General features: G+C 44.0%; 2 protein-coding genes across 4 annotated transcripts; one reads left to right on the forward strand and one right to left on the reverse strand.

Annotated features, from left to right (window-relative positions):
• The first annotated feature begins 217 nt into the window (after positions 1-217).
• On the forward strand, positions 218-45,117 carry ASB2 (ankyrin repeat and SOCS box containing 2). Of its 3 annotated transcripts, none has more exons than XM_021541305.3 (10): positions 218-238; positions 21,606-21,870; positions 23,442-23,546; positions 27,746-27,912; positions 28,628-28,783; positions 30,668-30,913; positions 33,168-33,339; positions 38,071-38,632; positions 42,258-42,411; positions 43,145-45,117. In XM_021541305.3, exons 2-10 carry the CDS (start codon positions 21,626-21,628, stop codon positions 43,279-43,281), a joined length of 1,944 nt encoding a protein of 647 aa, XP_021396980.2. In that variant the 5' UTR covers positions 218-238; positions 21,606-21,625; the 3' UTR covers positions 43,282-45,117. The 3 variants fall into 3 exon arrangements, with proteins under 3 accessions (XP_021396980.2, XP_021396977.2, XP_021396978.2); XM_021541302.3 differs by lacking the exon at positions 218-238 and adding an exon at positions 15,495-15,711; XM_021541303.3 differs by lacking the exons at positions 218-238; positions 23,442-23,546 and adding an exon at positions 15,495-15,711.
• Positions 45,118-49,655: 4,538 nt separating this feature from the next.
• FAM181A (family with sequence similarity 181 member A) lies at positions 49,656-50,507 on the reverse strand. Its single transcript, XM_021541292.2, has one exon. It carries the CDS (start codon positions 50,505-50,507, stop codon positions 49,656-49,658), a length of 852 nt encoding a protein of 283 aa, XP_021396967.2.
• Positions 50,508-71,910: the final 21,403 nt, after the last annotated feature.

The raw sequence follows: 71,910 nt of genomic DNA on the forward strand, positions 1-71,910 counted from the left end.
TGTGTACTTCGTGTCCTTTAAATAGGCCACTCCTTCAAACAGACTTGACCTGACAGTGAAAGCAAGCCAGTGACTTTTCTTAGCTCAAGACCTAAATGTTGCCAAGAGATAAACTATTTATAAGCTTAACACCTGACTAGGTGCTAAATAACTCTGGCTGATATAGCTTTTGGTGCAAAATTATCACTCCAGATTAAGACTGGACACCCAAAGACCTGGAATGCTAGAAAGGATTCAGGTAGGATTTAAGATGCATTTAAAAAGGTGTATTTAATGTATCTTCTCTAAGGTTGTGTAATTCAGCAGGATTATGGAGTTCAATAATGATAGACAGGTCTTTTACCTGTATGTAAACAACATAACAAGGAATTTATTTGAAAGAAAATCACCTGTTTAAATACAGAATTAAACCACAAATGGATTTATCTACACCTAAAGAACCTTCTGCAAACTGGATCTGTGTTTAACAGACTCCACTGGATGGTGGAGTCCCCTCATTCTAACATAAATATTCCCCTGACCCCCGTATATTTGTTATAAAAGCAAGAGAAAAAAAAAATCAAAGCTTGTTGGACTGATTTGCTTGCTTGGAGAAGCTGACAGAGCAGCTTACCTTAGACATGGTAGGGAGGGGGCCAGGGAGCAGGACTGTTTTCATTTTATAGTGTAATAAAAGTTTCAACATAGCACAACCCTCTTGTGTGGGGCTACAGAGGTCACAACCAATTTACTGAAAAACACTGAGCAATAAAACAGTCTGGAGCCTCTTCTACTGCAGCTCTAATCCCCTAATAAAGAAGTGGAAATAATCAGACTTTGTCATTCACAAAAGGGCAGAAGTAGAATTTCAAGGCTGTCTCCCATCCACATTGCTCCCTTGTAAGCATGTGCTGCAGAGACATTTTAGGGCAAGATTCAGTCACCTGGAGCAAGGGAATCCAACCACAGTCAAAACCCAGGTCCTGGGGCCTGAGGATGTGCCTGTGTGGTCTGAGAAAAGTGCTGAACAAGGTCATATATAGGTTGCAATTTGTCCAGGCAGTTTTCTTCAAGTTAGCCTCACCTGAGTGTTTGCATGGTTGTGTGCAGCCAGGAGAAAAACAGAACAGCCAGCAATGGAAATGGGAAACAAGGGGGTCAGGAGGCTCAGGATGCTGTAGTCACTGTGAGTCCAGTCCGTGCTTGCAGGTACGATGTGGTGTAGCCATCCAAGCACCACTGGCCATTCTGCAGGTTCAGCAGACCTGCTGCCTGTGGCAAATGGTTGGAGTTGCAGGTCTAACACCTCCCTGTAGAAGAGGCATGCTTTAGAGCCCACCTTCAAAAGCAAGCAAGGCAGAAATGAACCAGATATTGTGACTCTTTTCAGCAACTTCATGTCATCTTGGTCCAACCCAATTCCTGAGTGAACACCATCAGTTAATAGTGGTGATGCTGCTGAGCTGCACTATGCAGTCCTCACTTACTTTCTTCCCAAGCAGAGCTGTATTGGTAAGCTGAAGAATTCTGCCCCTTGTGCTGGTATCAGCTGGGGTGTTTGTGCTCCTAGTGCATGAGGCAGTGCAGATCCCAGGGTCAAACTGGGCTGCTGCTGTCACTGAAGGGATCCCTCTAACCCTCTACCTGCCCCTGGCCTGCTGCCCAGGCACAGAGGCTCAGCCCATGGCATGGGTCTGACTGGCTCCCTGCTGCTCCTGCCATCAGCTGCCAGGTGCAGCCCAGCACAGCTGAATCTTGGTAACCAGACCCAGCTCAGGAGCAAACCGAGCACTGCCAGTTGTTGTTATTACAGTAAAGGAGACAGCAGGTGCCTTAGAGTAACACTGTCAGGCAATTTGTCACTGTTTTTCAGCAGGAAATCCTTCGTATACTTTGTATTTAGCAATTTTCCTCTCTAGCTGTTGCAGCCTGCAAAGAAAATGGAGAAACACACAAGACAATTCTAGAAGAGTTAGTTCAAACAGTAAGAATTAAAGGTGTTAAATGGACTTTTTGGTGCCAAAGGAATTTTTAATCCTGTTATGCCTCATGCAGAGAACTTCTGTGATGTTGAAGGAGTATATAAAACAACTATCCTTTGAGGGGAAAATCCAGCAGTTCTGACAGTTCAGCCTCCCAGTGGTCTCCTGAAAAATAAAAATAATTTTAATAATCATAATACTTAATAATAGCAAACATTAATGCCCTACTAGACATTTATGAGATCGACTCCCACATGCTGCATGCAGTGTGCCCAAAATGCTGCCTTGGACCACACAGGTGTCGTAGGAAGATCTGAGCAGAGCAGGGGAGCAGAGAGCCTGGCTGGAACAACGGGGACTTGGCTGGCTCACCACTACTGAGAAAATATCCCAGAGTGGATAACAGTGCTTTCTATAAATAAAGCAAGGGCATAACATCAGGGAGAATGGAGAGCCAGCTGAGCTAAAAGATAGAGTTGGCAGCAAAAGAAATAAAGGACCATGAGACAATTAACAAGAACCTTGTAATCAGTGGAAATAAGTTTTGAACAATATATTACTGGGGGTAACAGGAGCTGGGGTTACAGCCATGTTGGACACCATCCCTTTGCATCCTGTCCTTGCAATTTACAGCCTCTTGAAAGCCCTCTAATGCTGGGTGTACCTAAATCACTTAGCAGTCTTCCACAAGGCATCAGGAGCCTTTGGGGAGCTGCAGGCCCTGTGTCACCACATGCTCAGCACTGCTCAGGATGAGCAGCTTCATTCATTACCCATCCCTGAGCCCCATCAAACGTGGCTGATCACCAGCTGATATGCTGGGAGTTAAACCTGGAGGGCTTCTCATCATTGTCAAGAGCTACTGTATTTAACTTATGATTAGAGGAGGGGGAGAGAGTGTTCCGTCACCCACATATTTAAGGCAGCTGTTGATAAATAGGCTAGATAGCAGAGGTTAATCCCTGCTGACTGCAGAAGGAACCTGAGCCCCCAAATTCTAAACCCCATTTTGGTTGAAATCAGCATTTGTCTTGTCCGGCTCAGCTGTTCTTGGAGCCTCTTAATGTGTTTTGCCCAGATTTCCTTGCTCCTTTTTGATGGGCCTCATTGTATTCTGAATGAGGATTGTGCATAATGTTTATTTACAGCAGGGGACAGGACCTAAAGATGCAATGAGTCCCTTTTAGTACCTTGCTCCTATTACCAATACTGTAGCATTGTGCTGATGTATTTCACTAAAAGAACAGATGGAACAACAGACATGCAGGAGGTCAAATGAGACTGTCAGAAGCAGCCCTGTGTTATAGTCTGATATTGTGGCAGAGTGAGCTTAGCCCTACCTGATTCTCAATTTTCAAGCTCTGCTACCAGTTTATTTTTCTCTCCGTCATTTCATTCAATTCTGTTTCTGCTCGGTAGTTTGTGCTGCCTCATTTCCTTTTCCCACTGTTGGTCTTTAAAAAACTTATGACAATAAAAGCTTGCTTCTGGCACAAGAGAAACTAAATGCTGCATATAACAGGTGAATGAGGCACTGTCTTTTCTTTAGATGATATCCTAGTTGCAGAGTTTCTGTTGAGACATCCTTATTTAATTCTTTGGCCAAGTCATAAGTTCAGTGATGATAATAAAAGAGAATCAGTTGCACTTGTTGGTGTTATAATCAGGTTAGTTAGAAGAGAAGAGGGCAGGATGCATCTACTTATCTCTACTACATTTGTCCTGAGCATACTCAATATAGTGATGGCTTGAAAAGATCTTAAAACAATTTTGAATTGATAACAGAGAAGTTTAATATTCTAGTTTTTATATAGATTGATTAGTTTCAGAAGCAATTATAGTTCTTGGAAAATTTTATGAAGCAAGGTCCTTTTCAGTATTTTTTGTTATTTCAACATATCTTTTAGGTTCAATATTAACTTAACTGGAAATGTAACATGAAGTCTGATGTATTTTATTAGATTTTGCTTTTAAATAAAGATTACACTGCATGTTTGGAAACAGATCAAGAATTTGCTTCTGGAATCAGACCTTGCATGAAAAATACCAGCTTGCAGGGGTAAGATTTTTTTTTTTCCTAATACAGATTAGCTCAATTGGTCAGAATATGGTGCTAAATAATGGCAAGGGTTTGGATTCTATATAGGCCATTCACTAAAGAGTTGGACTTGAGGACTCTTGTGGGTCTTTTCCAACTCAGAATATTCTGTGATTCTTGATTCTGTGAGCCTGATAATAGCAATGGTATGGGGTGCATTGTCATGGCATACATCCACACAGCTCTGCCTGGTACTGCATGAGGAAGGGTTGTGTTGAGACAAAGAAAAGAGTCTCTTCTATTGCTCTGGCATCAGCAGTTTCAGTGCCAAAGGGGTTTTGGGCTGAGTGTTTACAGAGATGACTCGACTTTGGGATGTTCTGCATATAAAATGCATGGGTGCTTTTATAAAAATATATATCCATTTGGGCAGGGTTCCTTATGAGAGCAAAGTGGACTAAAGAGAGACTGAGGGAATATAAAACACACTTGCCCAGCTTCCTGACAAAGCTGGTGCAAAGATTATACTTTAAGATTGCACACAGGGGCCAGGCAGCAAATCTGTGTGACATCATATTGCACAGTGGAGAAAGGTGAGGTTTCCAACAGGAGGATTCCACACAGAAATTGCCAACATGACCACCTTTGTATTCCAGTTTGCTTTAACATTGCTGTTGAACTCCAAAGATTTGAAATTTTATAAATCTGCGAGCCCAGGTCCTGATAGGCAAGATTGACATGTATTTACTGGTATAATTCAATGTGATGGTCTTTGGAACAGATCTTTCGGTATGGATGGATGCTGAACAACTCCTGAAGATTTTCTTCAAATAAAATGTTTGTCCTAACCACCTCTGCAGAGATTTATTCAATGGGCATGACGGTTGGAATATCTGAGAAAGCACCTGGTCTCATAGGGCTTGCAAAAAAGAAAATGAGACATGGGCCCAGCTACGGATTTTCCACTGGGCATAGAATCCTTTCCAGGATTAGTGCTGTACAAAATGTTTTAGGTGATCTTATGCATTTCATGCTTTTCATAGTTACAAGGTTTGGCAGTCTGGAGTGGTTTATTACTGGGGATGAGTGTCTTTGAAGGCAAAGTGCAAGACAATGGTCTTGAAATGTGCAAAACTAATGGGCATGTCTGGTATGTTGTGATTCTTTTGGAGCGATACTCTGTTGGAAAGAACTACTGCCAATATGTGGGAAGGACTGTGCCTCTTGAACCTTTTGCAGCATTTTGAGAAGGCTGATGGACAGTAAGCAGCGAGGAAGTAGGGTTGTGCAGCAACTTAGAGCAGATCAATGGATGTTTGCCACAGCTCTATGCTGTGTAAATAGATACCACAGTGGTGGGCACACTGTGGCTGAGGGATGGATTAGATGGACTCAATGCATGAGCAACAGCTGCACATACTCAATTTCCCAGGTCTGCCCTAAGCTTCTCTGGGGCTGAGTTAACCAGTTGTGCACACATGTGTCCTATTATGCATGATGTTGCTCTTGCTTTTCATTTTTCTTTACTCCATATTATTTTCTATGAATTCTGATTTTGCAATGATGACCACCTCACTGTCCTCTGTAATCTCCCTTCCCCATGTTGCAAACCAGATTCAACTTAGTCAGTGCCTACTGACATCATTCCAGTTTGCTTTCATGTTCTGAGATGCCGCCCATAAATGTACAACACTGTGTGTACAGATAGAGGTCTTTGTGTGTACATGAAAGTTACTACTCAATAATTATGATGAGCAGAAAGGGGCTGCAGGGGGCCATATTCCTGGCCACAGCCACAGACCCTGTTCCCCCAGCAGGCTCAGCCATGGCCAGATGGTGATCACAAACCTGCAGGCCTACCCTGGAAAATATTTCTTCTGCATGCCACTATGCAGAGACCTGCCAAGTCATGCTAACACCCTTATCTGGGAAAATGTCCCTTACTTGCTGAATGTAAGACCTTGGGAGAATTTTCAGCCTGAAAGCTTCTAAATCAACTGCAAAAAATGCAATGTAATCCAAGGATATGCAATATAGTTCTGAGGACAGCTTCAAAATACAAATGCTACAAATAGAACTGGAAGGCTGGGATAAGATTTTTTTGATCTTTCAGAAGGTGTTTTTCTTGATGCTGTCCTTTTGTCACACAGTTCTTAGTGCTCTCTTTGTATCTCTGGTGCAATTGTGCATATTTACTGCAGCATGTGTGGAGGTACACTAATTTTATCTATTTTTTTTAAATCTTCCTCCCAGTGGAAGTTGCTTCATCAGTATTTTATTTAATTTACACAGCAAAGTGTGTTTTTCCTGTATGAAACAAGGAGGAGGTGCAGAGGCCCATGCTTATATCTGGTTTACACCATTTTAGTTATATGCAATAGTAGTTTTATTTTGGTGTAATTTCATTTGGTTCTCTGATAATATGCATACTGTGCTGATAACCTTTCTGATGATATTTTCCTAAGGAGGCTTAGCCAGTACAGAATTATGATCTGTGCACTCAAGGAGGTAGACAAACAGAAATGTACATTCCCTACAATAAACTCTTTTTCCCGATTACGGCAATTCAGCCTAACCACCTGCAGAATGCACACCTGGTTTTTATATTGCATTGATGCCTGGCTGAGAAAGAGTGATAGACTCAGGTCCTTTCCAGATGTATTTGCAATTGTGGATGTCAATAAATTACCCTGAACCATATGGGATCAGCAAAGACATTTTTACTCACCTCAAAAGTGCTTGAAATATTTTTGCCTGTTTTTATCCAACATAGGATATTGATCTGGAGCTCAAAAAGGAGAAGTGTTAATGTGTCATGAGAAATTCATACTGCAAGTCAGTGTGCAGCATTCATGTCTTGTTATTTCACAGATCTGAGGCACAGTTTTAAACATCTCTTGATGGAACATCTGCCCCTCCCTCAAGTGATTGTTGTGCTCCTAGGCCTGAGCACAACTTACTTTGGAAGCAAGTAAGTACAGTTCCATTAACATAATCAGGAAGGTACTGATTTATAGTACCTAGGGATCTGCCTGTTCTTTACAAAAATAAATGCAAAAATGTGTGTTCTCTGCCCTTGTTTGTCAGTTTTCCAGCAAGGATAGATGGAATTTTTCTGGAAGTAGAGTTTTAACTATATGAACAATTTCTTTATAGGAAGAAAGCTGGAGAAAGCCCATCTCTTCTGCATTATTTTCCCCAGCTATTCTCTTGCCACACTAGTTTGTACCTGTAATAGATATCTCAGGTAAAGGACTTCAGTCTTTACCCAAGTAAATATCTGTGAATATCTGTTTATGTGCAGATATACATATGAAGACAGAGAGTCCTTATTCATGTGTCTCCTGACAGAGGGTCAGCAGAGACAATAATAGTTTTTCATAAATAACAAAACGTAATTACCCTAGGGAAAGAAAATTTGGTGATGCCTGCTTGTTCTATTATTTCTTTACATATTTTTGTGTATTATTTCTAGTGTATTATGAGACCTTCAGGGGTTTTGGCTGACAGCTTTGTCCTCACTTACTCCAATGTGACTCCATCAGCTTCCCTGGTACTGAACCACTTGTCCTGGGGTGACTTTATGACTTTATACCTGAGCATATCACTAAACAAATATTAGTTTCCATGCTTTGTTACAGAGCAGAAACAAACTGATGCTGTGTTGCAGAGCAGAAACAAACTGATCCTCAGGCCAAACATGTGGTATGGACTACAATTACAAAGATCAGTAATGAGGATAACACCCATCACGTACTCCAGTGGTTTCTGGTAGATCCTCCTTTTTCCCACTCTGTAAAAAATAAAAATACTATTAAACACTCCACTCCATATCCTAAGCAGTGAACCAGTAACCACAGATGTTTAAGAGAACTGGTGAACATTTACACTATCAATCACTTTATTTTGAGATAGGAAAGAGTGTTTTGGTTCTTGCCAGACACAAACGTGTCTCCAGCTCTGCTGCTGCCATGTGCTGCCCCGGTGAGTCTGCCAGCACGTTCATTAAGAGCTGCTCCTGACAAAATGAAGTCTTGGTGCATGTATGAGGTTTTGGACTTTTTTTTTCCTCTGGTTTTGTTTTAAAGCTAACCACAGTTTCCTGTGCAACCTGACCTCTGTGTTTTCAGCATATCCTGGTGTCATTTCCATGTGACTCAGATCTGGGCTGGTGTTTGCAGCCTGGCTTTCCCCTCAGGCCTGACCCACAGTGCCAGCATGCACCAGGGAGTGAGGTCCCTGCTCCTGGTATTCCAACCAGGAGGTTGGTAGGAACAACCTCTTGTAGGTCTTCACTGGTACACAGCAAGAGGTTATCAGAAGTTTGACAATAGCATGGAAATGTGCTATTGAGGCTCTGGGACCTGTTGTTTCAAAATGCCACAGAGATAAATAATTTAGCAAGATTCATATTTGGGTTTGGTGTTATATGAAAACAAGACCATTGAGGAGTAAATAATCAAAAAAAATATTTGTAAAGGTTGCAAAGTGCCAAGTCTTGAAGATTTAAACCAGTCATCATGAACTGGCAGGATGTCTCCATGGGGAGCTATTTATCCTGACCAAAGTTTCTTGCAAGTGCTTCCAAAGTACCTCTGTTAGGGTAAGCTATAGGGTCTACTTAAGCTGACCATTGGCCTGATTGATTTTTAGGTGCTAAACTACAGAAAATAAGATTATGTCAGAGGTTAATCCATGACACATAATAGTGACCACAACTGATGTGACAGACATGATGTACAATTGCAGCAGAGAAAGCAAAACCATTTTCATGAAAAATAGAATGTGCCAACCAAGAAATACCTCCGTCTTTGCAGCATTTCAGAGAAAATATCTCTGACATCCTGCATGCACCCATTTCACTCATATATACTGTGAATAGTTTAAGACACCTTATCTTGTCTCACAATCTCAGGTCAAAAGGAAATCACTCGTTAAAGGAAAAAATTATGAACGTGATTGGAGCGCTTTTGAAACGTGCTGTGCTGGCATGCCTGTGCTTTGGTATCCAGAGAGCCAGCACAAAGTAGATGGACACCTTTCCCTACACTGACATGGTGCTGTTCCTTGCTGTGGTCCCAAAAGATTGTCCCACCTGAGCCTGGGAGTTTTGGCTGAGGAGACCGGAGAGTACCCACAGCAGCCCAGGGTGTGGCAGATCATCCTGTGCCCAGACTGAGCCTGCACGGGCCCCACCAGCTCCTGGCAGCTGCCGGGGACCACCCCCTCCGTTTGGCCGGGACCACCCTTAGTCTTGGACCCAGGAACTGTTTGTGTCATACTTGCAGTGCCTTGAAGCAAAACTCTCCCTGCTCAGCCGCCCCAGGCGCTGCCTGCCCGGCAGCCCTGCGCGCTCTCAGCTGGGCCTCAGCATTTGGTGGTCAGCAGCATCCAGCGTTTTGTCTCATCCTGTGACCTGCCCCCAGCCAGGCTGTAGCTCCAGGTGGAGCTGGTGCCCTGTAAGGATGTTTCCTCAGCAGGGAGCCATGGAGGCTGCCGGCTCCTGCAACCAGAGGAGACCTTGGCAGCACCGGCCCCTGCCCACGCATGGCTGAGGCACCTGCAGCCCCACCAAGCAGGGCCTGGTGAAAACACCTAACCTGTCCTCAGCAAGGGTGGGTCTAGATAAATGCCAGAGAACAGAAGTGCAGCTGAAGCTCAAGTACAGAAAATGCATTCTGCTCTCAGTGACATCAAAGCAGCTTGGCTGAAGCTCAGCTCTTTACTCCAGCCCTCATCTGTGCTTTTGTGCTGTTCTCATCTTATCTTATAAAGGTGTTAAACAGATTTTCCATCTCACTTTGTGGTTTTGACACTTGTAAAACAGGCGTGGTTTTTCCTGGAGCTGTGATCTCCAAACACAGCTCAAGGGAGATAAGGATGCTTAGTTTGGAGATCTGGGTCTACCTGACTCAGCCACATTGACTGGTGTTGCGTAGCCCTGTTGTAGCTTATATGTAGCAAGATACTTTTTTACTGTGAAAGTATCTGTTCTCTCTTAGGCTTTAGGTGGGAGTTTTAACAGCCATTTAAGTCTGCTCTTTAGGAATGAGTGATCTTTCACTTCAGTGGCGAAAAAACTCTTCATGACTTCACTCTAATTTACTCATTCACATGAATCTTGAAGCTTATCTGGACTGTCACACTTATATTACAATGAAACAACAGTTACTACTTGATTAAAAAAAAAGCTAAGCAAGAACAGCAACAGAAGAATATTTTTTTCTGTCTTTTTGCTTTTAGTAATATCTCTTTCCAGAATATACTTGTGACTCTTATTATTGCACTCTCTGCTTACCAGCTCAGTAGACAGAGTACAGGAGTCTGCTGAGTTAGGTAAGTGTACAGTTATTTTTAACCAAGTTGAATATTACATGTTCCTATGGCATGTTGTGCAACTGATATACACTGGTGTCACGACATTCTGTCCAGACACTTGTTCTAAATTTAGTTCTAAATTTAACCTGAGATGTAGGGCAAATAATTAAATGTCAGCCTTGTGAATCAAACCTTTTGCTTTGTGATTTGAACTGAAAGGAGGCATAAACCTCTGCTCTTCTCTGGTTGCATGCTCAGTCAGTGCAGAACAAGGAAGCTTTCTTCATGGCAATGTAAAGGACAGTCAATTTGACCAGGGCTTCAGGGACTGTATTCTTTACATACAAATTTGACAGCACAAAAAACCAGCACTGGGTAAACAGAGAGGCTGATGCAGTGTCCTTTAGCACAGCCTATTCTGGATCCTCTGTTGCACTTGTCTGCATGCTACCACCCCTGTCCCAGGCCTGGCCACCTCACCAGGGGAGTGGGCCAGCACAGCAGGATCAATGTGGAGGACAACCAGTCCCCTTGCTTTCAGTCTCTGAGTGCCACAGCAGCGGAGTCACCTCCAGCTGAGCTGGTCAGAAGCAACCTCCAGCATCCGTCCCAAGCAGGCTGGAGCCCATCTTTCTAGTCCAACTCCTGCATCTCTCCTGTGGGGCTGTGCACAGGAGGGTCCTGCTCTGCCTTGCTGCTCTGCCTCAGCTTCACTCCAAGCATACAGGGAACTGCAACTCCTTGGACTTCATTGTGGTAAAAGTTATGGACATTACTGCAAGCTGCTGAGTGTAGGCAGGGACATTTTTTGGTTTTTGAGGTCTGTTTATCTGTGACAAGAGTAAAGCAAAGACAGATCCATATGCAGAAAGCCTCTCATGTTGTTGCAGGAAGGGAAGGAGAGCAATGCAATAGGTATTATTGCATACAGCAGGCACAGTAGGTAGAAAGAAATCAGTTTGAAAGGAATTAGAGGGTACCACTGAAAAGCTTCAAAAGAGACTAAACAGAGACCTAAACAGCCATTGCATATATTCAAGGATTCCTTTTAAAAAACCTATGAAAAAGCTGTTTTCCATAAATATTGATTTCATCTTTCCACAGAGACACTGTTTTTCCCAGGACCTTTGCTATTCACAGCAGCTTGTGTCTCAGGGTGCCATTCCCATCCTCCTGCTCCCCTGCAGGAGCCTCAGAGCCCTGGGATTGCAGCAATATCTCTGAATTTTGTGGATTTTGTAAAGGTCAAGGTAAAGGCAAGTCTTTAATTAGAATTCTTACTAACATATATTATAACAGAAGACAAATGATATTTGCACAGCAAAGAGAACTAAATGATAATGTTTGTGATTTCACTCTTCCTCCAAGGAACATGTATTTGTTTATGCAGTCTTTGGGTTGTGTTCACTTCATATTAGATTTTCATGTTCCCTCTGACTGATTCTTCTTTCAGGTTGAGTCAGTGGATGTGACCTTATGGTGACATTTGCAGAGTGGCATTGACTGTGGTAGCTGTACACTTACAAAGTTCACTGGCAGGGCTAAGTGGTCCTAGGACCTGGATACTGGGTGTTCCCCTTTGTGCTCATATCACATTTCCAGATGAGTGAGGACTTAATTTTGATTAAGTTTAAAAGTGAAAAACTTTCTGTGAGGAGCTACTGTGCAGAGGTGGAAGTCATACACTGAGCCAAAGTCCACCCTATTTCAGGGTGTGTGTCAGCAACCACTGGAGTTGAATAAATTACTCTTGAAAGGGGAAATATAAGCTTGGTAGAGTGATCTTAAAACAGCTACGTCTTTCCATCAAAGAAGTATTCAGGCAGCAAAGTTAGTAAGGAATAATGTATATCATATTCATTACCCCTGGGCATGTGTGACATCCTGCACCTTTTCCCGTACAAGTTCCTCTGGCTCCTCACCTCTCTCAGGGTATTGTAGCCAAAGCAATCATTAGTTCTTGCAAAGGAAATTGAAACCATCTTTTCTTGTGGGCATTTCTATATTCTCATTATTTGAACATCACTTGTGTAGCAGAGGCACGGGAGAGGTGCTCTTGTGGTTCTGGTGTTGGCATTTACTCTTTGGGACTGTCTGATGGAAGTACAGCATGGCAACAATGAATGCAAAGCTCTGCTCACTGGATATGATGGTAAAGGATGAATACTCTATCTCTGTGCTCTCAGGGAAATGTGCCACTCAACATACCTTGCTGTTTTTCTGCAGGAAAAAACTTCAGACCAGATCAAAGTAACAAGACAACAGTTAGAGGTAATTGGTGCACAAAGACATACACAGTCCTGAGGCAAGGTATTATGCAGATTTGCTGTGCAGGAACTGTTGCTAGTCAGTATTTTCTTCTTTTCAGAAGATCCACACATGTGCCCAGTGTTTGGATGCAGCAGTCAGTCACCATTGGTACAGGCAGTGGATGAGTTTTCACTGATGCCCATTCTCACCTGCACTCCACCACGTGAAGGCACATCTGTGGCAGCCCTGCACTCTCAGTGAGTCAGTAACAAGCTCACTGCTCTCCTGGGATGCACAAATTAACTTTGTTTTTTCCTCCAGCCTCAACTGCCAGATTCAGCTGTGTGGCTTAGTAGAGCTGAAGGGCTTAGTAGTGATGACAGGCTAATTAATTCAACTAATGGAAGTAGAGACAATGGAAAGAAATTTTAAATGTGTTTTCCTAACCTGGCTTCTTTTGGCTATTTTGAGGAAATATGGAGGAGAAGACAATCTTGCTGATTATTTTTCCATTTGTTTTCACATGGTCATCCTTCTTTTCTCCTCCCAGATTAAAATCTCTTCTACTGTGCCTTGTTTGTGAGACCCTAGCTGACTCCCCCTCCATCAGCATGAGTTGGCCATTTCCATCACTTCTATTTAAAGGAAGTGAACAGATCTACTATGCAGCGTCTGAGTTTGAAATCTGTCCCAGAAAACAGTGGAAATTTACATATTTATTTTTGCAGGTGACATTTGTAATCTATTGAAATGCCTCAGAGTCAAGCTGAAAATGCAGATCTGTAACTTTGCATGTCCCAGGAGAAATATTAGCCAATCTGATGCAATGCTAATAAATCATGATTGTTATTATTATGTTTTGGATGTGTTGTAATAAAGCCACAATATTGTTTTATTGGGAAAAAAATCAACTCCCAAATGTATGATTTCATTTCTGTATAGTATTATTTCTGTAATTAAAATTCAAACTTACATGAGGTTGTCCTCTGAGGATTTCACAGATACTAATTAAATAAGGTCTTATTCAGCAGTCTCTATCCATATAAGTAGTCCTGTTGGCTTCCCATCTGCAAGGAATTTTGGACTGTTCTCTGAAGTTAATGCATTTGATTATTTCCACTTCACTAATGTAGAAAATGATACACAGAGGAGTTAAATGATTTACTCAAGACAAAAGGGAGAGCTAATGGTATCTGAAAATAGATCTTCTGGAGCAGAGTCCCGTGCTTTTATTGGAAAATGGTGCATCAGCATTCATAGCAGCTTCAAATACATCAAGTATGCACAGAGTTTTGCAAGGAAGCCCAGAAACATGGGAGGGAAGGGACCTGCAGGGTGCCTGCTGTGAGTGGCATGGGGAGCCACCTGCAATATTCATAGCCCATGGGACCTTGAGCCCCAATGTCTTTTCATAATCAAACAGGCCATCCTGAAAAATTCAGACACCTTTGCCTTTGCAAAGCATGAATCTTCATCACAGGATCTGCAATTTTTCTTGAGTTCAGTGATCAAGGGTGAGAGATTACCAAAAAGCAAGTGGAAGGGTTAAATGAAGGAGATGCTCATTATTTTAAGCCAAGAGTAATTACAATCTTGAAATAGCACTGGCTGTTGTTTAAAAGTCACAGAGGATTGTCTGACATCTTGTCAAGGGTGTAAGAGTTTCTCACACTCTTGGTGATGACATTCAGGGCTCCTTTTGTCTGTCACAGTAACTGCTGAGTGACTTTAACTTTGGACAGAACAGTCCCAGCACTAGTTATGAGGGGCAGATTGTTTTTCAGACAGCAGGGAGGGAAGGTGTGCCATGTACTCACCATGATATCATGCTGGAGCAAGATGGATTGAGGAGCAAGCATGGAGAGGGAATGATGCTGGTCCTGAAGGACTCTAAAAGCAAATGAGTTGAAAAGCAGATGAGTTGAAAGGAATCATATATTAGTGGATTATATGGTCTTGCTACATTTTTTCCCTCCAAGATTGCTCTTGCTAAGCCTTAGGTGGGGGTGTTCATGCATTGACAGGGTGACTTCAGTGAACCTGAGCCTCCATAAGGTATTCAGAAAGGGTTCCAGACCCACTTCCATCTAGGCTTTATTCTTGGTATGTGCAATGTTTTGCCATGGGAATGAGTGAAAGAGGAGCTGAAGGAAAATGCATAGGCAAAACTTTGATATCTTATTATGGTTTCCCTTCATTCATTGTATTTGCTGGACAAACACATGGAAACCTTCCCGAAGTGAACATTATTATTCCCATGATCCAAATGATCCAAGGTCAGTTCTCCTATATGTGCCTGACTCTTTTCTTCTAACTCTTCATCCCTGGATTAGTGCTATCTCCTACCTGGCCAGCTTCTCTTCTTCAGGATGTGGGGAAGAAGGGTACCACTTCACATTTGTGGCCTTGAGGAGTCTGAGAAAGTCTATTGTTCACACTTAGGTGATATGAAAGCAGTCCTTTTCCACTAGTAAGCTCTTACAAATACAACTTGGAATAGGTTCACAAGTGCTGTTGTCATCTTTTGGAATCCTGAATTCTCCAACTTGCAGCCGTAAAAACGTATGAACAACTCCAAGACATCAGTAAATACCCAGTAATGTTTGGTTGTTTTGTTTAAAAAGCATCAGCAAAAACAAAAGTAAATGGAGGTCACTTCTCCCTAAGCAAATAAAACTCTCCAGGACAGCATACTTTACTTAAAAATTATATGGCAATTTTTTTTCTTCTTTAGGTTCCAGAAACATATCCATATATGGTCTACTTGTCAGGGACAATAAATAATGATGTAATAGAAAGGTCAGCTTTGTGTCATTTAGCTCCAGGATGTTGATGAAGTGAAGTTCTTCAGAAAATGCAACAAAGAACTTCAGGATTGGTACAAGTTTCTGCTGTGCATCTTCAAACAGGAAATCTGAGATTGGGAACAACTTATATTTTGGCTTGTATTCACTGATCATGGGGTGATCCAGAAATAAACTCCAGGCTTCAAAGTGAGCATGTTTCAAAGCTGTCCTGCAGTTGATCGAAACATCCAGGCAAAGCAGGGAGACAAATACCATCGAGGATTTTCTGAATTAAGACTTGACCAAGGAGATAACCCATTTCAACACTATTATTACCCTTTTATTTCAGAACAAAAAGGTAATGCAAATATGCATGTTTTGAACTTATTTAGTACTTTCAATCTCTCATTTCGTTATGTCTATGCAAATATTTATTCCTACAGTAATTTGTAACCTAACACCCTAACAGTCTTGGGAGCTTTGTGATTTGCTTTTGTTTGTTTTGGGCTTTGGTATTTTTTTCAAATATGCTATAAAATACTGTCTCTTAAACAAAACAGTAGCTCCGTCATTTTCTTATTTTTCTTTTACTCGCAGGTGGTGCCTGTATCTTTGTCCCTAGAATATCTTGCTCAGAAATCAATGCTTTACCTACAACATACTAATGTAGAATGTAGCATGCAAGGGCACAGTGTGAAAGAGGAAAAATTACATCAGCAAAAAATGTCTTTAATTTTTGAATTTCTAGTTGGCTTGACATGAAGCTAATATTGCACTAATTTCTGTGTGAATTAATATGTTCTGAGGAGAAATAAATGCTTGCAGGTGTATAATTTCTAGTAAAGAATTTGCACAGAATCGTGATTTGGTGACATCAGGGCATATGCCATGCTGATAGGTGACCTGTTTTGACAGCTGGGGCTGAACATGGGGATTTGTTTGCTCAGAGGATTGCTTCGGGAAGCCTGGCTTTGCTCCTTCAGCACTGGGCTAGAACTTGAGTGGTTTGCATAAGCTGTCAGTACAGAGGATCCTTGCTTGTTGCTGCATCAGGACAGCGTGAGGTGTCATCCTTCTGATGTCTCAGCACGGGCAGATCCGATGGGCATTGAAATCTTTCTATTTTTAAAAAAATCATTTGCTTCCTTGTAACAGCTATCCAATATAATACCCTTGGAAAACTGCAAAGTTTTATCAGGAAACTGACCTAAAACGTAGCAAAAATGCGAGCACTTTAAATTCTGGTTTCCATTGCCCGCGGAGGATCTGTCCTGAAAGATGCCACAGTGAGAACTGAAATAGGGGTCAGTTTGCTGTGGAGACATCCAGCCTGTTTGCCTTTCCCCGTGTGTGCTCCTGCTGATTTCAGAAGTAAAGACAAACACGTGGAAAGGCAAACACAGATCTGCAGAAGCAGGAGCTCAACCATTCCTCGCAAAAGGCAAAATGATGAAGCAGCTTCTCTCCTCTCTCTTTTGCAGCCTCCAAAGACTTGGTTATGTTTTCACGAATGTGGTTTATTGCACTCTGAGCCATAAATAACAAGGTTCTGTATTCAGTTACAAGCTCACTGGAATATACTCAGCGCAAAGGCAGGCAAAGCCTGGCTCTGTTCCCTTAATGACCTTGTCACTTATCTGCCATCCTGCTCTGACAGAAATAAGGAATTCTGCTAATTCTGCTGCCTGGGATCTATTGAGGGGGGGTAGCCTCGCTAAGCCTTTTTTTAAAGAAGTGCTATCAACGGGGACCAGTTGTTTCAAATGCTAATGGTATTGAATTGCACGGTTCTGCATGTTCAAAGCCAGCCGTAATCCTTGTTTATTTATGTTGCATCAGGGATCAGAGGCCCATTCTCCTAAGCAGTATGTTGACAGAGCTTGTAGTCCGAACATAATAGCAACATAATTGTGTTTGTCTCTGGCTTTTGCCGTCATGGAGGTGATTACTAGGTAGTCCCCATTGTGAGTAATAACTGTGGTTTCAGAGATCTACCAGGTACAGCTGCTCATCAACACAGGTTAGGAGATCGAAGCATGGTTCTTGCACAAGTATTTTATTTCCAGCCTTACCTTCTGGTCACTGGATGCATCTAAGTTGTCTCTGTATAGCACAGGTCTGATTACACATCTGAATTAACAAACTCTCACTGAAATCAGGATGGCAAAATTAAAATCAGGATCAGACTCTATGTAGAAATGGTGTAAGTTTAGATTTGAGAAGATCTTGTCAGACTGACTTACTAAATGGCAGCACAGCAGAATTCCAAGACATGTCTCTGCCCAGAGAGATCACTAGTGAAGCCATCAGACCTGGAAGCAAAGCACTCTGTAAAAAATAATATGGTCCCTATAGCCAGAGCTTTAAAAATCAGGTTCTGCTGTCCCAGTAGATGCTGTATGCTACCTGCATGTGGGGATGGGTTCTTGGGCTGCCAGAGAAATGCAGAGTACAGCCAAATGTTAAAGCATTCTCCCAAACACCTAAAGTTAAGATGAAGAATAAATACAGCATTTAACTTTTAAATCTAATTTCAATACTTTAAACCTGCAGTAAGCTGGCTTGGAGCGAGGGAATAGATTCAAGCTGCTTTTAGAAAGACCACTTTGGCCAGATCTTGCTAATCCAGACTTGTTCAAATATTTCTAGCAACAAAGATGGATTTTTTTTCACACCTTCATTACTGAAAGTGGAAAATATTTAGCTTATAGCACATTAGTCTAGTGAGCTTTTATAAGTATGTACTTGGCAGTTCACTGATGGCCTCAGATGGGGTAAACTTAGCCCTGCTGTGTCAGCTGAGCCAGGCCACTGCCAGGTGATGCCACTGAGTTTGGCCTCGGGGAAAGAAGGGTAAACTGAATCAGGCTGTGGTGCATTAGCCTCCAGCCAAGGGCATGTGCTCAGCCTGTTATTGCAGCTCCTTACAGACATAACCCAGACCAGTGCCCCTGTCCTGTAATCCTGCAGCTTCAAACAAAAGCATCCTCAGGTGGAAGGGGAGGGTGGTGGCTTTGCTGTGCTCTGCTGGGAGCTGTAGGGAAGAAGGCATGAGCCCTGCCTCCTGCCAAACTCAGTCACAGCACACGGGCAAACTGCACACACACACTTGTCTGAGCAAGTGGACAGAGCAGGGGGATGCAGGGACAGCTTCAAGCACAACTAGAACACTCTCTGCAGGGGTTCAGGACAGCCAAGGCTGTCCCTGGCTCTCAGGAAGGACCCAAAAGTTCCTGCAGCCCAGGATGTGACCCCCACACCTTCATTGTGTTTGTGCAGTGCCATGGGCAGAACTGGAAGCTTTCTCTGTTTTGAGCCCTATGAAATTTCTCCCTGCAGGATGAGTCAGTGAGGAGAGCTGCAGCCAGCACTGTTTCTGCACTCTATGGAACTCCTGTCAAAATATTTAGATTAGCAAGGTTCACCAACAGGCAGGAGAGGTTCTCCCTTTTCTCTGTGAATAGGTTGGACCCAGTTCACCCCTACAAAGAATAAGAGGATGAAAGAGGAGTAGTCCCCACAAATCTAAAATATTCCCTTTTGCTCCCTTTGCCTTAAGAATGTGTGAAACAAAAGGAAGGAGGGGAAGAAGGTCCAGAAGCAGCCTTTATACCTACATCTATTTGGGATGTGGTGAAACAGCTCCATAAGTTAGCTCCTCTGTGCCAGGGTGTGGAGCTGTGTTGGCAGAGGTGTCCTGTACAGTACTTAAAGCCCAGGCTCCCACAAAAGGCCCTGCAACACCCAGCTCAGATCACAGCAGCGATGGATTCACTGCCATAAGGATGGTAGCAATGGGGAGGATACAGAGGAGGAATGTGTCCCAGCCTGCACTGGTTCAGGGTGCCCTCGGAGGGGAGCAGTTTCATCTCCATTCTTGCCTTCTCCAAGGATTCATTGTGCATCACCTCCATTAGAAGCTTAACATCAGATCCTGCCCTCCCTGCTGACGGCTTTGTTTAGATTTCTGAGTCACCACTGGGGCCAGGTCCCTACATTCAGGCATTGCAGTGCTGGATGCTGCAGAGGACTGCTGGATGTTGCTGCCAGCTGCAGCCGGTGGTTCCACACATCTGCAGCTCACCAGGCACCACGTGAGTTCCGGGGCTGAGAGACTGTGGGAGTACTGCCCAGCGTGCCAGGGGCTGAGCAAGCCCAGCAGCAGCAGAGCTTCTGGACAAACAAAGCTGTGCAATGGTTCCTAGCCAGCTGCTGGCTGGAGAGCAGCCAAAGGCAGGTACAGGAGCATGGGGGCACAGGGAGGCTGCCAGCGGGGTGACATCTGGGCTTGGATCTTTGGGACAGCAAGGGTCACAGTAGAGTAGAGGCACCAACTGAAAAAAAAAAGAAGCAACAGCAGTCATGAGAGATCTGGCTGAAAATAAAGGGGTGAAAAAAAATGAGAAAGAAAAAACACCAAAATTGGGTTGCATTATTTACAGCAATTGAAGGTTTTATTTTGGTGTTTTTCATGGCTGTAAAATATGTCCATTGGTGTTAAAAGTTGTAATGTCAATCTTAAATCTGCTGGGCTTCCCTTTACCCTGAAGTCTTCCCATTTTTTCTGAAGTGGACTTAGATCCTGCAGTGGCTGTAGATGTGGGAAATATCACTATGTCTGAAGTGAAAAGCCTAAATCCAAGATTTTAAGTTACTTGATTGATTCAAGTTCTTGCAATTTCTTCAAACTGTATTTGGGGAGCTGCCATTTCCTCCAGGTCAAGACTTGGCTGTGCATACAGCAGCAAGGGCACTTTCCTGCTGGAGTGATGCCCGTGGGCTGCTGGACCCCTGTGCCACAGGTTCAGTGTGAGTGTCCAGGGAACCAGACTGAGCTGGGTGCTTGGGAGAGAGCAGCTCTAAGGGCAAGGGAGCTGACAGCTCCCCTGAGGCTCCTGCTGAGGCAGCTCCTGAGCAGTGGGAAGCTGGGTGGTCCTGCTGTCCCTATGCTCGTGGCTCTGCTGGCTGGCCCAGATCAGCAGTACCTGGTCCTGGGCAGAGCAGGGCAGTGTGGAGCTGAAGGCCAGCCCTGCTGTGGCACTGATGGGACAGGGACTGGCAGCCACAGGGTAGGGGCCAGGCAGCTTTCCTGGTAAGTCCACTGGTACACTCAGCCAGCCCCTCACCTCTCTGCACCTGGGGAAAATGTCCCCACAGTCCTCTCCTGCTGGGTCCCTGTCCTCCCCTGTCATGTCCCTGTCCTCCTGAGCAGCTTGTTCCCATTGCTCCTCATCCTAGTGCTCCCCATTATGTTACACAGTTCTTGTTCAGTGCTTATAAAATCAAACCTATTCTGCAAGGGCTGTCATCTTAAAAGATCAAGATTTTCCACCTCCTCCCACCTGTCATCTTCTTAAAAAAAGGCAAGCTTTTCCACCTCCTCCCATAAAACAAACCCTTGGCTCTTTAACACTGATGGACAGAGTGTTCTCTGGCATCCAAACGAGATCTTGCTAGAGCATTGTACCATTCATTGTATCAGTACTTCCCTATCACTGCTGGAAATTCTGCAGTATTTTGAGTTGTCTTTGCCTTTTAGAGTTCTGCAGTGGTGGTTCACAGTCATTCTGTGATTGCTGAGTGTGGCCAATGTTTCTCACTTCTCTCATTCCCATCTCACTCATGACCTTGAACTTTGTTCTGTGAAAAAGCAAAAAATCAGAAGTGAAACAGACCATTGTGGTGTTGCTCTCTTTGCTGAGTGAAACAAAGTCACTCCAAAGCATAGCTTTGTATGTTGCTTGAAGATCTCCAGATAAGGTGGAAAAAATTACAAAGCTTCTTTGCACTTCATGGTGGAGAACCTGTCCTTACAGAAAACCAGCAAAGAGAAAACTTCCCTTAATTTCCTGCAATTACAGCAAGAAATAAAACCAACAAAAAGAGACATACATTGGTCTTCTCCTAAATAAAATTCGAAAATTTATCACTTTAATCTTAAGGGGATTTCCTTTACCTATTTTTCTCTTGAGAGGTGGTAACTAGAATAAGCAGATAAAAACTTGCCTTGCTTGCAACAACTCCCCCTTTTTTAAACACCAGATAAACCAGTTGTTTCTGTGTAATTGAAAGGAGTTAGTTCACTAAGTTTACAGGCAGATTTTAGCTGATAATGTTCTCTCCCTGGTGAAGGATTTCTGAAGGTTTTCTTACTCAGCCTAATTAAGAGGCAGACTCAAATGACAGTACAAGATAGTTGAGGGTTTTTTTTTTGTTTTCCAGATTTTGATGATCACAATTCTCCTTTTACAGGAAAGCAAAGAATTATAAAAATGGCTACGACGGCAGCAAATACTCAAAGACAAGCGATAGGCTGCGAGGAGTACAGTCTGTACAGCAGCCTGAGCGAGGATGAGCTTATAAAGATGGCCATCCAGCAGAGCTTGGAAGAGGACTCGGCGGGCCAGCCGGTGGCCCAGAGCCCCCAGAAGTCGCTGGTGGCCCATGCTGGTGAAGTGGGCGCCCCAAGCCGTGCCAGCCCACACAACCCTCCCTACCGCATCTACCCCTGGCAAAGGTAAGGAGTGCCAGCCCGAGCTGCTCCCCGAGAGCCCTGGCAGGAGGGGAAGGCAGGCTCCCTGTCAGTGCACTGCTCTCTAATTAGCACTGCCAGGCGCCTCCTCTGCCAGGCTGTCATTAGCGTTAAAGCCGGAGCCTGCTATAAATCCAAGGAGGTCAACACTCTACATGCTCGCAGCGAGAGGAGGATGTGCTTGATGTTGTCTGTTTTAAGCAACAAATTAAAAAAAGGGCACAGCCACAAGCTTTCCTGAACAGAAGCCCTCCCAAGGTCAGCTGCACCTTTCCGCCACTGTATGCCAAGCTTACATTTTGTCAGAGAGGGAGCAAAGCATATGTTACGAGAAAACATAAAAGAGGCACAAAAACCAGGTATATAAAACAGTGAGACCTGACTACCTGTTAAATACTTCCGTTTTTAAAGGGTGTGATTATTCCACATCAGTCTGACTCCAAGGACACCAGTCTTAACCAAGAGCAACTCCAGACACCAAATCATGGCAGCATCCCCCTCCCCTGCAATGCTGAGCTGTGGTCACAGAGACTTGCTGACAGTTTCAAACCAAGTCCTTGTTCCCCTTTCATTTTATAAAAGGCAGGTTTCTCAAGGGGGATGGGAATAGATTCCAAAGTCACTTCCAAAGCAAGGAAAAATATCCTTTTAATATTTTAAGTTACTTTAGTGTTCTCTTTATTAATAAACTGAGAGTTACTGAAGTTCTGTTCCTCCTCCTTTTTCATAACTCCACCACCCTCTAATGCCTTGCTCATTACCACCTGTGGTTGTTTGGTTTTCTAGGCTGGGAAACTGGGGATAATTTGATGAGCAGCAAGCATGTGCATAGCTGTGGAATCAGGATGCTGTGCGGCCAGCAGTCCTGCTCCCACCAAAGACTGTGGTTTCTATACGTGGTTACTGTGCACCTCTACAGCCAGCTCTGCTGTGGAGACCTAATGCAGGGAAGAATAAGGGCTTCCCTGGCCATTTGGTCCTGTCCTTGTTGAAGGTCCTTCAACACCTGCTCTTTTGGCAAAAAGCATCATTAGCAGTTCTGTGCATTGTCTGTCCTGCCTCAGCCCAGCAGTGTTCAACCTCTCACCAGAGGGAAAACCTCTGGAGCTTGAAGCACTAAATCTGTAGCATGGCTGAACTCTTCTGCCACCTGGGAGAGCAGAGATGGAAATGGAGCTGACATCCAGCAGCTCTGGGTCCTCCTCTGCCCCCACCTCCGACGTGTTTGCATGGCACTTTGGAGGTGATGAATGTCACCTCACCTCACTTTGTGCCTGCTTCCTGTGTGGTGGTGGTAGGGTTAACCACACTGTTGTCTTATATGGTCATTTGAATCCCCTGACGCTTCCTCAGAGGGCCAAAAATAAACTCGAGCCGAGTGAGCAGCTGAATCCAGCGCAGAGCAAGCCGTGGCCATCTGCTTTTATTCAAAGCCCTGACCGGCAGCTCGCTCGCTGTGTCTCTGTGGATGTGTGTCTCTGCTTCTGCCTCAGCATGACCTGTTTCTCCTATTCCGAGTATTTCTCCTTATTTCACTCGTGTCATCGCCACTCCAGATTGGTGGCCCAGCAGACAGGCCGTGCTCAGCCGTCCAGCTCGGGGGCAGCCTGGGGGGTCAGGCGAAGGTGCGACAGCAGCCAGTTCAGCACTTCCCAGTCCGTGTAAGTGTCTCCCTCTCCCTCTCCTGCTTTTCCTTGCAGCCAAAACAAGCCTTGCTACCCGCTCTCTCCCTGAGCCATGTCTTCTGGGTGGTGATGGTGCCTGCTGGGGGGAAATGTGGTGTTCATCTGGAGGAGGTCTCACTGACACCTGCACCTCACCCTTGCTTCACTCCTGTTCTTCCTTCCAACCTCCCTGCTGCCCCAGGCCATGCCTGTGCTCTTGAAAGTGACACACCTAAAATATCCCTTGTTCTCTTCTCCCTCTTCGTCTCTCTCCATCCCCCAGTGCTCATGTCCCAGGGACTCTGGGTCAGTCAGAAGCTCTGAGGTGACAAGGACAACAGGGACGGGATGACTGCACTGTGGTTAATTTACATAGGCTGGCTCACTTATCATCAGGATAGATGAGGCAGGCAGGTGCTGATAGTAACTGCATTGGTATTAAGTTCAGGGCTCAGTAATGGGGAAAAGTAGGGGGGAAATGTATCACAGTATATAAACAAGGTGAGAAAGTCCAGTCCTTCAAATAAGTATTTTATAAATGCTCCCATGATGCCATACCTGTTCCCAGCCATACCTGTGCTGCCCAGCCATCCAGAGGAGGGCTTACTTGTCCAAGGAGGAAACAGTTTCTTGGCTGTCTGATCCTCCTGGCCATGGTTTGCTGTTGTCAGAGGCTGCAAATAAGCTTAGTTGAACACAGTCATGGATGAGGAAAGCAGAGAGTGACTCAAGCTCTGGCTCAGTACCTGTGTTTAGTGGAAATATGTGGACATGATGGGACCCAATACAAATTTCATTTAGTCCATCTTACAAGTCCCTCCCTGGATGCAGGGATTACCCTTCCACCACTCTCCTTCCTTTCACCTCTCATCCAGCTCTACAATCTTCCCCATCTTCCCCTGTATCCTGGCTGATTCAGACTCAGTTCCTGGCCCTTTGTTGGCATTGCACTCCCTGACATTCTGAAAACCTCTTCCTGCTACAACATGAAGCCAGCCTTATCCCTGTCACCTGCCAGCTTCCCTTGGCCACACTTAAATCACATCCTCTCACTAGGTGCTCTGCACTCCTTGCATGCCTCTTTGTAGTAGACTTGAGGGCAGGCTGTTCTTCTCCACCAGGTAGCTGCATAGATTTCAGTGTACAAGAAAGCTGATAAACTAACCCTCCTCTGCTGCCAGGTACAGCAAAAATATAGCTGGCAAGTCCTGGAAGAGCATGGTGGCATGACTGGCATTTTTATAGCCTTAGTCTCAGAGCTAGGCAGGGATGATGTTTCACTTCACCTGGGGAAGTGGTGTTCCTTCATCCTGCCTGCATCTCTCCAGGCTGTCAAGAAAAGAAGGAGCTTCTTGAACCTTTCCATGCTTTGCTGAACCTCTTCTTCAACACTCAGAACTGACCTCATCATATATCTCATCTGCAAGGGGTATTTATTATCTTGCCTACTGGTCTTTGAAATACAGTAATTTTTTTCAGTTGCCTATAAGGTTTAGATTTGTTCATATCTTCAGACTTCCTCCATAGTTTTAATGCTCTTATTTTCTATAGCTGATGAAATCCAGGCAGCAGAATGTGGTGGGTTTTTGTAACAGCCAACTATAAGTCAGGCAGAAAACAAGGATTTCACATGGAGATTCATTAAACCTTCTGTTCTGATCTGGAATTTTCTTGGCTAAAGCATCTGCAGCCTGGTCCAGCAAACCCCCTCATCTTACTCAGGAATCATTTAAGGTCAAGGAACCCGGCAGACGTTTGCTTCATTCAACATCTGAGGGCTTAAGCAGAATAGTAACTGATTCTTCACACATTTTTAACCCCAGCACAGATCCAAGGTACCCTCCCTCTTTCCCTGAGGTCTCAGATAATGTGATTTACCTTGCATTTGCTGTGAGCCAGCCCATGCACAGACCCCTGCCATGGCCCACCTGACTGCAGTAATTCATTAAGCACCAGTAATTATATCATGTGCCCAAATCCTGAGGTCACAGCCCTACATGTGTAACATGAGCCTTTGCACAGAACAACAGATGGTTTCAGCAGCCTTGTGCCAGAGGTGTTGAAAGATGAAGATCCCCCACCTCCGCCTCCTCTCCCAGCCAAAAATGCCAATAGTTGCTGTCAGCAGAATTTCACAAAATGCTCAAACACCTGTATAAAAATCCATTATATTTACACAATTAGGAATCTTAGGTTTAGTCCCTAGGGTATGTAAGCAGTGTGGAGATACAGCAGTGTCCCTGGGACGATCGGCCAGCAGTTATCAGGTCAGTCAATTCCTCCCAGGACGGCTGTGGCCAGGACAGCAGCTGTCTGTTCTAGTTGTTATCTTCTCAGGAAAAATGCCTGGCCTTGTGTCCCATACCTCTCCTCATTCCAGTGTTGCTATTTTTGTGACCCTACTGTCTTGAAATCACTGCTTCCAGCTATAGAGAAGGAGCAAGTGGCACCAAGTACTATTTCACCTGGGAAATGGTGTCTTTTCCCATTTTCTGGCACAAGTATTGAGTTCATCTGTTCCACTCCTGGCCCTGAATTTATTCTTGGAAAAGCAGCCTGGTGACTTCTTTCAATGCTAATATCAGTGTTTATGGCATAGATTGTGTGCCTTTGGGCAAACTGAAATTAGTGAGGCCTGTATGAGTTTCAGGCTGTCTGTCCAGCCCCTACAAGGCAATAGAGTTCAGTGCTGGTCTGTAACTCCCATGAAGTGCAGAGGTTGCACCAGTATACTGCTTTGTGAGGACTCCTGTGCTGACCTGCCTATGTTTTTCTCTCTCTGATCTCACTCTGTTGTGGTATTTTAGACTTTCCTCTTGTCCTAACTGGAGTTTCTGGTTGTTCCCATCATCACTAGTCTGCGTGACCTCCATCACATGCTATATTCCTGCCCTGGTAATGCTAATAGACTGAGACATGCACCTCTCTCTCACATCTCTCTGTCTTCAGGACTGCAACATTTTCTCTGTAGAGCAAGTTCAAACCACAAATGCTCCAGTGCTTTCTGCAACTTCTTGTTTTCTCTCTCTGCAACTATAGCCCACATTCATTTCTTGCAAGTCCCAATTAGAACTGGTAAAGTGTTTCCTTCCTTCATGCTGAATCTGTCATTTAGTGCATCACAATAACAAAGCTGTGGCTGCCTTGTCCCAGCACAGCTCAGCTGGAGCCCAAGCAGATGCCAACACTGGGAGGCACAGCCCACCAGCATGCACAGAGCTGCTGCCCACCATGGGCAAGGGTTCTGCCTGCCTTGGCTGCAGGGTATGAGCTCCCCAGTCCCTACCTCTGCCATGCTACTGGCAGCCTCAGAAGGGGTGGCAGGAGGGTGCCAGGTCCTGTTCAGGTGCTGCTGACCTGGGGAGGAGTGGCTGTCAGGCAGTGTTGGGATTCCTGCTCTGTGGGGAGACTCACAGAAGTTGTCAGAGTTGCTCTGCAGTAGGATTGGTGTGCCCAGGTCAGCCCTGCTCTGCAAACACTCAGGGAGTCGGAGAAATGGGTTGCTGCCTGTGTGGAATGCACGCCTGGCAGAGGGATCTGGGTAGGTGGAATTTTTTCAATCCTCTCTGGATGAAGAAAGGAGAGCCAAGACCAACACCCCAGTGTTCACATACTCTAAACAGCTCTCCCTACTTCTTAAGGGGACTGGCTAAATTTTGAAAACGGGACTGTGTGAGGAAATAAGAAATAAAAATACAAGAGTAAGATTTATTAATAATTCCTGTTAAATCAAATCTAAAAATTTGTTTTAGGATGAACAAGGGTAATTCTTTTCAAAGCTGATCTTATTTAAAAGATCTCATATGGAACACCATGCCACATGTGTGATGATGCAATTATCAGTCATGGACACTCCACAGTGTATAGAGCAATGTCAGAGCCAATTTTCCACAACTCCTGACACCTAAAATAAAAGTGTTTGTGCAAAACATTTGTTTCATGTAACTAGTTCCCTTACATTGTGAGGAGAGTGATCAGTATCTCCAGACAGTGATTCTTCTGATCTGTTGATAGTAACAAAATTAGAGAAGACAAATTTTACCTTTACAGGCCCTATGGTATAGGGGCCCTACTGTATAAATATGTGCTATATAGGCTACAGGGGTTCACCCTTTTGGGCAAATAAAACAGTGATGTTGCTGCAGAAAACTCAGTAATGAAGGAAGCAATAACCAAGTTTTAATCTTGTTTTAAAGAGAAATTGACCCTGTAGTGGCAGCAATCAGGGATGGAGATGAAAAAGCAGTATGCAACATGATGAAATCAGGAAAAAACCTTTCTGTACCTAATAAGGATGGCTGGATACCCCTCCACGAAGCTGCATACTATGGCCAAGTGGGCTGCCTGAGCCTGTTGCAAAAAGGTCAGTGAAGTTTAAACCAACTAATTACAAAAGGGAAAAGAACACAAATAAACTAAAAGGCCAAATTATCAATATTTCAATCCTAGCCTGGGGCTGTGTATGAAGTGTCTTTCCAACTTCCCTGCCTGTATATTAATTTCACCTTCTCTTGGAAAGTGGGTTTCCAGACTGAAGCCTCTAAAAATAACGATATTTGGGAGAAAGTGATACAGGATAGATTCTGCCAAGCCCTGGATTTCCCACGCTCAGGCCTTGAAGCAGAGCTCTCTCCTGTTATGAGCTGCTTGGATGCTGCAAGCTGACAGGAACAATCCCACTTTCCCCTGGGGGAGGATCCAACCCAGCATCTCTTTGCTGATTCTTGAAGTTAATTACTGTAGTTTGTTTTCAAACTTCAGGTGAAGAACAATTGCTCAACAACTTTCTGCATCATTAGTGGCCAAAGCTGAACATTTTAATTTAAACTGAAGACAGGTTTCAATACTCAACCTGAGTTATAGTAACATTATATTAGTATACATTATATATATATACATTAGTGTATATATAATATATCTATTGTACTATATGCATTAGTATATTCCTAACTTACACTGCTTATGGAAATGAATAAACAATAAAAACTGAAACCCTCAGGGATTTAGAAGGGTGCTGGTGCTGCGGATACTTGAGCACTACATGCCACAATGACTTTGGGCTCACCGTTGCTCCACAGCGTACCCAGGCACCATCGACCAGCGCACCCTCAACGAGGAGACAGCTCTGTACCTGGCCACCAGCCGGGGCAACCTGGACTGCCTGCTCACCCTGCTGCAGGCTGGCGCCGAGCCCGACATCTCCAACAAGGCCAGAGAAACGCCGCTCTACAAAGGTGAGGAGCTGCTCCTGCAGGCATGCACAGCTCTGCTGGCACCACCAGGCAGAACTGCAGGATCACTCGTGATGAGGTGCTGAAAGGCAGTGATTAGCTCTGGATTTCTGCTTTCCTGTGATGGTCCTCTATCTCCTATGCCTGACCTGCCATGCCATGGCCTTTATCTCATCCTGTCTCTGCAGACAGGAGCAGCAGCTGTCCTGTGATGGGGTGCTGAGGGTGAGGGACATTCTCAGTAGGGCCCTAAGCACAGGCTGGCTGCACAATGTCCCAGACTTACAGAAAGCTGGCCAGGGAAGCACTATGTATGCTCTGATGAACAGTAGGGCCTAAGTAGCTGCTAGATGTGCAAGCACAGTGACTGTAGACATGCCAGTGATTCATACACTATGGGGGTCAGGCCACGCTGTGTGCTATAGGAGAGTCATAAAGTTATAAACAATTCAGTGAGGTAGATAAACTATTTAACACAGACATATTACTTTGCTGCTGATTGGACAGAACACTTCTTTTAGCAGACTAGCAATATATCCATGATATCACAAACACTCAGAGGAGACGTCTCACACCTTCATGTCCAACCTCCTTTGCTTCTGCCATGACAGTTTTTAGCACTCTAAAACATTAAAAACATATATTACAGGTTTAAACAGCAATCTTGCTCCAACTTTGGATGCCTAGCATTACAGCTGCTTTTAACATGATTTTGGTTTAAAATTCTGGCTTTTAGTTGATCAAGGAAAAGCTGTTCACCTGTCCATTAAAGACACAGTAATGGTTGCAGTAGTAGTAGTAGTACTCATAGTAATAATAATCACAACAACAATGATATGAAAACACCCTTTAGCCAGAGAACTGTTACGAAGAATGAGCTAGCCTTGATGCAGTATCTTCTACACTATCCTCCAACAACAACAACAAAGAGTTAAAAAGACTGTCATAACAAAATAGTCATCCCTCACATTAAATCAAATTAAACTCTGCAGAGCTATGGATAGATAATTACAGAAATGTCTAATTATATAGTTGCTTTCAGTATATGAGTGACATCTGTTTATGGAGAAGAAAACTATGGAGCTATTGCTAAGAAGAATCAGAACTAAAAGGTGGAACCTCTGTGAGAAAAAGACACTATTATTTCAAGAAAAAAACTAATTGCTGTGAAATGTGCTTCTCTTCTGTACAACAGATGCTAATTGGGGTTTTTCAAGGTAGCTACTCATCCTATGTATCTTTAGGTTGGAGTCCTGCCATTAAGGTGCAGAGGAGGCCCCAAGATTTGGGATTCAAAAAGCTGTGGGCAAATTGGTAGAATAAAAATCAACAAAATGCTATTAATTATTAAGAAATTATATTTAGCTCAGGATGGTCCTGAACTATAAATTGAACTATAAATTGAGAAAGTTGTTGGTTTGAGCTTTTTATATTTTCTTGTCTACATGGAGTTTTATCTGCAGTCCATGGCAGTAAGATGAAGAGTCTGTTTGCACAGAATTTGGAAAGAAAGTGTTCAGATCACGTGATTTCTCTAAGTTATTTGTTCTTCATAAATTACTTCCTGTACCTTATCACCTCACTGTGTCCCTGAGGTTTCCTGTTGGTACAAATGTGCTAGGCCAGATTCCCCCAGTACCAGACATGACCCAAGCCCTACACAGGACACTTAGCCAGGTCTAGTTGAAGACTGGCTTCACTGTCACATCCTTTCTGAGCCTCAGACAATGTCACTTGGCAGCAGCCTTTGCTCTCATTAGACCTAAATGGATCTCTGGTCTTACCACGGCCTACTCGTATGATATTGCCTTGGGCTGCATGAAACAGATACACAACACCCAGAATATTTTCAAAAGCTGCCGTTCTCTTCCTGTTTTTCTAAAACAGCTTGTGAGCGCAAGAATGCAGAGGCTGCAAGACTCCTGGTGCAGTACAATGCAGATACCAACCATCGCTGCAACCGAGGATGGACCGCTCTCCATGAGGCTGTCTCCCGCAATGACCTGGAGATCATGGATATCCTTGTGAAAGGGGGTGCCAAGATTGAGTCAGCAAATGCCTACGGGATCACCTCTTTGTTTGTGGCAGCTGAGAGTGGGCAGTTGGAAGCTCTGAGATACCTTGCAAGATGTGGTGAGTACAGCTTTCATGCATCTTTTCATTTAATTCTTAATAATTCATAGTTTCCAGGTAATTCTCCCTGGCTCAGTTTTTGTCTCTGGAGGCCAGGCCTAGCCTGCAGAGGCACTAAGTCCCTGCTGCTCCTGATGCTGGAACTGGGTGGGGTCTTTCACAGAGCATCATCTAGACACACGTTCTTCTTCAGCATTCATTCATGATCACCTACTTTGAGAAGTCATGTGGTGCTGTCTGACTGCATTTCCTAATAGCTTTTAAACCCATACTGCTACACACATGTAGCCTAAAATCCAGTCAGTCATAAAAGGCAGCTTCAGGTGGTAATAGATGGCAGAAGTTGAATTTCAGCCAAACCATCTGCTCGTGAACATGTGCAGTGATGGGCAAGGTTAGCTGTCCTCATAATGTATCCTCTGAAAACAGATAAAAGTACTACTGTAGAGTTTATGGGTTTATCAAATAGAAGCAGACTTTCTTTCCCTATGTGTAAATGTTCAAACATATTAAACAGAGTGAATATTAATCTAATTTACACTAAACCTATCATTTACTGCTCCAGTCATGTAAAACATCTTTACAATAAGCACAATACACTTCACTACTATTCTGAGGCGTATATAATTTTCACAATGAACTAATATCTTCAATGTATGTAAGACTTGGGTCCTGCACTTGCAAAACAAGAGTTTACCAGTGAGGAAGATAAGAAAAAGTTTTGAAAAAAATAGTATGATTAAGAAAGATATGAGAGTTGGGAAACAAAAAATGCGCTTTGCTGCCCAGCTAGTCTTGTCAGAGAGTTTTGTATGACCAGTTAGTCCATCATGCTGCCTATGACTTAAGAAACTAAGCCAGAATGTGATTTGTGTTTTAAATTAGATAGATATTAAGATTTCCTTAAAGTGCATTTTTGAAAAAAATACACAAGAAAAAGTCCAATAAAACTGTCCAGTTGTTTCAAGCCCTGAAAAGCTCTTCTGAGCATCCCAGGAATGATATAATTCATTGCTTATGATGAGCAATTTTCATAATAAAAAGGGTTTCTTTCTCATTAGGAACACAGTCCTGTGTTATGTTTTGTTACTGTAATTCTCCTGATGTTTCCAGCTACAACATCTTCAAAGGGCCAAACACAACACAGATGTTTCAGCTTAGGGTGAGAGCCCAGGGAAATGTTCTCATTGGCAGGGAGTTTTCAGGATCAAACAGAAGACTGATCAGTTTCTTTATTGCAGTTTAGAAGCAAAACTCCAGTGAACTGACATTCCCATTTAGGATACACATAGAGCAGCCTTCTTGAGAACACCATACAATATATGACAGCCAAAATCCAGGCTGAAGGTCCTTAAATACCTACAACAAAAACAGCTAGATTCCATATTGTTTATGGCAAAAAAGTGTTGTCTTGGTTTATACTTGCATGTTATTTATTAAGCAAAAGTACACATTAGAGTTCAAGAAGGAAATTACTAAATAGTCTAGTAGTTAGTTGGTAATATTTATCTTTTTTGTAGTAAAACTTACCATTTGAAGCCTAACTACAACCCTCATGAAGTGAAGAGATACGGCCTCAAGTGCTGAGTTTTGAAATGCAATGTTCATTGATTAGGGCACTCCCAAATAAAACCTGTTTAGAATTGTTGATCAACACTATGCAGATGTCATTTTATAGACTATTATTTTAGCTTGGATACATACTAAAATTAAAAAGAAGTATAAATACTATAAATCTGTGTAATACTTACAGTGTGACTATATAGAGTAAAAATTAGAAATATAAATAAATATATAGCATAAATAAATATCCATAGAATTTTGGAGAGCACCTATTGAGATAGTCTAATCCAAATTCCTGCTCAGGAATAGTATATATATATAGTGTAAACACATAAATATTAATGGAATTACTGTGTTTGAAGGAAAGGCCATGCCATATAAAGAACAGCTCATTTAATTTTTTTTTACCTTTGAGCTGAATGGAGCCTGGATTCATGATTGGGACCTAACAATTGCCACCCATGATAAACTGTCCCTCATAAAATTCTCATCATATTATAAACCAATGTAAATCTATGATATAAGTGTATATAACTGATATGACTGTGCCACCTGTGATATGACCGTGTTCACATCCTCATCCAGCACATTTCATAGCTCCAGTGTCATGGAAATATAAGTGTTCATTCAAAGTATGTTTGTCCCATCTAATTTTAACCTTTTGGTGCTAAAAGGTTTCCTTCCTTCCTAGGTGCTGATATAAATACACAAGCCAGTGATAACGCCTCTGCCCTTTATGAAGCCTGTAAAAATGGACATGTGCCCATTGTGGAGTTTCTTTTGTCCCAAGGAGCAGATGCTAACAAAGCCAATAAGGATGGCCTGTTACCTCTTCACATAGCAGCCAAAAAAGGGATTTGCGAGTAAGTTTTAGTCAGTTTAGTGGTTTCTTCTTTTAGACAAGAATCCAAAGTCCTTACAACAAGGAGAATGTAATGTCCCAGAACCAGTTCTGAGCAATGTGAGCAAAGCAGGTAGCAGCTGACAAGTGGCTTTCTGCTTGCAGAGCTCAGGCTGGAGAGCGTGTTTGGAGGCTGGGATGGGATGGGGTGAGCAGCAATGCTCAAGGGTGAAAGATTCCTTTAATTTTACCAAGGCATCATCTTTACAGCTAAATAACATCATGTATCTTAAGTGGATTAAACTGAAGTCCTCAAAATATTAGTAAAATATAATAGAAAAAGTATTAATAGCCCTTGCAGCATGGTTTGTAATAATTTTCCTACACGGGCCCATTGTGATTCTTCTGCACAAGCAGAAGATGCTGGATTTGTCTCTGGTGTGTTCAGGTTTTAATAACAATAATTCAGTTGCTGACAGCAGGAAGAGGTTAAGTGAATCTCTAGAGCATTAGTGAGATTGTCACTAGAATATGGTGTCCAGTTCTGATATCCTTCCTTTCAGAAACATTTCAGGAAATTGTAAAGGCCTCAGAAAGGAAGGACAAGAATTTCTCATGGTCTAAAAAATAGATTTTATTAGTGAGTGATCAAATATCTCTTATTTGTAACAGATAATTTCATAAAAAGACCCACTGTTTTCTTTCTGAAATTAAATGTGTTTGGGACAGAGCTGAGCACAATTTTTAAACAGGGAGACAAGTAACTAGTGGAAAAAATAAGCAGAAATCAGGTAGAATTACCAGTCCTCTGAAACAGAGATTTTTCTAGGAAAGTGACAAACTCTATATGATAAAGAATATGATAAGCAATATCAATTTAGAAGATGCTGTCTGGGGATGGGATGTTGCACTGTCATATAAGTAGTAACCTGGGACATTGCAGGATGCCCCTGAGCCTGAACTCCATAGCATTTACTTCTGATCCTAGAGCAAGTTTTAGTTCCTGCTTTTAATCCCTCACTGCTGGAAAAGCGAGTGACATACAGGTAATTTTTCATTGTAGTAACAGATCCCTTTAGGGACTGTAGAGGATCCCTCTGACTATCACAGTTTCTACCAAAATATTTCTACAACAGGCAAAGGAGAGTGTCTGTCCAACTGCAATGACTGGTTCTGGACAGGACAGCAATCTTTGCAGTGAACTGCTCAAGTAGATTCCTACATATTTCACAGTATCTGAGGAATAAAAGCTTTTAACATCACTACTCCTTCCCATAATGTTTTTCTTTCTAGCATTTAGGTTTGTTTGGGAATGCCAATTAAGCTTCTCAAATCACTTTGATAGACCTGAAGATATTAATTTTCTGTAGTTGGAGTAGGCCTGGTTCCTTGTGCAAGCTGTGTATTCTAGAGGGCAACTCAGTGTCAACTTATGTAACAGGTTTATACACTTACATCATGTACATGAATACACTGCACTGACTAATACATGCATGATTCAAAATTTTCTCCAGGATTATAAAGTTATAAAGTCATTTTCGTGTGAGAGAGACAGAACTCAGCTTCAGTTGTTCACTGTCTAAAAAGTTTCTCTGAAAGTGCAGTAAGTTGATCTCAAATATATAGAGTATGGGCCAGCTCTCTGAATATTTCCCTCCCCTCAAGTAGTCTCACACTCTGACCTGATAAGAAATTTGCAAACTCCACAACTCGAATTTACCCCTGGGTTATGAAAGGAAGGGCCTGATTCAGGGCTCATATCCATTTTCCCCAACCACCAGCAGCATAAATGAGACCAGAATTTAGTTCAAACTGTGTTCCTTCACTTGTAAAAGACTGAGCACAAATTTTGTGCATAACTGCTGCAAACTAAGTAGAAAAGAAAGACAAAAGAAAAATATATTCTCTTATAAATATTTATCTAAATGACAAAACTTTAGCCTGTTTGGCTGATCATTCTTAATTCCTCGGGTATTCAGTAAAATAACACCCTTCATGGTGACCTCTGTATTCCTGCAGATTTAGTACGTAATTCTGCAGGAATTCCACACTTCAACTTTTTGCCAGAGCACGAAGGCTCCCTACCATCAAAAAGCCAAGAATGTGGTCCCAGGGCTCAACTGTCAACTCTTGTTTCTTGGTGTTTGTTTATTTTAAATGACACCTTGTCAATACTGACCTGAAATTAATAAGGATCATCTCATAAGCTGCAAGCAGTAATTTAACTCTTTCCCCCTTAGAACTGAGATGTTGAAAAGGGAAGACTTCATGAAGTGTGGGCAGACTTATTAAGTGAATACAAGTCAGTAAACACTTGGCATGCTCACACTGAGGATACCGTGCCTCCTCCTAAATATAACCTTTAACAAATAGAAAACACAGAAGCAGGTGTCAGGGATTAGGGAAATCTTGGCACTATTTAAAAACTGTACATGAAGCTTGTTCCTGTGACAGAGATGGGATGTGATCTGACTTGTCTGGCCTTGGCTGCCTTCACTTGAGTTGCATTCTCCCTCTAGAGAAACAGGAAATGCTCCAGAGGCACCATATTACTGAACTGACCCACTTTTGAGTGTGAGAAAGAGACACAGGTTCAAGCTACACAATTAAACTGGTAACAATTTGATGCTTCCTGCTTGTCATACCAAAATAAATGTGGGGTACAAAATAAATGTGTGTACTGAGCTCTAGGACACTGCAGCAATGCAGAGCCTCAGCGTGGCACCCGTGCAGCGAGGTTCAGGTTCCCCTTGCAGACAGAAATGATGCAGTGCCTCTTTAACTCAGATGTGAAGAGCTGGCTGAAGCACATATGCTGGAGGGAAAGAACAAAACAGACCCTTAAATCTTCAAAACATTTGATCATGGGATGAGTAATGCTGGTACTTGGCGTAGTGTCCTCACAGTGCTCTGTGCCCTTTTTGTTATTAGGCTCTTACAGAACATTTGCTGAGGGTGGGAAGTTGCCAGCTCACCAGCACCCAAACCTCCTGCTCCCTGGCAAGTGCCACAGTGCTGGAAAATTAGTGTGACTGCTTGGAGAAAAAAATAAGTGCTTAATTTCCCAAGATATTTACATAATTTTAAAAGCCTTTTTGTTTAAAAATTAGATGTTGTAGATGTAACTTGGAGACATCAACAGTCCATCACATAAATAGGAACATAATCCTGTAAAATTACATCTTCAACCATTATTTCAGATCCTAGGAGTGCTGGAGGCTCAGAATTTCACAGGATCACAAGATTATCACAGACAAAAGTTTTACTGGCTTAGTTCATGATGTAAATATATATTTGAGGTCCCAGTGTTGGGACTAGCCATTGCAGTCAAGCTGAAGATATGCAGCATTTTAAAGGAGACACACTACATGGTAGGAAACTGAGCTTTGCATGTTTGGGTGTCACCAGAGCTGTTGACTGCTAGGTAGAGTAGTCTGCATGGGAGGAAAGGAGGTGGAGAAGGTGTGCATGGCTTCCCAGCTCACACAAGCTCCTATTTAAGATATCCCCCTCTACACAGGTATTGCAAAGGGAGTGTGGGCAACTCCTGACTCAGCAGGCAGACTCAGGCTGGATGATCTGTAGGCTCTTTCTAAAAGTAAGTTTTCCTTCAGGTGACTTGTCTGTATCTACAGAATCAGCCTAGGGCCTTGGATATATCACCCAACTTTATAAGCAGGAAAATAAGGTTTAACCCATAGGGTTGGTCCTGCAGCTCCATTGACATCTGTACAGACATAAAAATGATCATGGATTTGTGACTGCAGGGCTCCAGTGCATCATATATTTGAAATTAATATTAAATATTAGAGCACATTAATTAAGACCACAACACACTTTATAATAGCAGTCCCTCATTACTGGAGTTTAGGACTTGGCTGCACACTTTTTGTCCCTCAGCTGAAACATTGAAACCAGCCTGGAAAATATTTTTACTTCTTTTTCTCTCTTTTACTAATGGTCTTTCTGGCTCCCTGTGTTCTGGGATGGACATTGATAGCCCCATGAATTTACCACAGCCAAAAGCCGCACAGTGAAGGCCCGCAGGATAAGGATCAATGCAGGGTAATAAATGAATTGTAAAATCTAATAGGGAAGGCCTGGGAACCAAATCTGTAGTTTGTCCTAGCTCTGTTCTGTCTGCTGTCAAGCTTATTACTATGGCTGTGACCCACAAGACCTGCAAGCACTTTGTGTTGGCACCCTTCTCTGCTGAGCAGTAAAGCAAAACCTGCAAAGGGGAGATACATTCTCTCTGCTGTACCTCAGGCTGGAGGTTGTGCACCTTTTCCTCCAGTCCTACCCATAGCATGATGATGAAGGTGCAGAATACCTGGTAGTGCAGAATATCTGGTAGTGCAGAATATCTGGTAGTTCCTGGCTGGTCGTCTGCCATCTGGGCCGTGGAACCCACAAGAAGTTACAACAGGGTGGGTGAGTGCCAGCATGTCACCTCTTCCATTGTAACTGCCCCTGTAGCTGCCATTACATCACAGGAACTGGGTGATAATCTCAAAAAAATGTGTTTCTCCGTGAAAGAGGAAGGTCAAACAACTCATATTTTTGGCAAGGTCAGTGCACAGGGAGTTGCTGACAGGTTTGAGGTTTGCAGTCTGGTTTCTATGAGCTGTTCCTGTGCCTGAGTTAGCAGGCTCTGCCTTACGGGTACAATCATAAAGCTATGAATAAAGCTTGCTGCAGGGTTGTGGATCCCCTAGAGCTCACTGCTGCTCACTGAGTCTCCTCCTGGCAGGATTGTCTCCATGCTGATCCCCGTGACCAGCCGCACCCGTGTCAAGCGTAGTGGCATCAGCCCCCTGCACTTAGCGGCCGAGCGCAACAACGACGATATCCTGGAAGAGCTGATCGATGCTGGCTACGAGGTCAACACTGCCCTCTCTGATGAACGATCCTGCCTTTATGAGGACAGACGCACAACCCCACTCTATTTTGCTGTTTTTAACAACAACATCTACGCCACAGAGCTGCTGCTGCAAGCCGGAGCCAATCCCAATGTTGACCTCATTAACCCATTGCTCATCTCCATCCGCCACGGCTGCCTGAAGACCATGAAATTGCTTCTTGACCATGGGGCAAACATTGACGCCTACATATCAAGTCATCCCACCACGTTTCCAGCTACCATCATGTTTTCAATGAAGTACCTTTCCGTGCTGAAGTACCTCCTGGATCTGGGCTGTGACGCAGGTTCCTGTTTTGAGTGTCAGTACGGAAATGGCCCACACCCTGCATTAAATTACAGGCGGGAAAGACTTAATGATCCTCAGGTGACCAGGGAGCCAGCAGTAGTACAGGTAAGCACTGCCTAGTCTACCCACAGGACTTCTAAGGGTATCTCCTACCAGTGGATTTTTACAACATCCAACTTTTTTGTGAGAGAAAATTTCATGATCCCTACTTTATTTACAGAAAAAAAGGCTCAATATGAGCCAGAAAACATTCCAAGTTTGTGTCCAATGACTGCAGCAGGGTAGGCAACAGCCACTGTGGCCATAGCTTGAATTTACAGTGAATTTTAGCCATCTTAACATTCTTACCAACAGTTCTACAATGCTCTTTTCCTCTGGACCTGAGGTGCCAGGAGTGAGGCATATTCTCTTGACAAACATATGGTGTTAGCATATGGGAGTTAGAAACTTTTTTTAACTTGCCCTGTAGGGTTTGTTTTGTCTAACAGAATTTTAGCTACTGGTTACATGAAAACAGTCTAGTGCTTCACTTTGAGGGTAAACTAGTGAATGTGAACAACTGCAGTTTCTGAGTCTACTGGAAAAGCAGTCATGGAGAGAGAGCATGAATTATTAGGTTAGCTATGTAACAGAGTTATATTTGAAGATTTCACAAGAGAATAGGAAATTTAGGTGCAAGTTTCATATCTTCAAAGCCACTTATAAGCTTTAGATATCTACATTTTATACATGTATCTTTGCAGGCCTTTCTAAAATGCAGCTGGGGTTAGCTTCCACTGAGCTGGAATAGGACTTTCAATCCCTTAAAGGACTTTGCAGAATCTCAAATTATACTTTTTTCTGATTTCTGTATCTCCTCTCCTTCCAATGTATCTCAAAACCTAATGCTCCATTCAAAATTTGCAGTTTTTCAACATGCTAGACAAAAATGAAATCTCAACATAGCAGTTTTTCTATTTTGCAAAAAGTCAGGGAAGAAATCAATCAGTTCCTATCTAGTTTAAGTGCAGCTTTGAGAGATTCAGCAGAATCCCAAAGGTATGGTTACCAATATGTGGAAAGAATAAAGGAAAACATTAAATGATCCTAGGAAATCTTGACCTTTTCATCAGTCATGTCTTCCAAAAGACTTTACTCTCAGGTAACATATCTGGGGGAAGAAAAACGACCAAAAAGAAAATCTTACAGAGAGAATTTTAAGAGTCCTTCACAATAATCTCTTATCTTAAAAAGGGCTTTACTCTCAAGAGTCTTTTGTCACAACAAAATTTATCCAGTATACCATATTTTTTGTCAAAGAAAAAATTATAAAATACATCATCTTTAGTTCTTGATCTGTGATATGGTAGCACACTGAGAGAACAGAGAGATGGAATTCCAAAACAAGTAGACAGTGTTTGTCTGTGGTATCCTAGCCAAAACCAGTTCCTTCTGGATCTCACCTGAAACTATTACCTAAGAAAATATTAGGTCACTCACAAAGAGTCATTGCCTCAAAGGTCACACCATATGAGGCAGAGATAGCAAAAATTGTATAAACATTTTTCTGTATCGAGAGGGAAAGCAGTGAGGAGAGATGCACACATGAAAAAAAAAAAAAAAAAGTAATCCCTTCCCTCTAATATTGTTTTTATTTGCTTTTACTGATAGGATTTGAGCTCATAAAAGTGGCTTCTGTGGTAGCTTCATGATATGTAGTTATGATATGGTTTATATTCTGAAATATGGAGGATCTTATGAAACTACAACCTTCTCCACACAAGGGATGTTCTTTTTCTATTTTTTTTGTGTAAGATTACATCAGGATAATAAATCTAAATGATTAGTCTTTATAAAGGCTACGAAGTAATGTAACTGGATTTGGAAAATGCACAAATATAAATCATAACTGATGCTACTAAATTAATGTGTCCCGGAGAGAGTGAACACAGAGAAATGGTTTCTGGCTCCTGCAGCTTTGCGGAGCCGCGGCTGATGGCGGGCAGGCGGGACGGGCAGAGCCGCGCGCTGCCGCCAGAGGGCGCCCGGGCTCCTGCCGGGGCCGCAGCCCAGCGCCCCGGGCCGGTCCCCTGCCGCCTGCCGCCGTGCCGTCCTTTCTCTTTATTTCGCTACGCTTATTTTCCTGTGTTTTGAAACGTGTTTATTCCAGAAGATGTTTTTGTAAGCTGAGCTTGTGAACAGGGAAGAGAGAAAAAGGCAGGCAGGGTCTCTTGTGGACACAAGAAGAAAGCAAGTAAGATGCAGTGTTTATGGCCCTGCATGTGTCTTCATTTCAACTCCCCTTGCAAGGAGGTGTTAGTGCAGGTGCCCAGTCCGTGTCTCGCACGGTAACTGCATGGCAGTGACACAAACTCTGCAGAGTGACAGACAGACATGCAAAACTGCACTCCCTATAAGCAGCCCAGGTAGGAAACTGTGGGTTGTCCACCGCCATCCTTCTGATTACTGTCTCTAGTTGTCCTGGGAAACATTACATGGTGATGTTCGGTGAAAAATAAGAGTCAGAAAAGTAGTAAACACATCTGTGAATGCTCTCACCTTGAACAAAATAACCTTATTTTCTGCAGCTCTATTTTACTAGGTGAACTAATAAAATTTTACTTCTGAATAAGAGTATTCACACAAGAGTTTAATAATGTTGAGTTAGGACTCCTGCATGAATAATCAAATTTGATCAAGTTAAAGGAATTTAAACTGAGAGAGCTTTAAGATAGTGCATTTTCTTTCCTGTTTGTTGTGGGCTTAGGAGGTGTCTGCAGACAGTCTGAGTGACTAAGTTGATGGATGGTGCTTCAGCCACCATCATTCAATAGGGTTCTGCCATGTGCCTGAGTTCTTATCCACACGATTTAATTAATTTTAAACTTCCTGACTGCTTCCATGCAGATTATGTCCCCAGATAACTTCATCATATGCAGTGTCCTAAGAGAGACAGATGAAACTGACTGGTATAAGATACTGGTATTTAGATTAAAGTGGGCAGATTTTTTCTTTAAATGAGACAGCTTGAAGTAAAGTTCTTAAATCTGCTCTTCAGTATCTCCATAAGAAGCCCTCCATACAATGAATTTAGGTACTCTGCAGCTTACACTGGAGACAATATAAAATGTGCATGATCCAGGACTGAGTAAGGAAGGCACCCGCTATTAGGCCCAGGATAGTTCTTACATGAGTGAGTAAAGCACCCAGGGATTTATCTGTGTAGAGATTTCTCCAGACTTGTTTCTAGTCAGATGTTTGGTCCCCCAGAGCTGCAGATACTAGCAGGTTCACAAGAAGCAGGAGGTGCTGCATTCTTCTGAATCTCTCTCTTTCCCTAGGACTCCGTTTTGCCCCACAGGGCCCAAGAGAAGAAAGGACCCAGCAAGCTATGTTACAGGGCCCTAGACAGCATGGCCCTTTCAGCAGCCCCTGACTAGCTTGGGGCAAAGTTCCTCTGCCCTTGCATTTCTGTAGAAGTAGGATCTTAGGACTTGCAAACAATTCAGCATTATTCCATGCTCCAGGGATTTGCCAGGGATTTGTGTCATCCTGTGATTGCAAAGAGGGAGTTCTACCCTCAGCTGGAAAAGAACAGGCTTTAGTTGAAGTTTCCTGAAGGGAAACCGGTGATTGCCCTCACATCTGGTAGGAGCAGGGTACCATCAAAGCTGTCAGGGCTATTGCAATTGCTGTTTCCACAAGTGCATTTATATCCCACTGATGGTAGTCCATCTGTTTTTCCTTAAAGTTTTGTGAAATGGTGTCTACTCCAGAGATAAGTCGCTGGGCTGGGCCGATCATCGATGTCCTTCTGGATTATGTGGGTAATGTGCAGCTCTGTTCCCGTCTCAAGGAGCATATTGACAGCTATGAGGACTGGGCTGTCATTAAAGAAAAAGCAGGTATGGTCTCCCAGAAAAGATTCTGGCACAAATAGTCCCACTGTTGGATTCAAAACCCCAGTCACCACCTCCTCTTAGTATTCATCCAATAACCTTGAAATCTTTGAAAGGATTTCTCTTCTGTGACTGACCAGTTATAAGGGTCAGAAATTTCTGGGGTGTCCCCTGGGGTGTGAAATGCACAACAGCCATTGATCAGACCCACTGGGAATGAGCACAGCAGTGCAGAAATGCACATTTGGATGTAGCTGGGGTTCACTCAGATCAGAACAGGTGGGCAGCACAGCCATCTCCACAGCAGCCTAGCAGGCAACAGTGGCCTTAAAAGCCTTTTTAACACTCTCCTAATATCCTTTTCCTCAGGAAAAAGTCTTTCATGGATACTATCGAAATAATTTTTCTGGCACCAAGCTAAATTTGGTAGCAATTGCATTTATTTTCAGTGGGAAGGCTGAACACTTTGAAATTACTTGTTTAAATCCTCCTAGAAAGCCCATTGCTATGGCTGAGATGGGTACAGCACCCTATCCTCCAGGCTCACATCCTTCCCCATGTCATGCCTCAGAGTTCTGTCACCAATCCCAAACTTATTATCCCTTCATTACAGAAAAAAAACATTTTTTCATTCTTCCTTCTCCCATTTTCCTCCTGTCACTGTCCTGCCCAAGCTGAGCTCAAGTCTCTTAAGTTAAAACCTGTCCTGCTCATGTTTCTGACCCCGCCTGTCTTTCAGAACCTCCACGGTCTCTTTCCCATCTTTGCCGCATCAAGGTACGGAGCCTGGTTGGAAGAAACCGCATTAAACTGCTCGACACCCTGCCCCTGCCAGACAGACTGATCCGCTATTTACAGCACGACTACTCGCAGTGACCCCAGGCACGCTGGATACGCAGCAGCTTCCCCAGTGGCACCCAGTGTCACCCATGGCACAGGTGCGCCCTGGGGAGGAATTGCTGCTGGCTTGGTCAAGCACCCTCCCACGACTAATCTAAGAGAAATGTGCTTTTGAAGCATGAGTGAGAAGAAAATGGAGGAGACAGCTAACATAGGAGACTGCTGTTAGGTTTTTCAAGAGAAAACACATACAATTCACCTCAGACGTTAGTCTGCAAAGAAGAGACGAAAGGCAATACTGACAAATGAATAGTGCTGAAGCAAGTATCAGTGAGGAACTCAAAAGTGTCCTAAAGCTGTGGTGGACCTTAGCATCCTTGCCGTGGTCACAATTCAGAACGTGTCAAGAATCAATGTGTTTGGGAAAACAATCACATTACCTTCACCAACTGAGATTTTAATTGTAGTTTCTATTCTATTGTTTGGATTTCTGTGTTGGTTGCTAATTCTCTGATATTTTGACACCACCTTGCTAACACCTTTACTTCTTTTTTTGTACCTTTCTTATTAAGGACTTGATTTATGAACCTTCAAATCTCAGAACTCTTTAATAGACTAAAATCCAGAAAAGCTGAATCCTTTAAAAGTCAAGGAAACATTTATTTAAGGAGGATGGAAGAATTGTATTTGCACATAGTGAATACAGTTCCTTATGTATCGTATTTGCAATAGGAAGTACGTGAAATTTTGCATGAGAGAATTTCCTAGACTGGGGATTTGAAAACAACCCTTGGCTCTTTGGTATTTTTGGTGTAAATTAGAAATAGCTGCACTGTAAACATTAGATTTATGCTTTCATGAAGCTGGTGTCAGAACAGAGCAAAGCCCTAGAGGAGCAGGAACAGAGAGTGATGTGAAGGAAAGAGGCAATACTGCTGAACCAACTTATTCTCTTCCTTCCTCAGAAGATCTTATCTCTATAAAACCCAGCCTCTCCAACCTCCTTGGACATCTGTGGCTGTAACAATACCATGACTGAAAGAAAGAGAAGTTATTTCAAAGTAATTGAATTCAAACTGAAAAATTTATGGAAATGAATACCCAGAATTAGGTGTCCAGATCTTTATTCAGGTGCCTAAACAATGCCAAGTTGCTTGCACCAGGTGTTGTTCAACTTAAACCAGGGAAATAATATTCAGTATGAGATATTACTGAGGCTGAATAAAAAATCTCAGAATTTAGCCCTGAATTTTATGACTTTGAAAGTTTTGAAGTATCTATCATCTTCCTTTGACACTGATGAAAGTTATTATCTCAGCTTCTTTGAAAATTAGGTCACCTATTTACAGCTCAGATCTACAACTGATTTATGGCAGCTTAACAAGTCACCATCTATCTGCTGAACCACTATAATTGTCCGTGAAATTCTTTTATTGAAGTTTTTAACAAGTCACATTCCCTCACAGCTGGGGAGACCAAGGACCCCATGAACAGTTATTGGCAGAGACTACAGATCACTTGACAGGTGTGACTTGCTGAACTGCTTTGATGAGTGCTTTATTCCTTACTCGGCACCTAAGAAAGAATGGAAGAAACTAAATTTGGGACTACATCTTTGCAGATCTTATGCTAGAAGCACACTCCTTACCTTAGGTGGCAGAGGAGCTGTGCATCATGGTCTGCTTGGAGTCCCCAACAGAGACCTTACAGATCTGGTTTTGTTTGTTGATCTGCATACCATCCATGGAGTATGACAGAAATCTAAGTAGGAAAAATACATTGCACTGAGTTTTATTTGTGTGGAGTTTTATATCTTAACACAGGACTGAAGTGTATTGCACAAATATAAGTAATACAATCTGTCTGGGCATACAGACTGTGATGACTTTGCGTGAAATATCTTCATCACCTGTGGGACAGGACATGAGCAGAAAAAGCATTGGTTACAGGATTGCTTACTCTGTCCATTTCTGTCCCCTTTATAAATGCAAAAAATTGAAAAACTAACAGAGTTTCAATTCACACTGAACACTGCTCTTGTAAAGCTTTGGAAAGTCAGGCAAGATTAATCCACTGGTGAAATTTCATGCAGTAACTTCCTTTACTGTCAGTTTAAGATCCCTGCCCTTGTCTCTTGTAGTGTGAACAGGGAATTGGTTTAGGTTAGAAAAATACTGGGTGGAGAGAAAAGGAACAAGAAATTGCAATATTAGTTCTGCCAGTGAAGGCCCTGTATTGGTAAGCAGAACCTGGAGAGATAGAAAATCACTGTGGAGTTCATGCATCTCTCACTTTCTGGGGCTGTGCAACAAAGGTCTGGGTCTTTACATTGATAAAAATCAGAATTCCTTGAAATCAAGTAAAAATGTAACAAAGCAGAGTTGTAGAGGGTGATGGATTCAGGTAGAGCTTGGTGGAGACCACTTCAGAGTTTGGTGTGCAGTGACAGCCCTGGAGACCCTGGCAGGTAGAAGGGCTCACAATCACCAAGTACATTAATAACTCCAGAAGTGGGATTTCATAAGTATCCCAACCTGGGAATTTCCCCCAAGCCAATATCTTTGTGTCTACAAAAGTCTAGCAAGTAGCAATTTCTTTTTCTGTCCTTGGAGAAACTAAAACTAGGTTTTAATGAGATAAATATGGAAAGCCCATTTCTTCTTTCAACCAAGAGACCTTCATTTCTATTGGGAGACCCAACAGAGTCCTGGTTGCTGGCAATGATCTGTCCTGAGCAGGAGTCACTGAGGCAGAGAGCACAGGTCTGGTGGGAACATAACACAGCTGTGGGAAGGATAAGTGCATGCTGTGCTCAGAAACTGAGGTGAGAAGAGTCTATATGTTAGAGAGGGAGACTGGTAATTGCAATGTTATTAAGTCCTTTCTGCTTGATCTTTAAAGCAAACCTTCACATACTCAGTTTACATTTATTTGCACTGAAATGGAGCCCACTACCTCTCCACTCCAGTCACTGACATACTATTTTGTGCACAATACTGAATCTGCACAAATTCAATGTGCCTTTAATGCATCTATCTACAAGTTACTGTGAAAAGAAAAATACTCCAGAACCCAGGCAAGCCAGGCTTTGTAATCAGATCAGTAATTCTAGTGCAAGGTAAAGTGGCTTGTTTCACTGAGTGTGATAGTTAGACTCCTTCAGAGATGATGACTTTATGTGAAATGTTCTAGGAATATTTCATGACCAGGTTACTGTACTTTTTTTTTTTTTTTTTTTTACTGCAACATGTGCAATTCACTTGATGTTCTTGTGCACTTTTTTGATTTTTTTTTATTTCATTTTGTATGAAAGTTTTTTCATTTACTTCTCCCTTCCTGTATTTATAAAAGCTATCGTGTTTTTAAAAGTTTAAATCTGCACTGTTCTAGTAAATAGCAGCTCTCAAATGTTATGTTTCCATCTTTCAAACAGCATATGAATAAACAAGCAGATTCTTAAGGACTATCAGCTGTCCTGAATAGCAACACCAACCATCAACAAGCCAAACACAAAAACATCCAGAAAAATTCTGAATCAATACAAGCTTGAATAATTAATAATTCCATTGTCAATCTCAGGGATGAGAGAACAGTAAGTATTGCTAAAGACGAGACAGAGTTGCTATTATTTGCAAACCTTTTGGAAAGTCTCACACATCCCCATTCAGGGATTTTGAATATACTTAACAATTGTCTTCTGTTCATTTGTGTTTTACTTCACTGCTGCTCCAGTTCAAAGCCCCAGCAAGGGCCACTGCCTGTCTTGGGTTGGGGGGGAGCTTCCATGTCACAAAGGATTTTGAAAAAATAACATTAGTTTAAATCTGAGTGTAGGAGCATAAATACCTGAGTTGGAGGTCATTTAGAATGGTCTGTTTTAATCCTTCATTGTAACTTTAAAACACACTATTCTACTAAATGGAAAATGTGCAGCAATATACATTCAAATAAAATGGTGTTTAAAAGAAGCAAAAGAATAAAACTAGGAATTTAATATTCAAAAGACAGAAACTTGGTTTGAACTCTCTTCTTCCTCTGGATTTCTTTAGAAATAAAATTTATACGGAGGCTATTCACTTTGCCAAGTATTTTAATTTTTACAGAAGTCCTTATTCTGGTGTGATCCACAACACTTAGAAATTTCCCTAATGAACTCAAGGAGGAACACTTAAGCACAGCAACTACTGCAATACCAGTAGTTTATTCCATGACCTGCTCTGGCCACCCAGATGCAAATCCAGACCAGTCCTAAGGAGGCTGCTCTGTATTGATAGTACTGAAACAGAGTTCAGCATCTGGCTGCATCTGGAATACGGCAGTAACACAGAGCTACTGATGTGAGAAAAGCCCCCCATTTCCATGTAAGAAAATTCCTTACCTACAGGACTGTAAATTAAAAGCTGTTGTTCTCCCACCTTTAACTTCAATGGCTTTGGCTTCTGTTACAATCCTTTTGGAGAGGGACAGAGTTTCCTCATGGATTTTTTGCAAAAAAGGGAAAGGCATCTAAGTATGTTCCAATCTTTACTTCTGGATCAAGACACAACCTGAAGTCTTTAACCCCTAGAGTGGCTCTTTAGCACCTCACACCTTGCATTTAGCTGCAAGTATGTGCTACCAGAGACATTTCCTGCTCTCTCTCCTACAGTCTGTACTGGCTTGATACATGTATCAAGTGCCATAGCAGGGAGAAAGCAATGAAAGCCATCTCTATATCTATTGTTCACTGCACTACACACACTAAAGACATTGTTTCCATAAAAGTGAACATTGGTAGGATATGTGAGGTTTGAAGAAAGAGTAACCCGTTTTCAGCCTGGGAGTCGAATCATAGAATATTTTAAGTTGGAAGGGACCCACAAGAAGCATCAATTCCAAGTCTTAAGTGAATGATTTATAGAGGGATCAAATCCATAACCTTGGCATTATTAGTACCAGGCTCTAACCAACTGAGCTAGATCATATCCTAATAAAAGTTGTACCTGGTTATATAATACCAAGGCCGTCAGAAAATACAAGATGATACTCTACAATTACTTCAGATGATAATTTTTTAATTACTACAATGCATTCAAATGAAGTATTTTCTGGTTTTCCCCTTGTAGAGATACCAGGAGTCATATAGAGCTATGCTAGTCACAGATCAAACCAATCAAGGCCACTTTTTATCAAGTCCTGGGAGATGTCCCCATTAGCTTCAGCAACAGCAGGTTCAGGCACTGGGAAATCATGGATGTCCATCCTTTGGCCCTTTTTTATCCCAAAATATACTTTTCTTTACTTCAGTGATTTACTCCAGTATAGCCAAATAGATACATACACCTGCAGTATTAAATATCTAATATTTCATGTTCTGTGTCTTAGTACCACTTTCTCCATGGGTTTAAGTGAAACCTAACTTAAAACACTTCATAATAAATTCCAATGCCAATTTGTTTAAAAAAAAAAAATTAGAAAAATACTAGGCAAAACAGCCAGGTCTTAATGATAACATCTTAAAATCAGACAAAATAAAAGCTAACTCTCAGCCAGAAATCAAGGCAGTCTATTTTTTACTTTTTCCTTCCACCACACCTAATGGTTTTGTATTAAACTAATAAGATCCCTCATTTATTCTGTTGATGCAGAGCAATTTGTGACATGGAAATTCATCCTGATTCCATTTGCACCAGCTTAACACTACCTAATATCCTAGCCCTGGAAGAATCACTTCTGATTTATATCAATTCGAATAGGCAGAGATTTCAGTCATATCTCCCCACCAGTTGCAAATCAAACTCATGTCTACCCAGTGGGGCAAAACTAAGACTGCATTTGCAGAATCACCAAAAAAAAATTACCTTGTTTCTTCCCTTATTTTTTTCTTTTAATTCTCTCAGTATTTACATAGAAGAAGAGCTTAAATCAATCACAAGTGATTTCTAGATCAAATACCACCCTTCCAGCAAAACGAAATGACCTGAATATCTTGACTTCCCTGGAATTGCTTTAAAATACAGAAACTCTTTGAATGCATTTAATTCATTCCATTTCAGTGCTGCTGCCGCAGGGCAGCCCCAGAAAGATGTTCCCACGTGGAGAGGTCTCCTAGGTGTTACAAGTGCGGCTAGGAGTGACCCGCAGCCCCGCTCGCCGCGGCTCAGACAATGCCCATCGATGAAAGAGACCTGCTCATGCTCCATGCCACCGGCTTCGCAAGGTTTATTCCCGATTTACGGCCGTGTGCGGAGAGTGCAGCCCAAGTAGCTTCCCAGCAGTTCCCAATTCCCTGCCGCCCGCCCACGAGGCACACGGTGTGATCCCGGCCTCCCTCCCCGGCCGCTGCCAGCAGTTCCTGCCCGAAGGCTGGCCGGGCGTTTCCAGCCCCCTCGGGAGCTGTCGTGTTCGGCATGACTCCCACACCCGCCCCGCTAAAGATACCCAAAAACGTTGAAGAGGGGAGGGGGGATGGCGGGCTTGGTGGGGATGGGTTTCAGAACCATGGGCCTGTAGAGTTTCTGCCCCTGGCCATCGGCCTCCTTGCAGAAGTGCGGCACCTCCGCCGGCAGCGTGGCCGCACTCTTCCTCCACAGCCCCAGCCCCGGGAAGGGCGAGGGGGGCAGCGCGCCCGGGGGCTGGTACACGCCTGGCCCGGGGCAGGGGAAGGGGCAGCAGGTCCAAGCACCCACTCGGCCCGAAAGGGGCCCGGCGGGCTCCTTCTCCCCGGCATGTGGCGCAGTGTCAGGGGGGCTCTCCGGGCCAGCAGCGTCTGGGCTCCTTTTGCTTTTCTTCCCCTCATAGGGAGGAGGGTCTCTGGGGGCCTGGAGCCCCTCAGGGCTGGCAGCAAAGGCTCTGGCCGCCAGGCTCTGGGCCGGCCGTGGCTCTTCCCAGAAGGACGCGGGGAGCTGTCGCTTCCTCATGGGCACCTGGTCCGGCCGGGCAGCCTCGGGTTTTTGCTCCTGCAAAACCCGTTCCCCGGTGAGGCTCTCCTCTGCCTCGGCTGTCTGCACCACCTTGTGGGGGCTGGGCTCAGGTGCCTCGGGCTGGGGGCCGCGGGCCCGGTCCTCCGCCCCCCTGCGCCAGCCGCACTCGGGGGCTTTGCTGGGGTGACACCGTGGGATCCGCGAGTACTTCTGCGAAAACCGCTTGAGCTGCTTCTGCAAATATTTTCTGTGGTCAACCGACCGGCGACAAGGAGCTGATTTATCCAGAGCCGCTTTGATGTCGCTCGAAGCCAGGTTAACGAAGTTCAGTAGAGTTTTTACCTCGCTGTCCGATGCCATCTCACTGAATGCACCGTGCAGAGTTTCCCATGAAAAGTTTATAATCCTTCTTCAGGCAAACCTGCGAAAAATGACAGGCAGACTTTTGAGCAAGAAGCTTTGGTTCAAACAGCGCTAAGCAAACGGAGGGAGGACATGTCAAACTTCCCGGCCACGCAAACAAGTTGTTCGCCAGCTCGCTCCCACGCAGGGAAGCTGCCGTCGGAGCGGACGCGTGCCCGCAGCCCACCGCCCCGCACGGCTGCCCCGCACACACCGGCACGGGGACCGGCTCACAAGTGCCGGCAGCTCAGCGCCTAATCTTGTTACAGAGCGCTTAGGTGCACAGAAGCCGGGGTGGCCGCCCTGGAAGCGAGCACGGACACTCACCCGGCGCGCAGCAGCTTTTCTCACCGGTGCTGGCGGCAGCGTCGCTGCGGAGGAGAGAGAGAGAGAGAGAGAGAGAGAGAGAGAGAGGCAGCCCCTTCCCCGCTAATCTCGTTAGGCAGGTTACACACCGCCAACCTCGGCGGAGGCAGCCAGGGCCCGCCAGTGTTTGGATGTAGTTTAGCAAGCACTTGAGCAAGCTGAATGAATATCGACTCCAGCGAGTTCGGGGCTCTCCCAGGCCAATCAGAAGCCACTTTGCCAAATACAAAGCATCCCAATCAGGCATCAGCCTCCCCTCCTTGCATTCTTTGCCATCACAAATTGTCTCCATGGGGACAGCCGCAGAAAGACAGCTAATAAATACAATCATTTCCCCATGATTTCTACCATTCTCCCTATCCTCTTCACCCCGACGGAAACCTTTCATTTTAAAATTACACAATCCAAAGCAAAAATGCTGAAGACCAGTTAGGAAAGTTTAGACACCCTTTTCTCTGCATTCTCCAAAGCTGTCTGGGGGCTGATACTAAACATGCTTCATTGGCACAGGACAATATAATACGGGGGACTGGACTAGCCTACTTTTAACTGTTCCCCATCGGAGCATTTTTTTTTTTTTTTTAAGGGGAGGATGATGTCAGAAAAAGGTAGGAAAGGAACAAATCTCTAAAGAGATGTGCAGATATCCATGGAAAGGGAGCTTGAGCGCTCAAGAATCTTGTCTTTATGTTTGCCCCCTCAATTGAGTTACACAAAAGCTGAATTACCCATTCAAACTACCCGAACAAAAGGATGGAGTTGGATAGTACTCTTGCATCTGTAGTCAAACAGTTAGAGACTTAAATCGAGTCGTCATGATGGAGAAAGAGTTAGACAAAGCCCATAGAATTGCCATCAGCAAACATTTTCCTGTGTCATATTAGTGGGTCTCCATGACTCCCCCTGGCCTGGGGACAATAGCACAAGTTTGCACACTCGACTACTGTCACCCTGCCAACGCTGGCAAGGAGCAGAAACAGGACAATCCTTTAAGGGGAAAGCATGCCCGCTGCAGGGAAGGTAAGAAGAGAGGGAAGAAAAGGCGTGTGAAATGCTAATTGAACTGCTTCCTTTACTGATCCAGAGTTATGTGAGCCCTCTGCCTTCTCGAAGGCTTGTCCCTAAGGGGTGACAATTACTTAAAAGCACAGTAAAACCTAGAGCTGGAGGAAAAGGAGAGCAGAAGAGATGCCCTTGGTGTGCACTGATGACACAGAGCTGGCAGCAGCCTGTATGCTAGTCAGCGCCCGCTGCCTCCCACAGCTGAAGAAGCTTTGCTCCTGCTCTCCACTCCCCAGTACCCCAGAGATGGGAAGATTGGACAGGGGCACAGCACCTGTGCACCCATCATCAGGGAGATACTGCCAGCTCTGAACCAAACACAGATGTATGCTGAGGAAAGCAGGGACTGAAGTCCAAGATATTTTGCAAGTAAAATCTGTTTTACTGACATAAGGCATCAAAGGCCTGAGCACTGAGGGATGAAAACAGCTACAATTTACATGCATTTTACCGACTGTTATTTTATTTCATTTCTATTTATCCAATTTTCATCAGAGAAAGCCAAGATCCAGACTATGCCATTATATGAAAGTCTGGGCAGAGGCCTCAGGGTTGACTCCTGGTGCATTCATCCCTGTTCATACCTTTTCTCTCAGTCTGGACTGAGCTGTACGTGGTGGTGCCCAGGCTGAGGTGTTTCTGGTCTAGGGACCCTGGGTCAGCAACAGAATGTGCTGCGGAGCTGCTGGCACCACAGTGGGCTATGGAACAGTGGCTGATTTGCTACTTGTAGGTGTGCCTCTCTCCTCCTAGTGTCTGGCCTGCACAACTGTGCAACTGAGGCTGCAGGAAGAGGCTTTGACTAGCTCATTCAAAGAGATGCACACCAAGGGGTCATGTCTCTCTCTGCAGGAATAAACTGACTGCTGTGCTTGGGCTTTTAAACCCAGTCTGGGACACCACATTTCATTGTGCAGTCTCCCTCTAGAGATAGTTGGTTTCCCAAGGTGGAAAAAAGGAGAGATAGAGAGATAAGTGACAGGTGCCTGGGAGACAAAGATTATCTCAGGATATTAATGAATTATGTTCTCAGAGGCCTGGGAAACTCATGCCATGTATTATGAGACCTACAGCCAATCATGGGGCCTCCAGAACCCTGGGCTGTGCTCTGGGCCTGAGGGCTAGTGGGTTTGTTTGATTGAGGAGGGTGGATGTGACTTGCCTGCTTACTGAGGCACAACAGATCCACACATATCCAACACATTCACTGCAGAAGCCCTTTCTGAGCTCCTGTGCTACAGCCATGCCCATCTTCTCCCAGGAGGATGCTTGTGCAGGATGTGGCTCCTTGGGCACCACATGGCAGGGGTGGGGGAGCTCCCCACGCCTTGCTGGGCTCTGCTCTCTGCTCTGCCATCCCATTCCCCTGCAGCTGGTAACAGTGGGGTGCCAGAGGGGAATGAACCGGCAAGCAGGATTTAAAAACCAGAGCAACCCACCCTTTCAAGGTCAGACTCAGGTTGAGCTGCACAGAGTTTTCTCTAAGAGGCCACCGGAGCCCTTTTGTTCCTCGCTGCTCTCACCATGTTCATCCCAATGTACATGTGAAAGGAACAATTAACAATAGGGCACTCCTCTATGAGGATCCAATGCACTTTGAAGTGTCCACCAAGCAAAGGCTCAAGAATGATACATCATTTTCCACTGTGAACATGTCAAACTAGTACAGCAATTGAAAAAATGTCTCCACATGCCTTCCCAGCATGCAGACAGGGACCAGCTGGAGAGCTACTTCATATCCGACATGTCACCTCCTGATAGCTGGCTTCTTGGGAATTTTTGGTATGTAAAGTTTTCTCATTCCTTTTTTAAGTAAATCACAAGAATAAATTCATTCACTTGAAAATTGCAGCCAGGCCTTTCCTAAAATGAAATATTTCCTTTGAGACTAAATGAAGAAGAAAGAAAAGAAGATTTTCTTGCACAAATATATCTGCAAAAAAATTTTAAGTGTCGCTAATTGTAAGCGATGTCAACTTTTACTCACTTCTACATCAAAATCTCACAAAGCTTTTTTCCAGGCTGAGGGGTCCATTCAGCAAAGGTATTTCAGCATTAGGTTATCCTGGACCATGTGAGCACACCCACTAACCAAAATGCACACCATTACCTGGGGCAGGGATCCCTCCCCATAAGTGCCACAAACATTTCAAATAGCAGGAACACCTAAATCATGCTGGTAAAGCAAAAGGCAGTGAACAACTGAGCAGTACAGAGGTGATACAGAGGAGGAGAGGAGAAAAATAAATTTCCATTGTTTTATAAATGTTTTAAACTATTTTTCCCCATTTGGGTGACAGTACTGTTACTCCTTGTTAAGCCTAATGGATGTGGACTTTGAAGCAAAGAGAAAATGGGTCTCCAACTATTATGAAATGTTAGACAGTTGCCTGGAACATCTCAGATGGGTCACATGTGAACTGTTCCTTTTCTTTGTCCTTTTGGGACAAAACTGTCCCACTATGGGCATTTAAAAGCAAAGATAATTCAGTTGTGTGATCTGTTTTCACTCACCTGCTGCCACCTAAACCTCTGCTTTGTCTTCACGCTTGAAAAGGAAAGCCAAGAATCTAAGGGGAGGTGATGATGATTCAAGGTGAAACCAGAAGTACTGGCCTGGAGAGGAGTAATATTGGGATGGAGGAAGACCACTAAAGCTCTTCCTTGGGGATCCTGATTTTAGGTTGCATGTTGACAGTGACTGAAGTGGAAAGACACTAATGATGCACTGATGGCATAATAATGGAAGATGATATTTAACATCATATTGCAAGAACTAAGTGACCTTAAAGGTGAATGTAATGGGAGAGGAAAGGATTGCAGTAAGTCTGAGCCACACACCTCAGGAACTGATAGCAGGAATTTCTGTCATGAGGGAAAATGTCATTGTTTCTAAATGAGAAGGTAAATCAGTTCAAAGGTTAAAAATGAATCTCCCTTCATCTAGTCTGACCTTCAAAGCGTGTGGATGGGAGAGGGATGAGGTGGTGTGGTACTGATGGCACTCAGGATCTCAAACTGGCTTAGAGCCTGGCCCCAGCCTGGGATGGAAGTTTGTCCATTCCGGGACCTGCAGGTTCATTCAAAAGGGATGTCTGACAGTGTGTGACTGCAAAGGGGTGCAGCCAAAGGCCTTAGCATCCCTTCCTGTACCCCAGCACGCAGGCACTGCAGACAGCAGCAGGGACATCTCTCCCTGGCACTGACACCCACACAGCCTGGTCCTGTCTGCCCCAGAGCTGAACCTTTAAGCTCAGGGAAAGAGAATATGGGATTTCTCCCCATTCTCATGCTATCCAGTTGTCCCCTTTCCTCACCCTCCACACCTTCTTGTTGAAACTAACACCTCCGCTCCCAAGAGAACAGCAGCCTGGCACTCCAGCAGATGAAGCTTTGACTCTTTCCCCACCCTCCTTTTTTTTCCCCCCTCTTGACAGTCTGCTTTGACCTGAGTGACATCCTCTCTTTGCTTTCAGTGCCTGATTTTCTGCACTTGGGGACAGACTTTGAGCAGGCAGTAAGTGCTGAGGCCGTGCAGAGACGGCACGGGGGGGCTGCTGCTGCCCCAGAGCCTGCCATTCAGGCAGATGGTGGAGGGGGCCGATGTGAATAGCTCCTGTCAGTCTCACAGAGAGAACTTTACAATTGTGCTACGTGTTGGACTGCACGTGACTAATGCCATTCTTCTGCAGGCTGCAGGCAGGACACAGCTGTTTCTTTAAGGAGAATTTTGTTTTTCTGGGCAGAAAAAAAAGAACCCATTTCAATATTGTAACCATGTATCCAATATTACGCTCCATAATTAGGCATGATCAAAGCCCATCCTGCCTTTCTCTGTTTCTCTTTCTGGTAAATAATAGTATGTTTTTTTAAAAAGCGTGGCCTTGGTTTGGTCTTTCTGAAGGTTTAAATTTTACCTTCCCACATGGCAGGTATGCACTGAAAAAAAGCAACAGGGCAAAATATAGGTTTCTTTACATAATTCTGGAGTAAATAAGTACTTCAAGAGCAGGATGAACTCTGTCACAAAATGGTACAGGGTGTGTCTGTTGAGGAGAAACAGTGTTGCAGAAGGAATTTTAAAAATACAGACATTAATATGAACATATAAAAGGGTGACAACCTTCTCTTAAAAGCTGCAAAATTAGAAATACACAATGGCTCTGGACAGGGAAAGAGTTTGGCTCTTGAGTGCATGGAACAGAAGAGCCATGCCAGACCAGAAGGGTAGTATGTTCCTCCTGCCTGCATTTTGGCCCGGCTCACAGCCCCGCTCCCTGCTCCACTCTTTTTGGCAAGGCTTCTCCCCATGAATGTTTCTGCACTGAAATCCATTCTGGGCGCCTCAGCCCAGAAATGCACTCCTGACACTGCTGCACCTGCATTCTCTTACCACAGGACATGGCCCTGTGCCACAGCCCAGCCAGGGCTGCACTTGCACTTGGCAGCCTCGGCACTTGGACAAGGCGCAGGCAGCCCCAGGCAGCGCTGCCTTGAGCTGGCCCCACGTCAGGATGACCATGAGGCTTCAGGCAGGCAGCAATCTATCCAGCAAGGTGTGTGGTTCTATCCCTAACATTTCCTTCTGGCTGCCTCACTTCTTGTATTTCTAGACACGGTGTCTGCCCACCAGCACTGGTGGATCACCCCATGGAGTGTGGAGCAGGGCAAGAGCCTTGGTTTGGTTGGTGCGTGAGCATCACCCACAGATGTGTGCAGGAACTGGCTCAGCACAGGGCGAGTTCAGAGAGGATGAGCTTTGCTTAAAGCACTTTTGCCGTTCCCTCTAGAGGGTGAGCAAGGAGGTGTCTGAGCAAAAGGGTGTCTTTGATCTCTTTCTTCTCCTTCCATTAATGAGCCACTGAGGCTGTAACAAGCTGTGTTTCTGCAGCATAGCAGCCCCAGCTCAGATGTTGTTTGTGCAGCACAGATTGACCTTGGACATACATTTGAGGTATTTTATACATAGGATTGATAGAGACAATAAAAGCTAACACTAGGTACTATTTGAGTTTCTCTTAACTGATAAACAGTTAGAAATAACAAGGGTCATTATTGTCAAACAAAAGTTTCTTCCTTTCCTATAATGACAGAAATAGCTGATGAACTACAACCCTTTTCTTGTACCAATCTTCTAATTCTCTTGGTGGTCTGCAGTACAGAAACTCTGTGGGAGCTCTTGCAGTCCCAAGTGTCCTACTGGAGAGATAGTAGGATGAAAACTCAGTATCTACCCTAGCTGGGCTATCCATGCAGATGGCTTAGACAAAACTCTTAAGATCTCTAAATCTTCTCTACACTACCTGTTGTCTTGATTGGTAACTTCAGCACTATTCATGGTTTGGGGAATTCAGACACTTTTGCAGTAGGCAGCCATTGCACAAGTAGAACCAGCATGTACCAAGTTCTATGTCATCCCTCCATCCCGGTTTTGGAAGTGTCCTTCTCTAAAGCTGACCTTACGCTTCAAAGGAGTATGTGAGAGTGACAAGGGCTGCAGCTGTTACTGGGGCCCCTGTGAGAACCCCTAGAACAGTCCATATTAGGTGAGTGCCAGGAAATGAGAAGTGCCAGGAAGTGCACATTGCACTTTATGAGCAACCAGGGCACAAGGAGCTTTTCGGGGTCTGCTGTTCTGCAGGCTGGGTAGATGGAGAAACTTCCACAGGAAAGGCGATAATCATCATACAGACTGAAGGACCAGGCATTCACTGCAGCGCCAGCTGCTGCCACCCTCAATGCCCTGATGGTCTCCAGGTGTACACCCGTGAGCTGAGCACCTCGAGACGTCAGGTCTGCCTTTCAGAGTGATGCATCTACTCCTGGACTCTGCTGACACGGGTAGAGGGCCTGTGGAAAGCGCAGGGAGCAGCCCGGCCGCCCGTGCGCCCCGAGCGGGGCCGCGCCGGGAGCCCGAGCGGGGCCGTGCGGCGGCGGGGCCGCCAGGGGGCGCTGCGGGAGCCCGGCTGGGCCCGGCCGCGCTGCCACAACCGGGAGGGGGCGCTGCTGCTGCCGCTGCCGCTGCGCGCCCGGGCCGGCCGGGCCTGCCTGACTGACTGACTGCATTACTGACTGACTGACTGACTGACTGACTGACTGACTGACTGACTGACTGCATTACTGACTGAGTGCATGACTGACTGACTGACTGACTGCATTACTGACTGACTGCATGACTGACTGACTGACTGACTGACTGACTGACTGACTGACTGCATTACTGACTGAGTGCATGACTGACTGACTGACTGACTGCATTACTGACTGACTGCATGACTGACTGACTGACTGACTGACTGACTGCATTACTGACTGACTGCCTGACTGACTGACTGACTGCATTACTGACTGCCAGCCTGCCTGACTGACTGACTGCATTACTGACTGCCTGCCTGACTGACTGACTGCCTGACTGACTGCCTGACTGACTGACTGCCTGCATTACTGACTGCCTGACTGACTGACTGACTGCCTGACTGACTGCATTACTGCCTGCATTACTGACTGACTGCCTGACTGACTGCCTGACTGACTGACTGACTGCCTGCATTACTGACTGACTGCATGACTGACTGACTGACTGACTGCCTGACTGCCTGCATGACTGCCTGACTGACTGCCTGCATTACTGACTGCCAGCCTGCCTGACTGACTGCCTGACTGACTGACTGACTGCCTGACTGACTGCCTGCCTGACTGACTGACTGCCTGACTAACTGCCTGACTGACTGCCTGACTGACTGCCTGACTGACTGACTGACTGCCTGACTAACTGCCTGACTGACTGCCTGACTGACTGCCTGCATTACTGACTGCCTGACTGACTGACTGCCTGCCTGCCTGACTGACTGACTGACTGCCTGCCTGCATTACTGACTGCCTGACTGACTGACTGCCTGCCTGCCTGACTGACTGACTGACTGCCTGCCTGCATTACTGACTGACTGACTGACTGACTGCCTGCCTGCCTGCCTGCCTGACTGACTGACTGACTGACTGCATTACTGCCTGCATTACTGACTGACTGACTGACTGACTGACTGACTGCCTGACTGACTGACTGACTGACTGCCTGACTGACTGCCTGACTGCCTGCCTGCCTGACTGACTGACTGACTGACTGCCTGACTGACTGACTGCCTGACTGCCTGACTGACTGACTGACTGCATTACTGCCTGCATTACTGCCTGCCTGCCTGCCTGACTGACTGACTGACTGCCTGCATTACTGCCTGCATGACTGCCTGCATTACTGCCTGCCTGCCTGCCTGCCTGCCTGACTGACTGCCTGCATGACTGCCTGCATTACTGCCTGCCTGCCTGCCTGACTGACTGACTGACTGCCTGCATGACTGCCTGCATTACTGCCTGCCTGCCTGCCTGACTGACTGACTGACTGCATGACTGCCTGCATTACTGACTGCCTGCCTGCCTGCCTGACTGACTGACTGCCTGCATTACTGCCTGCCTGCCTGCCTGCCTGCCTGCCTGACTGCCTGACTGACTGCCTGCATTACTGCCTGCATTACTGCCTGCATTACTGCCTGCATTACTGACTCTCTGCCTGACTGACTGACTGACTGACTGACTGCCTGACTGACTGTCTGCATGACTGCCTGCATTACTGCCTGACTGACTGCCTGACTGACTGTCTGCATGACTGCCTGCATGACTGCCTGCCTGCCTGACTGACTGACTGACTGCCTGCATGACTGCCTGCATTACTGACTGCCTGCCTGACTGACTGACTGACTGCCTGACTGACTGTCTGCATGACTGCCTGACTGACTGCATTACTGCCTGCATTACTGACTCACTGCCTGTCTGCCTGCCTGCATGACTGCCTGCATTACTGACTGCCTGCCTGCCTGCCTGCCTGACTGCCTGCATGAGTGCCTGCACTACTGACTGCCTGCCTGCCTGCCTGACTGACTGACTGCCTGACTGCATTACTGCCTGCATTACTGACTCACTGCCTGCCTGCCTGCATGACTGCCTGCATGACTGCCTGCCTGCCTGCATTACTGCCTGCCTGCCTGCATGCATGACTGGCTGCCTGCATTACTGCCTGCATGACTGCCTGCATTACTGCCTGCCTGCCTGCCTGACTGCCTGCCTGTAATACTGCCTGCATGACTGCCTGCTGCCTGCCTCCGGCCCGTGCTGTTCTCGGCCCGGGCAGCAGCAGCCTTTACTCCGGCCACAAAAGCCACCATCAGGGGTTAATTGTTATTTATAACACATTCCCTCCGCTCTCCTCCTTCGCTCGGCGGTGCAGGATGCGGTCGGGAGGTGCTCTCCCCGCCCCACACGGCGCTGCTGCTAAAATGCACCGGGAGAGCAGGGGAAGGCATCGCAGGCGCTTGTGTCCACGGGTCCCTTGCCGGGCAGAAGGTTCAAAGCCGCCTGAGCAAGGCGGCCTCAGAGCTGCCTCCGTTCATTGGTGTCTGAGCACGCCCAGCCTTTCCAGGTGCTCGAGTCCAGTTCTGCGGGACCAATCCTGCATAAAGCATCAGGAAGATTGTCAGAGGAAAATGGGGTCTGCGGAAGAAATTGAGCGCTGAAGAAATTGAGCAAATCACGAAGCCAGTATTAATCAAAGTATTGGTGTTCAGAATCAGTCTCTGCTGGAGCTCAGTATTTGCTTTAGGTGTTCTGGGTTCATTACTGAAGCCAAATTTTATATGAGCATGGATTTTTACAGTTACCAAATTAGGTTCCATCATGAGCTTTCATTAAAAATACAAGAGCTGGGTACTTGGAGCAGATCAGCGCTCTGATTTCCTGGGATATAATAGTGTTTACATCCACTGGGATCCTATAGTGGGTGTTGATGTGAGGCAGCAGGGTTTGGTATGTGCTTCTGCAGAATGTAAAGGACTTAGAACACCAATATAGTGAATTAAAAAAGCCGAACCACCAAAACCACAAAAAAAAAAAAAAATACAATTATTGACCTTAACACAATCTTTTCAACCATCTTTTGCAGAGAGAATGCAAATAAAGAAAAAAAAAGTATACCGTTGTTTATGACAAATAACCAGAATACCTAACTAACCTAACTTTTTCAAGTCTGATGTTAGGTCTGTTATTTTTCTTTTTTCTTTCTGCCCTCAATGAACTTGGTACATCTGTCACTGTTGCACAAGCTAGATGTGTGCATGCAACTGCCAGTCATGAGCAGAGCTTCATATGAGACAGTGATATTGGGAGTCCTGGTATGATCAATCATGGAGACCAGGGAAATTAATCCGGGTGGAAGGTGCTTTTAAGCAATGCTTCGCTCACAAAATTCTATAATCAGTAGCTCATGGTGAATGAGAAGATTTGTAGCTGAAAATAGCTTAAATGTCTATTATTTGCAGAGTGATTTGCACCTGGGCAATGTAATATAATACTCTTTTATATCTGATGAGATTTTTATGTCTGAGGAAGTTTTTATACTTAAAATACTTACCAGAATTTGTATTGTTTTCTTCAGGAAAGCGTATTATGGAGCTGTACTCCAGGATAGCAGAGAGTGATATAGGCAACACTTTGGCACAACTTTGACAATCCTCAGCTTAGTGACTGCTGTTTGTTCTAGCACAGAGGGATGACGCAAAGTAAACTAGAAGAGACTCGCCAGTTTGCCAGCCTGACTGAAGCCAAGCTCTGGACCAGCTTGTTAGAGAAAGACCTGTAGGCCATAGAGCTGCCTGTGCTGAGAATAAAATGGAAAAGGAAGGGTGAAAATGCAACTTGCTGTCCTACTAGAAGTCTCCTCACTTAGAAAAAGAGGTATATTATGTGTGCTCCAGATCCCAGTTCAGGGGAACACATGAGCACAGATTTTGTGCACCATACAGATGTCAGCACAGACTTAGTCACATGGACTCTAACAAATGAACCTTTGATTAGCAGCAGTCACCTCTCCCTAACCCACTTCGTTGGTACTATACAAAAGGCTGCTCCACTGCACTCCCATGCTGAACAGAATGCTAATTCTTGGATACTGAGTGGGTCCCCATACCTGAGCTAGTAAAGAAATCACCCTCAGTTGAAGAGCTCAATCTAGGTGTGCAGGAGCCTTCTTTTAAGGATTAATTTTGCTAAAAATTGCAAAAGGTTGACATTTCTGATAAACAAGTAATTATACCTGAATTGTTCCCAGAGCTGAAGCTTTGATGGAGAGGAGGAACAACCGTGGGCAAAGAATCTCTGCAAAGCAGACCCTCTTGCATAAATCGACCCAAGCCAAACAGTGAGGACAAAATGCCATTCAACTAAGTGTGCTAAAAGAGCTCAAACATGGAATTGCTGAGCTACCAAAGCAGAGCTTAAACCAACCACCATCTCAAGAAGCAAAAGTGAGTCATGTGATAGGTAGTTGTATGAGTGACAGAATAAATAAAGCAACATTTTCTCTGGACTGGTGGTAAATTTACAAAAGGAGTTTCCAAGGGCTTATGTTGGGCTCGGTGCTGTTCACCACCTCTGTATGTGGCATGTCAAAATGTGTGAATACTGACAGCGTTTGCAGATGATACAAAATTATTCACCATAATCAAAGCTAAAGCTGACTGTTGCAGAAGGAGCTTGTAATACTAACTGACAGTGAAGTGCCAGATGAAATTCAATATTGACAAGTACAAAGTAAGGCACTTAGGGAAAAAATAACTCTACTTATATATGTGCAGTGACAGTCTCTAGATAGAAACACTTAAGAAAGATCTTGGGTAACTGAAATTAAGGTATGAGGCTTTTAAAAACATCACTTACTGCCCTTCAACAGTCAAAAGGCAAATTGGATAGTAGGAGTTGCTGAATGAGGGAACACAGGTAGAACAGAAAATAATATTACATATTATCAGCACTGATCTGATAACTTTCAAAAATATATAGAACAGGTAGCAAGGATGGTCAGAGTTTTGTCACATTGTATTTTTCAGGAAAGACTAAATTAGAGCTTTTCAGCTTGGAAAGACGACTACTTGAGGGGACTTGATCACCAATGGCATGGAGAAGGTAAACAGGACAAGGTTTATTTGTGTTTCTCCAATGCAAGTATTAGGGATAACAAATTAAATTATCCTACAGTAGATCTAAACCATAAGGAAGGAATTTTCCACATCATGCATTAAATGATGGAACTTGTTGCCAAAACAGCAATTTGTTCTTGCACAAATATGTTTAAAAAAGAGTTAGACAAAATTATGTCATATAGGACCATTATTAAGATGAAATATCCACCTTCAACCTTCCACCTTCAAGCTCAGAGGCTTCTGAAAATATTGATCGTCAAAAACCAGAACAGTACAGAGTAGTGTGTACTGACTGGCACTTTCCTTGTGCACTTCCTTAAATATCCACATGGGCTGACATCTGAGGTAAGGCTCTGGACTGCAGAGACCTTTAATCACAATCAGTAGAGAATTTTCATTTGAAGGAATGGGAAAATACATCCTGGATATATTATGCAGTAAGAGGTAAGGAAAGGGTTTCTGGAACCATATGAAAAACAAGGTCCCATTTCTCTCTACCTACTGTTCAAAAGTTTGTTTGGGACAATTCTGCATTGATAGCAATTTTGTTTTGATCCTAATAAAAGGACATATGCAACTCAGAAAAGTTTAGTTATGATTTTTTAGAAGATTACGTTGTTCTAAGGGGAGCTAACATAATTCAAAGTGTCATCCATCATGAAAAAAATATTTTTTGAGAAGATTTTGTTGTTGCTCTTGTGTTATTGTCTCAGTCACACCATCTTTCCTTACATCAGAATATACAGTACTAAGCCGATCAAAACAAAAGTCCCAGTCCAGTTCTGAAAGCACCAACATCCTGCTTACCTCCAAAGCTTCTCTCCAGCACAGCTGAAAGTCAGTGTGGCCATTCATTTCCATACACTTGAGTATGTGTATGTTTGCAGATTTGTGGCACAGGAGAAAATTCAAGTCAGAGAGAGAGAGAGAGAAAATTACATTCTTATTTGTTTGTTTGCAGGCCCCATCAAGGGTTCAGATGCAGTAGTTCAAAAGCACAGTATCTGCATCCAGACTGAATATGGGGTCTAAGACAGAAAGTAAGCAGTTGTTGAGGGCACTACACAGTTGCCAGCAGCCAGTTGCAGGCTTGACAGCAGGAGCAAACAAGCTCCTGGGGCAGCACAAATTCAATTTTGTTCAACTTGCTGAGTCTCACGTTGCACTGCCTGGTCTGCAAACACGGGAGGCACATTCCCAATGGAGCTAAACCACTGAAATGGAGCTGTTTCTGCTGTTCCACTTTATCACACAGATTTCATGACCACATTTGAAGACATATTTGACACCTAGACAAAAGCCAAAGACTTTAAGATTTCCTAGAGTGAGACAAATACCCAGCCTCAGCCCCATGAGCCTTCAGATACTGAAAAGAAGTGTTTGGTTGAAAAACTTTGGTTGCTTTCTGTTCCAAACAGCTCAGCTTTGATAAATGCAGCAGGATTGATCTGTGCTGTGCATCCCTTAACTGAGTTACATGTATAATCCTCCCTGGAATGGAACATTTACATTCCACTGACCTAGTTGAAAAAATGCATTAATTTTAATTTATGCAAAATTCTCCCAATAGAAGAGTGAGAAGAGAGACTCTATGTCTTATTTGCAGTCCTTGCCTGCCTGGAGCTAGAAGTGAAGCCAACTTTTTAATCAGGATTTTTTGAAAAAGCTGGAGCATTTCAGTGAGTGTCTTGTTCGTATAAATCTAGACAGAGCTTTTTTACCTCCCATGTATCTCTCACAAATACAAAATGTGCCATTAGCCTGTCCCCTCTCCACTGAGTGGTGCCTCTCTGCCTCTGGAGACCCTTGGGCAGTGGGGCACGAAGGACAGTTTAATACAGACTTCAGCCAGACACCTCATTTCAACTCCCCCTGTTGCACACCCAGTTGCTGATCCCATATGGAGATGATAGAGAACTTTATTGTTGAAGAAGGAAGTTGGTGGTGCATATTCCTGTATCATCTGACCTGAAAAGCCCCAAGAGCATAGTTAGTCCATAGCCCAGCCCCAGTGCTGCAGCTCTCTCAAAGGATATATGGCCAGTAGTGTTTGTGAGAACTGGTTGTGTAGCCCAAAATTTGACTGTAAGGTCACTTCATCTCTGTGAGTAAGTCAAACACAACCGGTGCATGTACAGAAGGGACTGAGTGGAGGGTAGTTTAATATTGCCTCATCATGGAAAATCAGAGGGATAGATGTCCTCATGTTAGATTTCCTTTTAGTAAGGATTACTTTGGGATCTTGACTCAGAAATGTTGCTGCTACTGCAGCCAGCCAGCCCTGTTTCTACATGGGAGATTATCAGAGCAAGGAATAGCTAGGAACCATCATTTTTTGCTCAGCAGGCTTTTTGGCAGCTACCAGCATTGCTTTAATCAGTGCAAAGTAAACCAATTAAGTAGCTTTTAATGCTAAAATGGCCCAGGAAAAGGAGAGCACCACAATAGCTAAGTAAGATTTGGGGCAGGTGAGCATGAGGTCCTTTCTCTGTCTCTGGAGGCTCAAACCCAGCCTGCCTTAGTCATGCTGATAGCTCAGCTATGGCTGAGGGGTTCTTCTCTCTGTGCCCAAAGCAGGAACTCTATGAGCCTGAACAATGCCACAGCTGTTCACAGGAGCCTGTATGTGACCTGGGGGAGCAGCTCAGAAAGCCACTGATCTGGGGAGATGTTCAGATCCAGATTCTGCCATCAGCCCTCCCAGAAACATCAAAGGCAGCCTGTGCTCATGCAGTATTGCTGCGCAGCATGTTGTCTCATGTAGTCCTTGACAGCTACCATGTAAACACAGGAACCACAACCTGAGCAGAGGAAAAAAAAGTAAACATAGAGGTATCTGCAACTGTGTAATTCTTACATCTCCTTATCATGTAGTAGCCCTGCTGTTTATAGTCTTGCACCTTTCTTTGTTTCAAACTCACCTTTGTTGTAACTGTAAGAATAAGAAAAATGACCCTTGTAGGTGCAAGTAAGCATCTGTTTTTATTGGAGTATCACCGGGATGAATTTTATTACTAATGTGTAAGGGCAGGATCTACCATGCTTTCAGGAGATTGCTGCCCACCTAACATGGTATTTTTTCTTGGTTGCTGGTATCTTTAGCTTACAGTAAAGCTCATTTCAGATGGAAAGTACTGTAGATGTTTCGCTCATTACCAATGGAAATGCCATGGTGTGTTCTCAGTGAGGCTCTGAATGTGCTTATCTCCAGCTGTTTAACAACACGTAGTGCTGAAGAAGGGCAATCCCTGCACTAGACGGCAGCTGCTCTGAGAGATACAGTATCGTAAAATGCAGACAGTGATTTGTGACAATAGAGAAATATTTCTTATTTTCCTCAGCCAAAAAGCAGTCCTTTTGCACTCTATCTTATGCAGAATTAAAAAGCTTTTATGAAAAGTAACTTTTCCTATTTTCTAACAAATGGAGACTGGTAACATTAGGAGTGCAGTATCAGGCAGGTATAAAGAAAGAAAGGCAAGGAAAGCAGGAGGAATATTGTCCAAAGAAAGTACCCCATCAACTCCCAGAACCTTTTGACAGATCTATTTGGTAATTAAACCAGCAATATTTGTTTCAGATATTAAAACCCAATTGTCAACTTCTCAAGCCTAGATAACTCACAAGCTGTCAGATGTCCTTCCAAATACACATCCTCTCTCACAAACTTACTTATTTTCTGCAGCTGGACTTTGGAACAGTCTTAGGATAATTGTTTCAAGACAGAAATATGAATAGAAAGATCTGCGATGATACAATTTTTGCTAAAAAGAATGTAAATAGAAATAAGTAATATCATCTCTCTGTGCAATTTAAAATTTGGAAAACTCTGTCAGGACAATGGGAATTATATTAGCCATTCTTTCAGGCATGGATGTGTTGAGAAGAGACCAGAGTGGTTCACCAGAATGTCTGCAAGTGGAAATATTCTTTCAGAATAATCTTTATTTTCCATGGAATTGCTCATGATCTGCAGGAATTTGATTAACTCCTAGTTTATATGGATTTGCTATTATTAATCTGGTTTTGTTTTAAGAATCAAGATGTTATTCTGTAATGTCACTCTAGAGGCAAAGCTGACCAAAGACTTTCTTGAGAGAGAAGATTGTTCCAAGGTTTTGAAGACACCTGGTGTTCTGTGCCATCGCATCAGACACTAGCTGAGAAAGCTGCACAGGATCATGGGTGTTCTCTGTCACCAGGTAGGATTGCTTCAAATAGGGGACCACTGTGCCATACCCTGCACCAGACCCTTTTCTCTACAAGGGTCTCTACCAGCACAAGCACTTGGCAGACCAAACTGGAGGTGCTGGTAAATGTGTTTTGAGGGAAGAAGCAATCTATCAAGAGACTGGCAAGGCTTTCTATATGAACTGAACTGACCCAATGTGATCTCACAACATCTAGGAACAAAACTATCCCTAAATATGTGTTTTGTTTAACTTTTGTTTGCTACCTTTAGGACAGGCTTTGTTGAATACCACAAGGGCATGGGTAGCCTCATTGGCTTGATGCAGATGCATTAGTCCCTTTCTTCTCTTCTTGCTATTGTTTAGTTCATATTTATGCAAGCACACTGGTCAGAAACTCGTTGGGACTAAAATAAAGCATTTTTTTTATTTTAAATAATAATTAATCAGTAATTATCTATTCATTATTTCCTGGACCATTTGGCTTACCCATGTTTAATCTAATGGGTTAATCCATTTTATGTCGGTTCAGCCATGTCACATCATGTTTCTTGATTGGGTGAATGAAACCTTTGAAATTGGATGTAATAAGTAAGGAATACCTTGTTCATTCTTGAGTTTGTGTGTGATTGACCAAATTATTTCATCCAGGTCAGTGCAGCCAGCCATCACAGGGTGAATGCAGCATGTCGGCTGCACAGAGAATAAGTGGGGTTTGAAAATGTCATGGCAGACCTGGTCCCACTGCTCTGAATGATGCATCTCTTTTTTTGCAAACCTTTTGTAAGAGAAAAGTTAACTGGCCCTACAAAATGATCAGCACTATCATCTGCTTGTTTGTTTTTATTTAACAGTGACTTTATAAAACCTTTTAAATGCCTGTTTCCATCACTAGACTGAGTCTGATTTTGTAATCTGAATGCACTTTCCAGGCTATTACCAAAAAAAAAAAAAAAAAAAAAAAGGGGGAGCAAAAATAAAGAAAACCACTGTAAAAAAATTAAATGGAACAAAGTTAAAAATTGAAAACTGAACTGATTAAAAAGGAATTTTTCTAAACTTGTTTTTGTATTTTAATGCACAAGCATGCCTATCAACTATTCATCATTATTTCAGCAATTGTAATACACAGAAACCTTAACATGCCAGGACTTCATTGTCTTTGCCTTTAGTCTTCTGTCCAGGCTGAGCTTTAGCTTCTCCTCTTTGTATTTTCCTTCATCATAGATTCATTTTATTTCTATCATCATCTTGCTAACGGCTCTTACTTAGATGTAGAGAAAAGTAGGATCTCACCCATATGTTTATCTTGCTACTGGGAATTGTCTGAATAGAAAATAAGCACAATCAACACTCATTTGCCATGAAAAAGCAAGCTGGAAAGTGTCAGAGAGCTGCAATGAATGAACTTCTCTTGCTAATGACTAGCTGGCCTTGTTATTAATATGGTTATAATAATGTTAAGCTTCTCTATTAAGTCAGCAGATGGGGGCTATTGGTTACACTTCATTTCTAAGAAACAGGCCCATCTTTCAATTATGTGGTAATTCATGGGGCCTTTAAATGTTTGGAAAATGCAAGTTCAAGAACATCTCATAGAAGATGCTGCAAAGTTTAACTGAAACAAAATTCTCTGTTTAGAAGGACCACATTTGCTAGCTTGTGATTCACTTCTTCCCTGTTCTCAGATGAAGGGAAGAAATTGATTACCCCGTGCAGATTTGGAACAAAAATTCATAACAAATAAAACTGAAAGTAAGTGAAGATCATCCTGAGGACATGACTGAAGTTGTATTCTTAAAACCCTCTGCCAGAGCCCTCAAAATGCTGAGTTACCTGGTTGTGCTCAGCCGTCACATACTGGTGTGCAGCTGAAATTTTAGTGTGCCTGTCAGCATCAGAGGACAGGTGTTAGAGCATCTTTATCTTCCTCATGCCTCTGATCCAAGGGTCCATTTTCAGTCCCTACCTATTTCTGGGACATAGATATGTTGCAGTCCATTCTGGAGCTGTGGTTCACCCAGGGGAGCAGGGCAGCAGGATCCTCATGTCTCTCAAGTTTCTGGATGTGCAGGGAAATAGTGTTACCTCAAGGATGCTCCTGGACAGTGATGAAAGCAAAGCACCACCCATGCTGTTTGCATCACTATACACACACAGCTGTACATATCTGAGCTCCCAACCTTTCCCAGGTCCCAGCAGCACTACTGCCCCATCCTGCTGTGCACACACTGTGGGGACTGGTTCCAGGTACAGCCTGTGTCACCATGCCTGTTCGGGAGGGAAGCAGTCTTCTTCCCTCTTGGTGTTCTTGTCAGTTGCTCTCTGTCTCGTTCTCATTTTCTTTCTACTGCTCCAATGAGACATCTCAGCTCCTGCCCACATGGCAGCAGTGATTTACTGTTCACATTGTGGGTAGGGACAGGGCCTGAAGTATGTCCCTTATTCCCCCATCTCTTGATCTTTCAGCTCCAGTGACTTGCACTGCACTGTGGACATGAGAACACCTTTGTTTAAGGTCCAGCTCTGCAGGACTTATGGGAAGAGCCCTGGTCCCAGGCAGTGGGGGCTGTTGTTCAGCTAGTAACTGTAGAGGTGTCTATAATAACAGCAGGCATTTCTGACACTCTCAGGACAAAGCACTGGCTGCAGAGAACAGCCTGCAACATTTCACCTCCCTGTTTAGAATGAAGCAGCCTTTTGAATTTGAGAGTGGCTGATATTCATTACCTTTTCATCTCAGAAGTAAAGGACTGTATTTAAAACATACTCTGCCTGCATCTTGGGATGTGCATTGACCTGACCTGCCCTTGAAAACAGGACTTCAAAGGACTTCACTTCCCAGGGTCTTGGTGCTGCGACAGGAATGAGCTGGGGATTTGATCATTCAGGGTAAGAAATTTCATGAGGGATCAGGGGGTAGGCAGCTTCACTTTCCATCTTGCTCAGCTGTGGCCAATGCCAGGGCATGCTGCATCTCAGGCTGCTGATGACAGTAGGGCTGGCTGGCTGGAGGGGACTTGCAAGAGCCCAAGGGCAGGTCCCACCACAGGACACAGGACAAGACGTGCCCCAGTGCCAGCCAGATTACAGTAATGTGTAGCTTGTTGTCCTCCAAGTGTGTTTTGTACTGCTGGGAATTGTCTCACCCACTGACAGGGTTTGAGAGCTAGTGCTGCCAACACCTTGTCCCACTAATGGATTTTAAACCCCCTGAATGAGGGGGGGTCATGAGGGTTGGAAAACTGAAACCATGTTTTGTAGAGCCACCAAACTTTTGCAGTTGCCACAGCAAGAAGAGGAACCCCTGTGTAAGGTGCAGGGAAAATGCTTCCTTAACAGGGATGAAAAATTAATTTAAGATATGTGCTATCTCCCTGCACAGACTTACAAAGACAACATGTACAAATGAGCAAGAGGGTTGCGGTGTTTTAATCACAGGTGCAGGGCTCTTAATTTCCTACATACCTGAATACAAATATCTGACAGATTTAACTGCCGGTCTGATTCCAGTTCCTTGCAGGAAATAGCAAGGCCAGGATTGTTGTTTGCAGGCTTATGAAAATTACACCAAGACACAATTCTCTATTAAATGATTGAAAAAATTAAAAAATAAATAGAACCAAGGAGTCAGAGAAGATGACCATAGCAATCTTATGATTATAGTGATCTTTTAAGCTTCAAAATTAAGATACTAAATATATTAATTTTTGTGCAATACAAAAATATCTGCTAAGCTTTATAATTTTCATTATATCACAGGCTTAGTAATGCCTAAACCAAGGCAGAGTTTGTTTTCTCTCTACATAGCAGAAGGGAAGTCCTGAGAACTGCAGTGGTGAAACTGAGAAGTAAATTAGGTTGATGATATTTTTGCAGCTTTGGTCTTCATTTAGTGTACCTCCTTTTGCATGAATGTTCTTTTCAGGCTGGAGCTCTGCGCTGTATGTAGGCACAGCGGAAAAAAACCAAGAAAACCTTTCTCAAGTATATGCATTATCAACTAGTCCTGAGGCTCATCTGAAGCTGTTGTACCTCCTTAGGCAGTGCTTGAAGAGCTTTCAGATCATAATGAATTCATGCACCCTACTTCATTTAAATACACGGAGACGCCTTTTTAAAGTGCATAATCCTGAGCTCTCCTGTTTTGTTTTGCCCATCAAACAGGAAGGTAGTTGGGTTCAGTCCCTGTTCACACAGCTATTACGAGGGAATAAAAACTATTTCAGTGAACTCACTGCAGGGGTGACACCTCAGGATGCAATGTTTGGTGCAGTAAGAAGTATCCAAGGGATTAATCCAGGGACCCTGATGCCCAGATAGGCTGGGGAAAAGGGGAAAGCCTGCTGCAGACTGTGCCGGGGTACCTGAGCAGGTCCAGCAGGTCCACCTCACTGCAGATGAAGTAGCTGTGGGTGCTGGAGCGCTGACAGTACTGCCCTCTCCTGTGCAGGGGATTGTGGCTGGCGAACCGTCTGCAAGGGGTGGCTCTGGAGCAGCGTCACAGCGCCCATGCTCGTGGCTGCCAGCGAGACCATTTCTGATCCGTGACAGTGAGCGCAGTGTGCGCAGCCCGTGCGCGAATCGCAGAGCGCGCCTTCCCGCGGAATTCCACCAGCCGTAAGTGACAAGTCACAACCAGGGCTGCCAAGTGTTGAGTTCTGTGAGAGCCCCTAGACAGGGTCCACAGCTGACAGACACAGGCTTCGGAGCATTTTG

Source organism: Lonchura striata, chromosome 6 (assembly GCF_046129695.1).
Source record: "Lonchura striata isolate bLonStr1 chromosome 6, bLonStr1.mat, whole genome shotgun sequence".
Lineage (NCBI taxonomy): Eukaryota > Metazoa > Chordata > Aves > Passeriformes > Estrildidae > Lonchura > Lonchura striata.

Bases quoted from the DNA above. Each gene is read 5' to 3' on its own strand.
- ASB2 (XM_021541302.3), top strand. From the start codon at position 15,567: ATGTTTCAAAGCTGTCCTGCAGTTGATCGAAACATCCAGGCAAAGCAG. The intron at 21,871-23,441 runs GTAAGGAGTGCC...TCGCCACTCCAG, and splicing joins CGCATCTACCCCTGGCAAAG to ATTGGTGGCCCAGCAGACAG. The intron at 30,914-33,167 runs GTGAGTACAGCT...CTTCCTTCCTAG, and splicing joins GAGATACCTTGCAAGATGTG to GTGCTGATATAAATACACAA.
- FAM181A (XM_021541292.2), bottom strand. From the start codon at position 50,507: ATGGCATCGGACAGCGAGGTAAAAACTCTACTGAACTTCGTTAACCTG.